This window comes from Caretta caretta, chromosome 6 (genome assembly GCF_965140235.1).
Source record: "Caretta caretta isolate rCarCar2 chromosome 6, rCarCar1.hap1, whole genome shotgun sequence".
Classification (NCBI taxonomy): domain Eukaryota; kingdom Metazoa; phylum Chordata; order Testudines; family Cheloniidae; genus Caretta; species Caretta caretta.
The window spans coordinates 4,033,455-4,105,339 of record NC_134211.1 but is presented as its reverse complement, the minus strand read 5'-3'; the positions used below and the strand labels follow the sequence as shown (position 1 = coordinate 4,105,339).

The window sequence follows — 71,885 nt, the reverse complement described above, 5'->3', positions numbered from 1 at the left end:
TTAGGATTAAGGTTAATGTCGGGAAGCTATGAACATCAGACAATTCACACTTGCCCCTGTGGGTGGATAATTTGATGTGCATCTGTAACACCGACAGGCCCCAGTCTTCGGCGGGCGGGATTGAATATGGGACCTCTGCAGCTTAGTACATGAGCCTCTACCACATGAGCTAAAAGCCACATGGCTCTTGACTAAGGATGTAGGGTAGACTCATTAAACTCTCTGTGAGTGGTCTCAGTGCCAGCAGATGGGACAGAGCACCACACCCAGGCGGTGTGTGGGTTACATATCTACACCAGGTTACAAGTTAAGGACATGATCTGCCAACTGGATAGAACAAGCCAGACTGCTGCCCCAATAAGGGGCTTTTGCCCGTAAGTCATTTATGTGCCTTGGGAAATCCTATGGTCATAAGCGCCAGATCCTTTTCTTGTATAAATGTGTGTAGCCCCACTGACTTCAATGGAATGACACCAATTTTGACTAGTTATGGTTCTGGCCCAATGCGTTCAGTAGCGCTCCACCTATTTACTTTGGGGTCTCACGCATTAACACCAATGGATCTAATGCTGATTTTCACCTGCTGGGGATCTGGCCCCATTGATTGCAATGTAGTGACGCTAGCTTACACCAACTGGAGCTGGAGCGCCATTGATTTCAATCTGTATCTGTGAGGTTTTTGTTGAGGTTGATGGATTTCCACTCAATTTAGCCATATGGAATTGATTTCAATGGGCAAAGATGATTTACACCCACTGCAGATATAGCCACATTAATTTAAGTGGCACTCCATCAAGTTACATTAGCTGGGGTTTCTGCCCCTTTAGCATCAATGGGGTGATGCTGATTTGCACTAGCTTAGAATCTGGCCAATTGTATTTCACTTCACCATCAGTTTCAATACTGATTTGTATTTATGTTGCATTGACGTAAAACATTCTGAGGATTGCACTGTTTCTTCCAGATTAAATAAGAGAGTCTGCTTATTTCCCTAACATAGTTTTGTGGCTTTTTAATGGCAGATTTTTATCCCCTTACCCACACTTTTTCAGCAGGTGGGAGTCCATGAGACCACTCTCACAGTAAGGGGCTATTCAGTGTAAGGACATCAGAATCAAGCCTATAGTTTTGAGATGCCCTAACATGTTGTTACGTATGGGATAAAGCCCCCTCTTGTCTGTCTTGTGCACATTAAAATTTTTAGTTTATTTGGAACCTAAGCCGATCTTGCTTTACTTGCACTGAGTTTAACTTGATCTCATTGGGGCTCCTGCTATCAGTAAGTGCTAGTCAATGTGAGCAAGGATCATAGACTCACGCCTGCAGTGACCTGGTTTGATTTGTCATGGCTTTGGACACAATGGGCCAAATATAGCCCTGGAGTAAAAGAATGATGCCAGAGATGACTTTGGCCTGAAAGTGAAGATATTGAAAGGGGAAAAAAAGGGAAAAAGTAAATGCTATTGTCCAGCACTGGTTATGCCAGTAATGTTTATATTGACATAATTCTCCAAAGTTTGGAGAACTTTGTAGACAGCATCCATTATTATGGATTATAATAAGCTGCTGTGGGCCTCATTAAAACATTGTTTTTTGAGCAATTCTGTCATTATCTAATTAGGCAAGAAAACGTATTGGGAATGGTTAGGAAAACAACATATGAGTCATGATACAGAAATAATGTCAATATTAACACTTGCTCTGCCAGAGTAATGAAGAAGTAAACCTATTTGTAGTGTAACTGAAGTTAAGACAATTTGCCAAGACAATTTGTACAGTGGCACCTTCTACCAGAGAACGGCTGTGTATAAAAAAAAATAGCTGCCTCTTCTCATTCAAATCAATCTGAAAAAACTATACCAGCCCCCTTGTCATTCATTAAGGACCAGAGCCATTGACCATTGGGCTCAATGGAGTCTCTCCAGTGCATATTAGTTCAGCACCATAGATCTCAGTCCTGAACATTTTTATGGGAGTGCTTCAATTTACTTCTTTATCTTCTCTCCAACCCATGAAAGAGTTTCTCTGGTGATCATGAAATTATATCAAGGGTCTGCTTTGTTTGGCTTTCTTTGGACTTTGTAAACCCTGAGACAGATTCATCCCAGAAGTAACTCCATTGACTTGCGAGTATGATGTGGGGACAGATAAAGGATACATGTAGTCCAATCAATTTATAAAGATGTACGATTGTGATGTACTAGTACCCATTATGAAGTACTAGTGTAATGGGGCTACCAATATTCATAGCACTAGCAAGCTTGCTCACACACTGACATTTGAATATTCATCTGCTCTGGTTAGTCCAGGGAAGTTTTCTCTGAATCATCAATCACTTAAATCCACTTCTTGTGCTCCTAGGAATACTACTTATGATTTTTCCATATATGTGCAAAATGGAATGAAGCTATAGTGTCATAACATAAAAAGACATCAAAGTTACTCTGTTGATTAACATCGTGATGTTCTTAAACTGGCAATACGTGTGTGGGCCAAAGTCATTTGGCTGCCAATGCTATTTTCCTTTCAACACTTTAATACCGGTCCAGGATTGGAATCCCACAGTGCAATCAACAACTGCCCATGAGCAAATACACATTTTCAATGAGCAGTAAGACATCCAGTTCCCTGGACAACTCCCTGGAATGGGAGTTTGGTGCCTTTTGAATATCCCTACTTAAACTCCTGCAGACTGAGCCAAATATTGACTGAAGTCAATCGGAGTCTTTTCATTGGCTTCAATGAGCTTTGAATCTGTTCCTGGCTGGGGGTGGTTGAAAATTTCCCATCTAAACATTCTGTTGATGCGGGCGGGGCGGGTGTGCGGGAAGCAGTGGTTGCCTGGTAGGGGTATCTGGCCATCCGCAGTGGCTGATCATGAGGTCACCTGACAGAGAGTAAGATGGTTATACAAGGGCAAAAGCTGCTGAATTTGGGCTCTACCTGGCCATGCTCAAACTGAGCATCAAACTGAGAGGAGCTGCATGTAGGAGCTAGATGAGGAGGGAGAGGAGCAGTCTTTCTGAACGTAGATGTATAAACAAGGGGACTCCCAAGGAAAGGATGAGCTAGTGAGGCCCATTGAAGTTAGGATGTGTGTCCTTTTCTAAATGAGCTTGTGCTTTACTGGTGAAGTGTTCGCTCTGCTGTGTTAGATTCCTGTTAAGAGTGTCTCTCTCTGTGTGTTATATTCTTTACACATACTGTGTGGCCCTATGGGAGAGTTCAGCTGTAACCCAGAAGGCTCACACTGTTTCTAGGACAGGGGGTGTTTAAGCTATGACAGAGTCTGAAAAGTCATCCCTGAGCCCAGGGACTGGGCAGCTAGATAGCAGGTTCTAGCTCTCCAGAAAGGGCACTAGGCAGAGGGCCTGCACCCTATTGTGTGCCTAGGAACCCCAAGACTGCAGCAGTGACTGGCTCCATTCAATCTCTGGCACCTTAAAACAACTGGGGATCCAAGATGGGATTCCCCTCAACACAAGTCGGTGCATATCCAGCAAAGGGAGTCAGAGGGGAACTGTGACAAATGTTCCCTTACAATAGTGCACAGATTCTCCCCGAGTTACGCAAATCCGAGATTATGGAAAAAGTTCCATAAACTAGAAATAGGAGTTTTTTGGGGGGTTTTTTGCACGTAATGGTCGGAGATACGTTTCCGACTTACGCAAAACTCGAGGTACACGGCGCATTCTGGAACGGAATGCTTGCATAAGTCGGGGAGCGTCTGTATTCTTTGCAGCCTCGCAGTCATTCCTGAACATGGGAAACTGAATTTCCAAGATTAACAGTCTTGGATTCCTTTTTTTTTTTTTCGAACAAGCCACAGAATACAGTTAAAACAAAGAAATCAGAGCTATGACACAGAGAATTCACTATTAATTCATCACTTGTTTATTGATAAGCACAAATCCCAATAATTATATTAACTGAGAACAAACCTGTTAGGGGGCTTATTCCTTCACCCACTTACTTCCCTGGTCCTTCTCGCATGAACAGAGAGCAACAATACCCGAAGTCCAAAGGTGCAAACAATTCGATGTTTATTGGGGTGAACTTCCAGCAAGCATGATTCCAGTTTCCTTCCTTAGTATCCTCCTTCCCAGCTCTGACACCACAGAGCCTTACACCTGTGTCCCTGTTCCCATTCCTACCCTTAGCCAAACATGATTCCAACTTCCTTACTCCCATTCCCTGTTCCCATTTCCCCCTTTAGCAAAACATGATTCCAATTTTCTTACCCCCATTCCCTGTTCCCATCTCCCCCTTTAGCAAAACATGATTCCAATTTTCTTACCCCCATTCCCTGTTCCCATCTCACACACCCACATGCCCACCCCCTCCCACACCCAGTCACTTCCTCATTGAGTACAGATTATATAGTAAAACTTGAGTTCTGCTTAGCTATACCTTAACCAATCATTTTCCTGAAATTTAACTAACCAATCCTAACATATTGTAACATGATTATGTAACCAGTTATATCCCACCACCTCAATTAGTTTACACCCAGCAAAATTAATTATACAGCAGACAGGAACAATCACAGAACCAGACAGAGATTATACAGACAAACAACAGCAAAGTGGGAACTATAATGACAAAACAATACAGAAGTGAGGATTTCACATCCCAGCTATTGATAAGTGAGTTCTTGCCAGACAGGATGCTATCAAACTAAGTTTCCTTTTACATTTTCTAGGCACTTCCCTTTCTCTGGAGGTGATAGGAATACAATCCTGTCCTGATAGTGCCTAACAGCCCAATAGCACCTTATTTCAATCTGACTAGTTTGGAATGTGAGGATGTGACCGTTCGCTTCCCAGCTTATGGCTGCCTCTGCTGCTTAGCCAAAGGCCTGAGCCTAAGCACAGGGCCACAAACTGTCACAGTAAGAGAAGGCCCTTACACTGGCAGACAGTGGTTTTGATTCTTTCTTTCTTTTATACCTCTATCACTAGCCAAGTGATAAGAATACACCTAAATTCTTAGAGTATAGGCCTTTACAGACAGGCCTGAATATCTATATCCTAACAAAACCTTCCTGTTTATCATCCTTCTAAAGGCATCCTTCATCTCCTTGTTCCTCAAGCTGTAGATCAGGGGATTCAGCATGATAATTATGAGTATATAAAACACAGAGATGATCTTGTTTGGGTCTGTGGTGTAGTCGCAACTGGGTTGTAAATACATGAAGATCACAGTCCCGTAGAAACTTGTTACGGCCATCAGGTGGGAGGCGCAGGTGGAGAACGTTTTGCTTCTGCCCTTGGCAGAGTGGATCTTCAGGATGGCAATGAGGATGTACATGTAGGAGAATAGTACAATGAGAATCGTAGTCATGACCACTATAGTGGACAAGGTGAAATACACTGTGTTAGCGTTGTGGGTGTCGGAGCAGGACAGCTTAAGGATTGGGGGGATGTCACAGAAGAAATGGTGGATGACATTGGAGTCACAGAAGGACAGGGCAAATTATAAATGGAGTCTGAAGAACCGCGTTCACAAAGCCACATATGTAGGAAGCAACCGCTAGTAACACACACAGTCTCGTTGACATGATGAGGCTCTAGAGCAAGGGGCTACCGAGGGCTAGGAAGTGATCAGATGCCATTACTGCCACCAGGCAAAGCTTCCTTGGTCAGAAAGTTACAGACAAAGGAAACCTGTGCTGTGCATGCGGCGAGAGAAATGGGTTTGCCCTGAACCCCAAAAGTCATCAGCAACCGAGGCATTACCGACGTCGGCAAGAGACAAACTGCTGAGGAAATAGTACCTGGAGGTGTGGAGTCCGGAGTTGAACCTGATCAAGACTATCAACCCTAGATTCCCCGCCAGGGTGATAACATAGATCATTGGGAACAACACAAAGAGGGGGACCTGAAGCTCCGGAAGATCCATGAACCCCTGGAAAAGGAACTCTGTAACCGCGATGTGATTTCCCTCTGCCATTTCTTCCACCCATGATCTCCTCCTTTACAGGGGAAAAGTGAAACGTACAATTAAACAGAAGCCAAGAAAGGACCAAGAGTGAATCCTTCACACGCATTCTGACTCCCCTCGGCCTGAGCCGCCGCAATGTACTTGTCATTCCCTATGCTCCCTAGCTGCAAGTTGGACATGGGACCAGGCTCCCTCCTACCTGGAGCAACTCAGGCTGCCTGGTCCAATTAACTCCTCCTTGTGCTAGCTGGGCAAGGTGACAGGAAACAAAATGTGAAGTGCCTGGCTGCTCTATGGCATCCTGGAAGGGGAAACCCCACACACAAGGACACCCCAGAGCTCTGATTAAGATGAATGGGACTGTTAATACTTCTCAGAGCTATTGTTTTAGGCAGCCTGCAGACACAAGCAGATGGCACTGCATTGGCTATGCATTGAAGGTCAGTTCCACAAAGGGCTGGACACCTGAGGCCTATTTAATGAAAGTGGAGATTCTGGGCCACCATTCTGGAAGCAACAGGGTGAATTCCGTGGCAAACTTTGTGACCACAGACTCACACTAGTGCAGAAGGACTTGTACTAGCTGAAGATTTATTTAAAGTTTTTTTTTTTCTGATGTTAAGGTGTCAAGAAGGTAGACATTTATCAGCTGAGAAAGATAAAATCACCTTTGTACGGTAGCATTGATCCAATATTGTGCTCTGATATTTTTCATTGAAACTGTATTAATACAAGATTAAAAAAAAAAACCCATGAATGAGGTTGGGTAGCGGGTCAACTCTTGAACCCTGGAGGAAGCTGCATCTGAGTGTTCTTCTGTGGTTTCTGTCCTCTCACTATTACTCACCATGGGCTAAACCCTATTATCCCTTGGCTCAAGTCTACCGAGCAGAGCTTAAATGTAAGGCATTTCCATGGAGTAGAAAGTATCCTAACGACAGCTGGGTAAAATTCTTTGGCTGAAACTTTTTTTCAGAGAAAAATGCAGATTCAGCTATACCAGAATGTTTGTAAAATTGTATTGGGTTCTTCGGGATGGGAAAAACATCAAATAAATTCATTTCCCCACTGATAAACCTTGCTGTTCAGTGTCCCACCTCTGCATGGAGGGGCGAAAGGACAGCTCCAAATCAGTGTTGGTGAGAACAGGGGCTTGTCTGCACTGGGAAGTTATTCCTGAGCAAGGTAATAGGTGAATGTAAGGCACTAGAGCTATTCTGGAATAGCTCCTGGTATGGACCCTCTTAATCCACTGGATTAAACTAAACTGGACAAAGAAAAGTGGCCACATAGGGAGTTACATTAGAGTCAGTTACTGCGGAGTCAGTTTCCCATGTTGACCAGCCCTAAAGCAGTAGAATTGTATCACTGGTGAGAATAGGGCTAATCAGTAGATAGCAATGATGAGAAACAAAATGTATGATCAAAAGAGCTGTGTGAATACCTGACTTCTTGGTTTGCTGGCTCTTCTGAAACATAAATGAAAAAAATTAGTTTCTGATTGAACCTAATTGATTTTTTTTCCAAGTTTTTGGCTGACTGACAAGTTGAATGAAATGTTTTGTTTGATCAGTTGCTGTTTTTCCAATTGTTATATTTTTTCATAAAATGAAAGTAAATTTTGAAACAGTCTTTTAAATGGGAAACTTAAACTATTTAGACCTTTTTGATTTTTCTGAGGTTTTAGTTCAAAGCAAAATAATTCAGCTCATTTGATACAAATTCATAAATTATTTCAGCAAACCCAAATCTGCGTTGCTCAGAAAAACAAGTATTTTAGCCCAATTTCCCCCCACCCCCAGTTCTACTGAACAATATGTCATGTTGCTCAGAATAAAACTATCCCAATTCAATTTAGTCATGACACTCACATTTTCAACAGTGAGGGTGGTTAACCGCTGGAATGAACTACCATGGGAAGTGGTGGATTCTCCAGCTAGAGATGCTGTGAAATCAAGACCCGATGGCTCTCTGGAAGACACACTTAATAAAACACAAGTTAATGGGCTTAATACAGAGGGTAACTGTATCAAAGTGTGACCTGAGTTATACAGTTGGACTAAATGATCTCATTGTCCCGTCTAGTCCTTAAAATATACGATCAATTTATAGCATTGCTGTTAGTAAACCTATAAAATCACTATATGGCATTGATAACGAGGAGTCCTGTGGCACCTTAAAGACTAACAAATTTATTTGGGCATAAGCTATCATGAGCTGGAACCCAGAAGTGTGTTATAGCCCACGACAGCTTCTGCCCAAATAAATTTGTTAGTCTTTAAGGTGCCACAGGACTCCTCATTGTCTTTGCTGAAACAGACTAACCCAGCTACCCCTCTGAAATATACGGCATTGGTGGGAGTAACATTACATGAGCATTATTATTGATAGTACTTAATTAATTCATTAGAATTAGGCTTAATCCCAACCCCCTTCTGTTAGGTGCTGTACAAACATATAACAAAAAGACAACCTCTGGCCAAAGGAGCTCGTAATGCAAGCTTAAAATAAGAGACAAGAGGTACAGATGGAGAACAGAATAAGGTGACAGAAAGATGATTGAGAATAAAGCTGTATAAAAAGTACAGAGAGCCTTGTTCAGAATTTTATTTTTTAAAATAATTTTTATAATTTTAATTGATAATATCAATGTTTATTTTTAAGTCTTTTTGTTTTAAATGTTCAAACCTTTACAGTCGCAAGAAATTATGGGAGATCAGGCAATGGGAGGTCAGACATAATTTTTTTAATGACAGCCAACACTGAGATTCAAAAAAGTTAAAGCTTTATAACTGTTAAAACACAAATTGTCAACATCACATGTCAAAATAAATATCCTTAAATCAAACTCTAGTACATTCTCAAGCTGCAATTTTTCTTACTCTTGCCTAGCTGTACATTTCAATTATTGAAGGCAATATTTTTTTCATTGGTTTGTGTGCTTGTGCTGAAATCAACATTTACCAACATTTTTTGAGAAAAGTCTATTCATTCCAAGCCTAAGTATATATGATAACACTGTTGAGAATAGATGTATATAGGACTGCTCTGAGTATAGATGTGATAAATATAAAGACAAGTGCAAAGTACTTCACTCTGGAAGGAAAAATCAAATGCACAGATACAATGTGGGGAATAACCGGCTAGGGAGAAGTGCAGCTGAGATGGATCTGAGAGTTCAAGTGGATCACAAGTTGAGTATCAGCCAACAATGAGATGCAGTTGTGAAAAAGGCTGTCTGGGGTGTGTTACCATGAGTGTTGTATGTAAGACCAGGGCAGTAACTGTTTGGCTGTACTTGGCACTGGTGAGGCTGCAGTTGAAGTTCTGTGTCTAGGTTTGGGAGTCACACTTTAGAAAAGATGTGGGCAAATAGGAGAGAGTCCAGAGGGGAAAAACAAAAATGACAAAAGGGGTTTGCAAAATCTGATTTATTAGGAAAGGTTTAAAAAATTTGGGCATGTCTTGTTTTGAGACAAGACGACTAAGAAGGGACCTAATAACAGTCTTCAACTCCGTTGAGGGCTGTTATAAAGGGGATAGAGATTAATTGTGTCAGGCTCACAAAGCCCTTTTGAGGCCCAGACACTAAAGAGAGCAAAAGTATTGAATTCTCATAGTGCAAGCTACATACTGAGTATTAATTAGAGCAACACATGAAGAAATTAAAGTTAGAAACAAGTTTTATTTTATTTTAAATCTCAGATAACCTTTCAGGGCAGCATTTCAAATAGATTAATGGTCAAGAAACAAGGAAGGGTGTCTGTTGGAACAACCACATAATGACAGGACATTAGGTAACATTGTTCCTCTCAAGCAATCGTAAAACGTAATTTCCACATGCTACATCAGTTCTTTGAGGTTCATTTAATTCCTGTACAACATTTGAGATACACAAATGAAGGCAGTGACACATAGACAATACTCCTCTCCTTCTTCCAGTTGTTCTTCTCAATTGACTGGAATTGTCATGGTGAACAAATTAGCTGAGAATGTTTTTCCAGTCTACCACCCTCTTAAGAGCATCCTTAATCTCCTTGTTCCTCAGGCTGTAAATAAGGGGGTTCAGCATGGGGACCACCAGGGTATAAAACACAGCAGAGATTTTCTCCTGTTCCAGCGAGTAGGTGGAACTGGGTTGTATGTGGCTTAAGCTCACAGGTACATAGAGCATGGTGACAGCTGTCAGATGAGAGGCACAGGTGGAGAAGGCTTTCCGCCTGCCCGCAGCGAAGCGGATCCTCAGGATAGAGAAGAAGATGTACAGATAAGAGATGATGATAATCAGGAGGGTGGACGTGGCAAGAACCACAGAGAACATTATGAGCAAAATCTCATTGATGCGGTTATCAGAGCAGGCGAGCTTCAGCAATGGGTTAGTGTCACAAAAGTAATGATTGATGACGTTGGGCCCGCAGAATGACAACCTCAGCAAGCCACATGTGTGGGTCAGTGAGTTCACGAGCCCCCCTACATATGAGCCGGCCACTAGACGAAAACAGACTCTCTTAGACATAACAGCAGTGTAGAGCAGAGGGTTACAGATGGCTACATAGCGGTCGCATGCCATCACGGCCAGCAGAAATCCTTCTGTGGTCACAAACACAATGAAGGAGAAGTGTTGGGCAATGCAGGCAGAGTAAGAAATGCTTTTACTCCCCACTAAGAAATTCACCAGCATCCTCGGAGCGAAGACTGTGGAGTAGCAGAGGTCAATGACAGACAGGTTACTGAGGAAGAAGTACATGGGAGTATGGAGTCGGGGATCAACCCTGATCAACATGATCATCCCGAGATTCCCCACCAGCGTAAGAATATAGATCACCAGAAACACCGCAAAGAGGGGTATTTGCAGCTCCTCATTATCCGTCAACCCCAGGAGGATGAACTGGGTCACCATGCTGTGATTGCCCTCAGCCATGTATACAGGGCTACATGAAACCATACCTGCCGGGATAACAAGAGTGAGCAGCATGGAAGAAGGAAATTTCATGGCATGAATTAAATCTGAATGACACCACTGGGCTTGAGAGTGGGTAGTGAATATCTTCTTGGAAACCAGCCACCGTGATGTCTGGGAAAAGTTGAGATGGACTTTTTGATTTACACTCCCTTTTCATGAGGACTGGGATTTTCAAAGCTGTCTAGGAGATTTTGACATCCCAGTCTCCATAAAATTGATTGGAATTAGGCATCCAGTTCCCCTTGGGGAATTTCCAAATTCAAGCACATTCTTACAAATTTTCCCCAATGAAATATACCTGCATGAGTTATGAGTTTACTTTATATTGTCTGCTCACTAAGGGTAAGTTAGAAAGCTCTCGTACTTGGAATCCTGTTCTCTGGGTTCAGACTCCTCCCAGATAACCCTTTTAGATGACTACAGCATCTCAGTTGTGTCCCAGTCACTTGGTTACTGCTGCTTCATAACATATCCCCTGTTGCTAATCCCAAGTGTTTGAAAACCAGGAACCAGGCTTCCAAAAATCATGTGATTGGCTTAAAATCTTGAGATCTTTTTAAGTAATACAGAAAGGGTTTAGAAAGGGTAGATCCATCTTTAGGAGATATGGGTTCCTAAGAGTATTTTTAAACCCTGTGCCCAATGGCAGCCTGAGGAGGATGACAGCGATTTGTTTAGAGTTATGATTTTATAATCTTCAGCAACATACTGATGAAATACTTTTAAAGCAGATTTTAAACATAGCTCCAGTAGACTAACATGTTCTGAGTAAATATCACAGTGATGCACAACTGTTTTTGTCAGTAAATTCAGAAACTGACAGTATATACCCAGGAGCTGGCAAATGCCCATTAAATGGTTGCATTACCACTTTAATGGCTCTTTAAGAATTTCAAAGTTGTGCTAATAGGTCTGGCAGGCTGGAGGCTTTTTCACTTTTAAGTTAACTAGATCCCTTCCAGAGGAAGACTCACCAGGCTGCAGCAGCCACCAGCAACAGGGATAGGAAGAGGCGGGTAGGTGGATATTAAGACTCAGGGGTGGCCCAAATTTTCAGGTGCCCTACACAGCTGTGTTTGCTGCCTATGCCTAAGGGTGGTCCGGAGAGAGGGGCAGGGAAAGGTTTTGTTTGTGCAAGATTTTGTTATTTCAGAATTTATTAGGTTAGGACCAAACCCCCAGTATTTGAAAAGTCTCTGAAAAAGGGAATGGATCCCTGTAGCCATGGACCCTGGAAATTTTGGGTGTACCCAGCCCATAGGGCAATGGCATGTGTAGCAGCTCCAAGGCCGTGGACTCTGGTTGCTAGCAGATCACATGGCAAGTTGCCAAGGAGCTGGGCAAGTGAACTAGCAGAAACCAGGCAGGATTCTCATGTAGGCAGAGTTTCCCCAATTCCGTGGTGCTGCAGTGAAATTGCCCCGTCTTCGAGAAATGTTTCAATTTCATTCAGTCAGCAAATTGCAATGGAACAATGTTTCTGGGCCATAAAGGGGGTCACGTTTCCAAGCTTTTCTTAGCAACTCTGAGGGCTAGAAACATACTTAAAAAAATCTGAGATTCTTAAGTGATCACATGGCTGAAGGAGCTGGGGCTTTAAGAGAAGCACCAAATATCATGAGAATTGGCAACTGTGCCTTCGGTCTATGCTTTCCTTGCTCTAGGAGCTTTCTGGCCACTTGTCTCCAGTCCCAACTGCTTACACCTACTAGTGGTACACACTGCCAGGTCCTTCATCTCTCTGGGCCATTCGCCATGACACAGGAGTATGAGGTAGGCAGGAAACGGTGAAGGAATAATGTTGGCACAGAAGCGACGATGGGAAGCTGTGTGCAAGGCAAGGCTCTGAAGGAGGGAGGGAGGATGCTTGGAAAAGGTAGCATACAGGGAATGCCGGAAGCCACAGGTGAGAGAATAAGATAAACAGAGAAGTTGCTGTGTAGACAAGGAGTGTGAGAAGAATGGGGAGGAAGAGAGAAAGAAGGAAGAAAGAAGGCTGAAGAGACATGAAGCCAAAACTATGTAACACCTCAAAAGTGAGGCTTTCTCCATTTGCTTCTTTCTTCTGGCTCCCCCTTCCCCATTTCATCACACACAAACAGCTTGTTTTCAATCCAAGGCCCTTCACAGGCTCTCAACACCTTGAGGATCCTCTGCTATTGCAATGTCATCTACCGCCTTTCCAATGCTACCCACTGGTCACATTTTTCAAACAAACACAAAGATGTCTGGAGCTGCCGCAGTGCAAATAATTATTGTTATTTCCCCCTTATGGTGAGAGATCGGCCACACCACAACCCATTGGATCCAAGTGTCTGTCCTCCCCCTCCCCCACCCCCACTCACATCCATACACAACACTGGATAATGGTCAGACTGGCGCTAGGGGCATTAGACTGAGATCGGCCTTTAAGTCCTGGCTCTCCTACAGAATACCTGTGTGATTTCAGACAACGACTTCCTCTTTGCCTCAATTCCCTCTTTATTAAATTTGGATAATAAACCTTCCTTTCACCCACCCTCTTCTGTCTTGTTTGTTAGCCTATAAGCTCTTGAGGGCAGGAACTATCTCTTACTATGTGTTTTTGGTGAACCCAGTGCAGTGGGGGCACTGATCTCTAACTGATAACACAACGACAATAAATACAAGTTTTATAACCCTGACTTATCTCTATAATTGGCTGTAACCAAAGCCCAGAATCTGAAAATCATCAAAGGTTACAGAAGTTGGATCTGAATCTGATTCCAGATCTCTGAAGTGTGTAACTCAGATGCATCTCTATGTACAATACTGGATTCTTACCTAGTATCCATTTGGAACTTTCAGGCTCTTTTTCACGAACCATGTCCGTTTTCACTGTAATTTATCCTGAGACAGAAAAATGAACAAACAAACAATGTCTGTCTCAAGTTGCCAAAATGTTGACTACACTAACATCACACGTCTAAGTAAATGGAGAAAATGAAAAATTATGTCCAGGAATCAGAAGGGAAGAAAAATAGTTAACCCACCTTCACTGAAGGAAAGAGGTATTGAATCATAGCTGCTGGTGGATGAAAGTGTTCACTCACCCTTCATCCCTAAGAAACATGTTAAGGCACCACAAACCTTATATATTCATTTCTGTGGCATTTAGGGATCAAGTCTCTGAAGTAAGTTACACCTTCAATTATAGTCTCAAGCCAGGCATAGAGGGGCTCATTAAAATGCCCTCCGCGGTGGCCTATCTTACCTCCAAACGATGCACGTGCTAAGTAGGTTTCTTTATTAGTCTTTGCTTAGTTTTACTGAAAGCTCTCGCTGTTTTCCTAAGCCACAAAAGGGGTCTCAGGGGCAGTGTAACTGAAAATGAATGGCTAAGTCTGTCTTTCCATACGGAGGAGTCAGTGAATTCAGTGTCAAAGTTACGCTTAAAAGAAATCCAGACATGTTAAACTATGTTAAACTATGGAAAGAGCACAGTTACAGCAATCAAACAACTTTAACTTTGTAAAGCACTAATTGTAAGGCTTGGCATCTACACAGAGCAGAGTTTACCACTCCTCTTTGGGTAAAAATTGATTTTTCATACATTTTAAGGCCAGAAGAGGACAATATGGTCATCTAATCTGACCTCCCGCATAACAAAACCTTGTCCGATAATTTCTGTATCAAGCTCAAATTTTTATTATTAATTATTATTAATTATTATTATTATTATTTTAGCTCTAACACATCATTTAGCTAGATATCCAGTTGGGAAGACTTCAAGTGACAGACAATCCACCATTAGCAGGAGTGTTGTAAGCAAGCCACAAGAAGTAATGCTTCCACTCTACAAAGCTCTGATAAGACCTCAAGTGGAGTATCATGTCCAGTTCTGGGCACCACATTTCAGGAAACATGGGGACAAATTGGAGAGAGTCCAGAGAAGAGCAACAAAAATGATTAAAGGTCAAGAAAACATGAACTATGAGGGAAGATAGAAAGAATTAGGTTTGTTTAGTCTGGAAAAGAGAAGACTGAGAGGGGACATGTTAACAGTTTTCAAATACTTAAAAAGGTTGTTACAAGGAGAAAGGAGAAAAATTATTCTCCTTAACCTCTGATGATAGGACAAGAAACAATGGGCTTAAATTTCAGCAAGGGAGGTTTAGGTTGGATGTTAGAAAAAATTTCCTAACTGTCAGGGTGGTTAGGCACTGGAATAAATTGCCTAGGGGGAATCTCCATCACTGGAGATTTTTCAGAGCAGGTTAGACAAACACCTGTCAGGGATGTTCTTGGTGGTGTTTGCTCCTGCTATGAGCTCAGGGAGCTGGACTTGATGACATCTCAAGGTCCCTTCCAATTCTGTGATTCTAACATGGCCTGGGTGATGCTTTTTCCTTAAGATGGCTGGTGCTGGTAGCTGGGGGTGGCTCTATTTTTTGCCCTCTTCCTCTGCCTGCACAGTTCTCAGCTCTAGGATACCGCTGCTTCTGTAGGCCACACAGCTGGCTCCGCTGCCCTGGGTCTGAGCTATATTACGGGCAAGGGAGCAAGATAAAATCTCCACTGTGTTTAGGTAAGGGCAGAAAGGGGGTGGCAGCAGCTGGAGGGAGAAGGGAGCAAATTGCATGAAAAAGAGGGGAAATGTTTGAGTTAACCGATCATGGATTTAGGAAAACCTAATTTAGTCTCCTCCCTGTGAAAGGGAAAGGAAAAGTGAAGTGCTTCAGGAAGATCAACCTTATCAGAATGAAATGGTTCAATTTTTTTTTTCAAAAGGACATTTGGCTTCAGAATTTTATTTCATTTTTTACAGGACTGTGTCTTTTATGTTATGTGGCACACAAGCAGAGAAGTTAGAGAAAACATAAAATACTCTTGCTGGAAGTTCACAATGTCTTGCTAATCCTTACCTTTCTTAGGAGCCAGAACAATAACATGTAAGAACCCAAAAATCAGAGAGAGAGAGAATGTAGGCTACTGACTATAACAGAGAGGCACAGCTCACTGGGTACCTGCTGACTGACTGCTGCTATGCCCTGATTGTGTGCTGCCCTACTGAGCTCCCTAGCATGCAAGCAGGTACAGGAACCATGCCCAAAATTTAAACTCACAATTTCAACACAACCACAAATACACCAGAGTATTAACATTTTCTGTTTTACAAGGTCTCTCCTTGTTTTGGAACACTGGTTTCGAAACATGCCACGGGGAATTTGAATCAAATTGCAGCTACTAATTATCAGGTGTGTGGAATCACCATTAATGTGTATTCTGTATTGTTGGTTTCTTTAGGAAATAGGCGAAACCAGGAGCACTGGGAAAGCCTGTTCCCCCCCGCCCCCCCCACACACTGCACATTCGCTGCCCACTGGTGCTGCCTGAGCAGTAGCATTGTGACATCAGAGATAATCCACCACTCAGCGCTCCCTGCCTCCAGCTCCTTGTCACACCTGGGGAGAATGACTAGCCCCCTGGCTGCCATGGCAACAGCTACCTTTGACAACTGCTTCTCCCCTTATGACCAGAACATCATCACAGAAAGGAAGTTTGTAATGAAACAGGACCAGATTTGGATAAGCAGGACAGCCTCCTGCTGTGCTCATTTGGGTTTGTACTGTGGTACGGTACAGTGTTTCTTCTCAAAGGACAATTGTTTGCTACTTTCCTTAGTAAGGGCTAGGTGAAAGTTATATGCAAAGATCCATCTCTTTTTCTTGGATATTGTTTATCTGCTTCTTACAAATTGAGGATTGGAGCTTAGAATTTTCACTGAAACTGAAGTTGCATAAAATGAGGGTTTTTTAATACAGTTTAATTTACTTACATTCTATACTGTGATCAACACAGCATTGAGTGGTGAAACAGGGATTTTCACATAGATAAGAATGGCAATAAAATATATACTGAAAACAACACTTGAGTAAGAGCTTCATTGTTTAAATAGCACATATATAAAATATTTTCTTTCTATTAAAAAAAAAGAAATTAACAAACAAAAACCCCTTCATTTAACGTTACTTAAGTTGGCTTTCTTCAATAACTGAAACCATACATAATTAAGAAATACAAAGTCAAGGTTTTAAAAAGGATTAAAAGGTTACAAAGTTCAGCATGCTCAGGTTAGCAAATATCCCAATAAATGTTGCCCTGGCACCCTTAATTTAGTCCTCTTGTTCCTTTGCATGATGATGCAGACTTTACATGATCCCCTATTATTTTTTCCCTCTGGACCCCTTTCTTATTCAGTACACAGGATTTTTGGCTCTGGGGCTGTGTATTGAAGGAGTCTGTTGTCTGTAGGATCCCTGCCTCATTTATTGCAGAGTTAATGTTGCATGGGCAATGCTCATTCTGGTATTTCCTAATTTGAGAGTGCCTGACTTTGCAGCTTTTTGGTTCTTTGTGCATTTCCTAATTTTTATAGCTTACTTTACTGACAAGACCAACCTTTATCACAAAGGGTTTTTTTGGTGTGTACATGATGTATCCGTTATTTATCTGTCCAGTATCAACAGTGTGTGCTTTACAAGGCAGAAAAAGTAAGGACACTCCCTAGTGCAAAGACCCTATGGTCGAAGGAAGACTGAAAAATATAAAGAAAGCAGGGTATATAAGAACTAGCAATTTCTTTTTCTTTTGATGAATAATCATTAGTATTATTAAAGAAAGTGTGGTGCATTGGGGAACTTGCATGGTGAGGATGTTCCATGCAGAGGAAGCAATTTGAAAACACACAGGGAATGGAATGGGAGAAAGAAACCCATGGTATTGGTGCTAGCAGTACTGGTAAAGCAGAGAGGGTGGGAGGTGATGTAGAAAAGACCTAGATTTTTGATTATGGCCTTTCCCTGTAAATAGCCCTGTACTGGGGTGGTTTGGCATTTTAAGGACTGGAGGCCTGAGCTCAGCCAACCCTAGCAGCTAAGAAGGCCCACCTGAACACGGATCAGTGGATTCTTTACTGATCAGCAGGAGAAAAGTGTCTGAGAGAGTTGCAGGAGCTGCAGAGAAAGGAAGGAGCAGCAAGGAAGGCTAGAGACAGAGAGTTTGGCAATAAACTTGGAGGAAAGACCCCGAGAGCAGAGACAAAGGCCAGCAGTAAAATTGTCTTATACTGTTATGCTCCTTTTTGTTTACCTTAGAGACTAACCAATTTATCTGAGCATAAGCTTTTGTGAGCTACAGCTCACTTCATCGGATGCATACTATGGAAAGTGTAGAAGATCTTTTTATATACACACAAAGCATGAAAAAATACCTCCTCCCACCCCACTCTCCTGCTGGTAATAGCTGCCACTGAGGAGATATGGGCTCTGTGGCTGATGTAGAACACATCCCCTGGCTCCCTGACCCAGCGCCTGTCATACGAGGCAGGTTGGAGCAATCCAGGGGAAGGTCAAGGTATGGCCAGCCTTGCATTATTATGTGTTTATACTGTGCTGGTCCTGAGTAGATTTAACATCATTCTCAACATTGATTGTCAAGAGGCTGTAACAGTGTAGTGGAGAGCATGACTTGTTCCCCGGTATGCAGCAAGCCTGCTCCAGCAATGGATTAAAAGGTTTCAAAGTCAAGCACTTTCAGGTTAGGAAATACCAGAATGAGCATTGCCCACACAACATTAACTCTGCAATAAATGAGGCAGGGATCCTACACACAACAGACTCCTGCAATACACAGCCCCAGAGCAGAAAATCTTGTGCACTGAATAAGGCAGGGCTCCTGACAAGAAAAACATAACATGAGATCACATAATTAAAATCTGCATCATCACGCAAAGGCACAAGACGACTGAATTAAGGGTGCCAGGGCAACACTTATTTGGACATTTGCTAACCTGAGAATGCTAAAAGTTGTAATCTTTTAATCCTTTTAAAAATCTTGATTTTGTATTTCCTAATTATTTGATGGCTTAATTTATTGATGAGAGCTAACCTAGAAACATTAAATGAAGGGCTTTTGGTTTGTTAATTTCCTTAGTTTTTTTTAATAGAAAGAAAAACTATTATATAAGTGCTGTTTAAACAATGAACCTCTTAATCATCTGTTGTTTTCAGTATATATTTTATTGCCATTCTTATCTTTGTGAAGGTCCCTTTTCACCACTCAGTGCTGTGTTGAACACAGTATTGAAAGTAATTAAATTAAACTGTATTAAAACAAAACTCATTTTATGCAAATTGAGTTTCCGTGAAAGTTCTAAGCTTCAATCCTCAGTTTGTAAGAAGCAGATAAACAATATCCAAGAAAAAGAGATGGATCTTTGCATATAACTTTCACCTAGCCCTTACTAAGGAAAGTAACAAACACTGGCCCTTTGAGAAGAAACAGTGTACCGTACCACAGGAGAAACCCAAATGAGCCCAGCAGGCGGATGTCCTGCTTATCCAAATCTGGTCCTGTTTCATTACGAACTTCCTTTCTGTGATGATGTTCTGGTAAGAAGGGGGCAATCAGTTGTCACAGGTAGCTGTTGCCGTGGCAGCCAGGGGCTAGTCATTCTCCCCAGGTGTGACAAGGAGCTGGAGGCAGGGAGCGCTGAGTGGTGGATTATCTCTGATGTCACAATGCTACTGCTCAGGCAGCACCAGTGGGCAGCGAATGTGCAGTGTGTGTGTGTGGGGGAAATAGGCTTTCCCAGTGCTCCCGTTTCCCCAAATTTCCTAAAGAAACCTACAACATAACACCGAATGCACAGCAGTGATTGTTCCAATCACATACTAATTAGTAGCTGAAATTTGATTGAAATTCCCCATGGCATGTTTAGAAACCAGTGTTCCAAAACAAGAAGAGACCTTGTAAAACAGAAAATTTGGATGCTCTGGTGTATTTGTGGTTATGTTAAAATTGAATACTGCGACTTCAAATTTTGGGCTCGGTTCCTGGACTACTTGCATGCTAGACAGCTCAGTGGAGGCTTAGCAGCAGTCAGTCAGCAGGTACCCAGTAAATTGTGCCTCTCTGTTATAGGCAGTAGCTTATATTCTCTCCCTCTGATTTTGGGGTTCTTATGTGTTATTGTTCTTGCTGGAAGTTTGCAATGTCTTGCAAACTTCTCTGCTTGTGTGCCACAAAACCTAAAAGACACAATCTCATTAAAAAATGAAATAAAATTCTGCAGCCAAAAGTCCTAACTTCCCCCATACTAATTTCCCCCTACTCTTACTCACACCTTCTTATCAACTGTTTGAAATGGACCACCCTCATGACCACAACAAAAGTGATTTTTCCTTGCTTTGTGTCCTACTTTTAATTCAATTGTCTTGTTAGACTGACCTCCCACTTGGTAAGGCAACGCCCATCCTTTCATGTGCTGTGTATTTATACCTGCTACTATATTTTCCACTCCATGCATGTGATGAAGTGGGTTCTAGTCCACGAAAGCTTATGCCAAATAAACTTGTTAGTCTCTAAGGTGCCAAAAGGACTCCTCATTGTTTTTGCTGATACAGACTAACATGGCCACCACTCTGAAAAAAATTGAAAGTTTTCCAGGAGAACATTTGTTTTCAGCTGGGAAATGTTGATTCCTTGAAATTGACACATTCCTTGGGAACACGTCCATCTCAATGACATTTCGTTTGGTGGGGGTCCCGACCAAAATGGGATAGTGGGGGAGTTCAGAGGTTGTTGTAGGGTGGTCACAGCATTGCCACACTCACTTCTGTGCTGCCTTCAGACCTGGGCTCTGAGGGCAGCAGACAAGAATCTTTCTGAAGTTAGATGAGGTTCTAAGATGTGCGAGTGGGTCCCTGCTTCTGAGAGCACCTCAGCTGGGGGCTCCTACCTACTAGTCCCCTGGCAAATTAAGACAAGGGCCAATTTGGGGGCATCCAGACAAATGGACCCCTGAGCCCCAGAAGGAAGTGCAAGGGAAGCCCTGAGCCCCAGCTGCAGATGCCGGGCAGAAGCCCTGAGCCCAGGCACCCAGAGTGCCGGCAGGAGTAGGTAGGGGCATGAAAGTCCTGAGTTCAGCACCCCAGCCCTGGCTGCAAGCACGGGGGTCAAAAGCCCTGAGCCCGGCACCCAGAGATGTGGCTGGAGCAGAAGTTGCCAAGGCCAAACCCCTGAGCCTAACGCAGGGCTGATGCAGTGCACTCTCTTCTGCATGCCTCTGGTGCGTCTGATATCTCCAGCCCAGCAGACAAACAGCTAGGAGGACCCTACTGGCTGGGGGGATTCAAGCAGGATGGGGAGATCGGATTTCACGGGGCAGGGCTACTTCGATCTAGCCAAGAAAGGCACAACAGGAACCAACGGCTCTCAGTTGAAGCCAGAGAAATTCAAATGAGACGTAAGGCACACATTTTTGACAGTGAGGGAGATGAACTCCTGGAACAAATTACCCAGGGAAGGGGTGGATTCTCTGTTTCCTGATATCCTCACATCACAACTGGTTATCTTTCTGGAAGGTGCCATGGCAACTTTCTGTGAACTACAAGGAATTGGGCTTAATATGGTGGTAAGCGTGTGAAATTTCATAGCCGTTGAAATAGAGGCCGGATTAGGACATCAAATAGTTTCACAATCTATGTCTGTATGGAAAACCCAGTGTGGGGTGAGGAATAGACTCTACTGTTTTACTGGGTGGCCTGCTTGCTCCCCAGAATCAATAATGAGCAAGTGGGGAGATCCAGGGTGCAGCTCAAACATCCATCCGGGCAGGCCAGGGGCAGACATCAGGCCTGCAAGGGAAAGGTGAGTGTGGCAGTGACTTCACAAAGGCCTTTGGCAGGAACTCAGCCTATTGGGCAAAGATGATGAGGCGGGTGTGACCCCCCAGAGCTCCCTTGACAACAGCCCGGCAGGACAGGAATGAGGGGCAGGGGGAACCTCGGAGACCCCTGTAGCCTTGCTGCAGCAAGCCTCCATCTCGCGGTCTCTCGGTGAGGACCAAGAGACGGTTGGTGTGGAGGAGATTCTCTGGGATTGTTTTCATTACTGTGTTGATTGTGTGGAAAGAAATCATCATCTGTGTAGAAGGTAAGAAAAAATATAGGCTCTAAGTAAAAGATTGGGGACTCTATTTTAGCAGATTCAAAGGTATTCCCACCCTCCCAGTGAAAAAGGTTTTCCTAATATCCAAGCCTTCCACACTGCAACTTTCAGAGTAACAGCCGTGTTAGTCTGTATTCGCAAAAAGAAAAGGAGTACTTGTGGCACCTTAGAGACTAACCAATTTATTTGAGCATGAGCTTTCGTGAGCTACAGCTCACTTCATCGGATGAACTTGAGATCATTCCTCCTTATTCTGTCGTCTGCCAGCTCTACGAATTTTATGAGAATCAAACTTTCATTAGGAAAATAATTGAAAAATACAAATACAAAAAACTTGGAGTGAAATCAGTCCATCCTGATCTTTAGTATCTCAGGGTGTGGGCCGCGGAGGCCAGACTGAGACCCTCATTGGCTAGGGACACCCAGGAAGCCAGTAAAAAAATTCCAGTCCTCTTAGCTATCAAGCCTCCATAATCCAAGGAACACCTGAGGGCTGCGGGAGACAGAGGGGTGCTGAGAAAGTCTAACTCATGATTGCAGATATAGAGATGTGTTATTGGCTTTGGATGGGGGACAAGTATCAAATCCATTGGGATTCTTGCCCCAAACAACCGTCACTCATTGTCCTTTCGAGCACAAGGGCTCTAACACGTCTGACGTGCTCAAATCTCTTGCTTGCTAAGACTTAGACAATTTTCTCCATCCCCATGATACAGAGGGAGAGTGAAAAGATGTGACCTCTCTTTGGTCACGCACCAAGGTCATGCTGGAGCTAAAAAAGGAAGCATCAGAAAAAAGTTGAATCAAAACATTTTGCATTTAAAACGGATTTCTTAAACAAATGAAATTTGAAGTGTAGTTAGTGAACTGAAATGATACGTTCTGGTCTCCACATGTTTCTAGATTTATGAACCAGTAGATCCATCCCCTCACATGTAGTTTTTATCCATAGATAGAGGGAGAAAAACAAGTTTGCCTGTTTTGTGAACTCCCTTTCTTGAATTTCAACTAACTAGCCATTGAACTGAACTCTTTGAATAAACTGAAATAAACTTCACCTTCCAAGGAAGCTACTGCTGTCCAAAGCTGGGTTAGCGTTTCAGCTAACTTTGCTTCCAGGGCCTTAGCTACCACGTCAGTGGTGTGACTCTCTCAAAAACTTGGCAGTGAACATGTTCCAATTAAATAATTTAAAAAGAAGAGGAAAAAATAACATTAAAAGATTGTCATAAATTTCTCCCTTAATTTAAAACAGAGGATATTTTTTTTTGTCAATCTGGGCCTTACAAATCTCTAAGGATGAAGATTCCACCTCCTCCATAGGTCACACTCAGAGCCAGGGAATCGAGTCCCTCTGGCACATCCCAGCGCTGGAAGGGAGTGTTCCTCTCGTGGTTAGTGCGGGAGCCTGGACAAAGGACTCCTGGGCTCCATCCCCGGCTCTATCCCTGATTCCCAGTGCGACCCTGAGGCAGTGGCTTCTTCTGACAAGGCCTCTGTTTCCATCAGTGGGGCTGGGGACACTCCCCTACAGCCCTTGGGTCGTCACGCTTAAGGAATGTGCGTGAGGTATGAGGAGACCTGGAGATGGGAGGTGTGTGGCTGGTTGTAGGTCAGTATTGTGAACCCCCGCTTGCTAGCCTGGGTTTCTCCATCCCCTGGCAATAAAACATCATCTTGTTTTCACAGCCACTTTCGATCTCCAGGCTTCTACCCCCTGCTCTGCTGGCAGGGCATTGGGTAGCACCCTTTCCAGCCTACCTGGGTGTGAGAGATCGAGGAGGAGGGCAAGAGACTAAGCATCGGTGAGTATCTGCCACCCAGAGCTTTCCCATCTACAGCAAGGCAGTGGAGTTCTCCAGAGCCATCCCCAGTATGGTGGGAATGGCCCAGCAAGAGGGCTCCCAGCCCTTCCCTTGCAGGAGATTGTTCCCCACGTTGAGATTGTTCCCCACATCTCCCCCTTTGGGGAGAGCAGAACCTGCCAGGTGCTGAACACCCACAACTTCAATTAGTGAAATCAGTGGGAACTGAGGGCGTCTCCTGCCTCCTAGGATTGGCACCTTGCGAACTTTCGCTGGATACTATCTTGGTACTGCTCTTTCTCTGGCCTGGGAGGGAGTGGGGACTGGTGGGGTGGAGGGAGCTGCTTGTCCAAACTAACAGAGAGCCCCACTGCTCTGAAAGGACGAGACTCCCCCGGTGTCACAGGGCCCCATTGGTGAGGGGGAACGTTGGGACCAGCCTCTGCTGTGAGCTGCTGCCAGTGGGTGCGGACGGCAGCCCCCGTGCCCTGGGATGGGGTGTGTGGTGAGGAGAAATTGCCTCAGCAATCGGAGGTTGGCAGGGGTGCAGGCAGGCAAGTTAATGAGTGGCTGCCTTGAGCCCAGACTCATGGCTGCTCCCCACTCATTCCCAGGATGCAGCGGCTGAAGGGGATCCTGAGAAGGAAGGCCGGGCAGGGGGCTCCAAAGCCGGTAGGGAGCAGCAGCTGGCTTGCCCAGGAGGAGAGCAGCCCCTCTGTCCCCGCGGGCAGGGAAGAGGCCAGTGGCCAGGCGAGGAGGAGGAGCTCCCTGGCCTTGTGGAGGAGGAGGAAGACACCAGCTCCCGTAGCAGGCCCGGAGGCCCTTTCTGGTCCCAAATGGAGGTGGCCCAGGGTGAAGCTCTGCGGGAGGGACCCAGGAGCGGGCGGGAGCCGGGCAAGGCGGCAGAGGAGCCAGGAGCTGCACCCCAGTGCCCAGCCAGAGCCATCCACCAGCCTGGCCACTGAGGAGCCCCCAGACAGCCCAGAGCAGGAGCTGGGCAACTCTGTCATGGGGACAGCAGCTCCGCCTACTTCCGAGGGGCCAGCAGCCCCTCCGTGGGGTCTGACAGCCCTGAGGCTCAAGGTTCCCTCTTTGTAGGTGTGGGGACACCCAGGGGACCCGGGGGAGGACAGGGGCATTGGGGAGTAGTACCTCCCTGTGCCCTTTGGCTCACCAATGCACCAGGACTGAGCCACGGGAAACCCACTGACACCAGTGGGAGTGGCCCAGCCACACTCCATGGCAGGAGATTCTGGGCAGTGTTGGGGGAGATCCAGCCTCCCCTGATGATTTTTGGGGGGAGGGGCTGATGGCAACGGGGCCCTGAGGCTGATGGAGCTGAGGCCATCTCTGGGAGGGGCAGGGTGGGGCCCTTGATGCCGTGGGGTTCCTTGAAGAGGAGGGGGGACATTGAGCCATTTTTCTACCTTGCATTCCCACAGCATCAGCACAGATGACCCTTTCTCATTCTCTCCCTGGTGCAGAGACCCTCAGTGCCCAGCTGGAGGAGGTGGAGATGATGATGAGGAGGATGTGTCCCCTGAACAAGACACCATCAGGATCATCCAGCAGCACCTCCAGGGTAGAGCTGAGGTACAAAAATCTTCCAGCTGCACTGCCCCCAAGTCTGTCCTGCCCCTTGTTCCATCCCCACCCACACTGGGGGGTCTTGTCCCAGAGAATCCATCACCCGCAATGGGGGGAACTTCTCCCCTGTTACCTGGCACCCCAAAGTGGGGGTGTTTGTCTCTCGCAGGCTAAGGTGTCCGCTCCCCGCAGACACTGTCCCAGTTACAACCCTGTCTGTGCAGGGCGACACTGGTTTGGGGAAGTAGGTTTGCTTTCCCTTTCCAACTCCATGGGGTTCCTGAGCCCTGGAGCTGGTGTAGGTGGGGTGGGGAGGTCCCTACCTAACCATCTCTCTCTCTCTCCACCAATCCCACTCTTAGTGGGTGGAGGACAGGGCCAAACAGCTCCGCTTCCTCCATGCTATCCCATTACTGTGCTTCTCGGCACAGAAGCAGGGGCGGGACACTCTGGAGCCACAGTTCTCCAAAGCGGCCCTCGTGGAGAGCATTGTGGTGAGTGGGACCCTGTGCCTGGCCCCTGGGGTGAAGAAGTCAGACATGGGAGGAAGAATTAGTGGGGCTGGAGGGGTAAGGAGAGGAGGAGGGGTTCCTGGGGATGAGGGCAGGGGAGCAGGGAAGGGGAATTCTGACACTGATGGGGAGCTGGCATTCGGAAAATTGTAAGGCCAGAGGGACAGCTGAGGCTGAGGGGAGGGAGGAATTGGGTTTGAGAGGGGGAAGAAAGGAGTAAGTTGGATGGATGGGAGGAATGGGGGGCCTAGCTGGTTGGGGTGACACTGGCTGTTTCTGCAAAGCACTTTGGCCTCCTCCCTGGGAAGCGCCTGAGGGTCTGCAGGCCCTGAATCTCACATGGGATTTTATCTCCTTGGGGTCTCTCAGAAGCTGATTGAAAATCTGCCCAGGGAGTCTGTGCCGAGCTCCATCCTCTCCAGCTCCATGGCCACGGTTTGCAGCCTTGGGTACCAGGACCCTCCCATCCAGCTGCCCTAACCCTGGTGCTGATCCTCTCAGGCCTAGATTAACCCCAGCCATGGCTGTTTGCATCCACCGGCAGAGGAGGTGGGAACATCCCCTCTTTCCTGGCTGGGGGGTGATTTCACTCCCATAACGTTACAGTGGCCATAGGGAGGGGATCACTGTGGGGGAGGAGGGTCATGTGCATGGCAGTGATGTGAATGTCAGAGGCCAGGATGTGCCTTTTGGGTCTAGCCAGGGCTCCCCAGAGAATCCTCCTGGTTCCCTGACCGATGTAGCCCTATGTCCAATGACTGACGGGTTCTCCCTCTTCTTGCAGGCTCTGCACAACACCTATTTAGAGAGCCTTGGACACCATGTTCGGTGGCCTGCTCACTGAGACCACCACCACAGACAAGCTGCAGCACCTCTTTAAGGTGAGCAGAATGGGAGGGTCGGGGGGGGGGAATTTCCCATGAGCCCCATGGGAAGGCTGCAAAGGAGAGACTAGAAGAACCATGTTTCTATTTTGTCCTCCCAGCTTGGACCCAGGTGGCCACAGTTTCCCAGAGCTGTCAGTGCAGTGCAATGCTGGGGCCCTTCCGCCATCCAGGGTGGCGGCGATGGAGAAGGGGGGGCAGAGGGAAGGAACTGGGACTGTCAGCCAGAGCTCCGCACGGTTCCATTGAGCACTAACAGTGAGCACCAGGCCTGGCTGGGGACTGAGAGACTGAAATCCTTGTGTGATCTGGGACACACGCCTCTGAGAAAAGTCACTGGCTCCTTTCTAGGGAGACCCTGAGATACAGGAGGAGCCTCAGGGAATCAGCTCTTCTGTCCTAGGGACACGGCAGTTCCCGGAGCGATTGTCCCTACGGCCCCTCCATCCATCCTACCAAGGCCTCTGGAGCTGGGCTCTGGGAGCCCAGGGCATGTGACTTGATCCTGATGGGCTGTTGATGGATCAGGGGTTCAGAGCAAATAGACCAGCCCCAAGGCCAAGCTTTGTCCCAGGCTGGAGAGACACTGACAGCTTGTTCCCAGCAAGATGTGGGCAGTGTCATGAACCCCCACATGAGGATTCAGATATTCCACCCTGAGCACAAGGTCTCAGCCCCGTGTGGAGTGGGAGAGGCTCATTTGTAGAGCATGTACGCCTGCCCACTAAGCCTCCCCTGCCTTCTTCTCCCGCAGCACCTCCATTTCTGGATCAACTCCAGGAATACCAAGGAGAGAGCTAGGGCCATCCGGAGCAGCGCTGCCCTGCTCCGATTCGCCACCTCCCTCGCCGGATTTGACGTAAGTGACCATTGACCCCAGCATCCTGCAGAGCCAGGGCTTGAGTCAAATTCCTCATCCCCTGGTTAAGTGGTCCCCCCTGGCTCCGTAAGGGACTGTGACATTCCATAGGCCACTGGCTGGCAGGGTCGTGCCTGGCCTCAGTGCCCTTGTTACTCTGGAGAAGCCTGGCAGTGAGTGCTCATAGACGGCCCATGCCCTGGTCCCTTTGCTCCAAGCTCCTCTTGGGGACACTGGGGCATGGCCACTAGGTAACTCTAGGGAATGGAAGACCACAAGATTCAATGAAGCCCCCTCGCACTAGGCCCAAGTGTCCTTGCCCCCCCGCCGCCTCCCGCCTGGAGGCACTCACAGCAGCTCTGCGTACTAGGCCCTAGTGTCCTTGGACCCCCCGCCTGGAGGCACTCACAGCAGTTATGATAATCTGCAACAATATGTTGCAGAGTCAGGCTGCTTGAAACTAAGCAAGGCCAAACAGGGCAGATATGGAATAAAAATGCTGAATAAAGAAGCTTTATGTATAGTTTAACAAATGAAACAGAGAACAAGGGCACTAGCTGGGAACTGGATTGGCTGGCTATATGGATACTTAGGGCAGCTTGCTGTTGGATAAGTATGCTGGGAAAAAAATGTATAAAAGCCTGTGTAACTTCCTGCTCTGTGTGCAGGATTTGAGATTCTATTCTCCCTGTACCTTTTTGCAGCTGCAAATAAACTTTTCTGCTTCTCCACCCCGTTGTGATTATTGGGTGTAGTGAACCAACTCCAGCTGTTGTTTAGCCTCTCGGCCCTGGGTGCCGGCAACAGCTTTTGGCGTCCCTGGGTGGGCCATAGCTGCAATTTAGCCTTGCCCGGACCCCTCCTAGAGGTCGAGGATTGCGGCGAGAACTGATGCCCAGCGTGCACAGGTGAGTTCATCGGGGGCCTCAGAGGAGACGTGATTTGATCGACCCTGGAGGGCACAATGGTGCAACGCACTCATATGGTGGAGAAGCAGCTGTGGACGACGGTGAGGAACTGGTCCCTTCGACATAGGAGAGGAGCAGCTGCAGATGACGGTGAGGAACCGGTCCCTTGGATAAGGTAGGAACCTTTTGAAATCCAGATTGTATGCTCTGTTGGAACCTGGGGACGCCCAGAGTTACCCTGTAGGTATGGGACAGGGACAGAGCTCAGGGGTTAGGGCACGGTGTACGCCCCTAGAGTGCATTCTAGCAAACTGGAAGGTATTTGGTGAGGATCCGATGACTAAGAGCCAATTAAAATGATTCCGTACAGTTGACTGGCCTCAATATCAACTAGAGGACCAGGAGTGGTGGCCACCAGGAGGGTCAATTAATTACAACACGATCCTTCAGTTACCCTGTTCTGTCAGAGAACAAGGAAATGGAATGAACATATGTATGCACATTTGTTTCTGACTTTATGTACTCGAGCAGATATTTTACAGCGCTGTAATCTGACTCCGACTGGTTTGGTAGCAGCTAATGTTAGTCCCCAAACCCCCACTCCAACTGTAATGGCAAAGCCGGTGTCCCCTTCAGCCCCTACACTCACACCTTGTAAGTCCCCAATGGTTGACCTATACCCCTTAATCAGCAAAACTAAAGTCGCCCGGTCTGGATCGGACAGGCGTCCAGCCACGACTATGCAGGTTTATATTCATGTGCTCTTTAATCCTGTGGATTTGGCTGCTTTCAAAGCACAGGCAGGAGAGTTTTCCACTGACCCGAGCAGGTTTATATCAGTCTTTGAGGGGTGCCTCAGTAGTCATAAGCCGGACTAGGATGATTGTAACATCCTCCTGCGAACCCTATTGTCTGAGGTTGAAAGATAACAGATTGTGTCCAAAGCAAGGGAGGAGGCACAGAAATGGTACAACCGGGATCGTATTAATGTCCCTGACCCAGATGCACAAGTCCCCTGAGCAGACCCCAGGTGGGATCCAAATGATCATGGGGATATGACCCTCCCTAACTCCTATAAGGAGTTGCTTTTGCATGGACTCTGTCACTCGGCTGTCCGACATAATTATTGGGCAAAGCCATATGAAGTAATGCAGAATTTAAAAGAAAGTCCAGGGTCCTTTCTACAGTGTATTCAGAACACAATTCGACAGAACACTAATGCAGACCCTGATGATCCCAGGCAACTGAGTCAATTATTAAGGGAATTTTTTAGAAGCAGAGCAGCCCCTGATATTAAGAGAAAGTTACAAAAAAGGAGGATTTAATGGGCATGACCATGGCACAAACCTTAGAGACTGCAAACCGAGCTTATAGTCTGAGAGAGACAGAGAAGGGGAGAAAGCAAGTGAGACTGATGGTAACAGCGGTACAGGCCGGCACTAAGAGAAGTGGCCGGGGAGGAAGGGGCCGTGGACACGAACGTCCGGGCTCGCAGGAGAGATGACTGGGTCGCAAGAGGGACACTGGAAAAATGAGTGCCCAAAGACAAAAGAAAAGGGGGGTGTCTCTATGATGGCGATGGCGGAGCAGGAATAGGGGTGTCAGGGGAGATGAACCACCCTACCCCTGGAACCCCGAGTAAAGATGCGGGTGGGAAGCTCAGAAACAGATTTTTTAGTGGACTCTGGAGCGGCACGAACTGCTGTAAATCGACCCCTTCAGTTGCCAGTAGCAGATTTCCTTACTGTGGTGGGAGCCACAGGCAGGGACACCAAGTGCCCAGTGTATGCCCCAGCGGAATGCGCTTTGGGAAACAGGACTATATCCCACAAGCTGGTATACCTCCCTGAGTGTCCAACACCTCTGCTGGGACAGGATCTGCTTTGTCGCCTCGGTGCCACCCTGCATTTTACTGAGAATTAAATAACCCTTACCTTACCCCCTGAGAATGCATGGATCATGACCCTTGCAGTTGAGCCCTCAGCCATGCAAGCCCCAGAATGGAGCCCGTGGGAAGACCAGGTGTACCCCCTCGTGTGGGCATCAGGGATTCCAGGAAAGGCCACCCACCAGACCCCCATTACTATTCAGCTCATACCAGGGAAAGGCCCAGTGCAAGTAAAACAGTATCCAATCAAGAGGGAAGCCAGAGAAGGTTTACAGGAAACTATAGATCGATTCCTAATGTGTGGTATTCTCCGGGAATGTCAGTCAGCCTGGAACACTCCCATTCTACCCGTACAGAAGCCTGATGGCATGTATCGGCTGGTACAGGACCTAAGAGCAGTCAGTGAACGGGTTAAGATTCTGCACCCTCTTGTCCCTAACTCGTATACCTTATTGGCTTCTATAGGGGGACAGTATTGTTAGGATATAGATATTCAGGCCTGTCTGTAAAGACCTGTACTTTAAGAATTTAGGTGTATTCTTATCACTTGGCTAGTTAGAGGTATAAAAGAAAGAATCAAAATCACTGTCTGCCAGTGTAAGTCCTTCTCTTACTGTGACAGTCTGAGGCCCTGTTTTTAGGCTAAGGCCTTTGGCTAAGTGACAGAGGCAGCCATAAGCTGGGAAGCAACCGGTCACATCCTCACATTCCAAAGTAGTCACATTGAAAGAAGGTGCTATTGGGCTGTTAGGAATACAATCCTGTCCTGATAGTGCCTATCACCTCCAGAGAAAGGGAAGTGCCTAGAAGATGTAAAAGGAAATTGAGGTTGATAGTTTTCTGTCTGGTAAGAACTCACTTTTCAATAGACACAGCTGGGAAACTCTTATGTCTTTATAGATGTAGTTGTGAAATCCTCACTTCTGTATTGTTTTGTCATTATAGTTCCCACTTTACTATTGCTTATTGGCATGGTCTCTGTCTGGTTCTGTGATTGTTTCTGTCTGCTGTAAAATTAATTTTGCTGGGTGTAAACTAATTAAGGTGGTGGGATATAATTGGTTAGCTAATCATGTTACAATATGTTAGGATTGGTTAGTTAAATTTCAGTAGAATGATTGGTTAAGGTATAGCTGAGACTATTACTATATAAATTAGGGGCAAACAGGAAGTAAGTTGGGATTCGAAAATAAGGAAAAAGGAACTTGTATTTAAGCTTGCTGGAAGTTCACCCCAATAAACATCTAATTGTTTGCACCTTCGGACTTCGGGTATTGTTGCTCTCTGTTCATGCGAGAAGGACCAGGGAAGTGGGAGAGTGAAGGAATAAGCCCTCTAACATCTATACCCATTTTTTAGTCCTCGATCTGAAAGATGCTTTCTTTACCATCCCAGTTGCCACCCCGTCACAGGACATCTTCTCCTTTGAGTGGGAGGACCGAAAAAGGGTTAAAAAGCAACTTTGCTGGACAGTGTTGGCCCAGGGATTTAAAAGCTCCCCCACCCTCTTTGGCCAGGCTCTGACCAGGGACCTAGAGGAGTGGGATAATGAGGAGGCCCTCCTTCTGCAGTATGTAGATGATTTGTTAATTGCCACTGTGGGCCAAACCCCCTGCCTTAAAGCCACCGTGAGCCTCCTGAATTTTATTGGACTCCGGGGATATCGGGTAGCACGGAGTAAGGCTCAAATTGCCCTCCCGGATGTATGGTACCTTGGGTTTCACATACAGCAAGGGGAGCGTCAGCGTTCAAGCGAAAGAAAGGAAGCTATCTGTCAAGTTCCTACCCCAAGTAATTGTAAGCAGCTCAGGGCATTTCTGGGTATGGCAGGCTTTTGCAGGATATGGATCCCAGAGTTTGGACTGTGGGCTAAACCCCTGTATGACTGTGTAAAAGGAGCAGATCATGACCCCTTCTATTGGACCCCAGAGGCTGACAGGGCATTTAAAATCCTGAAAAGAAAATTGATGGAAGCCCCGGATCTGGGTCTGCCGGATCTCTCTAAGCCATTTCAGTTGAATGTATATGAACGAAAGGGGGTGGCCCTAGGAGTGCTTACACAGCTGTTAGGAGCATGGAGATGTCCCGTGGCTTATTTTTCTAAGCAACTGGATCAGGTTGCAAAGGGTGGGCCGGCATGTTTACGGGCAGTCGCAGCTACTGCCCTAGTGCTTGAGGAAGCCGAGAAGCTAACATTGGGAGGGGTTATGCAAATCTATACTCCCCATATGGTCCAAGCCTTATTGGCTGCAAAGGGAGGGCTTTGGCTCACCCAGGATCGGATTGCTCGGTACCAGGCTAAGCTGTTAGAGAACTCTGAAGTCACCCTACAGCCTTGCCCCTCCCTTAACCCAGCCACTCTCTTGCCAGAAACAGAGGAACAAAAACATGCTTGTTTAGAGATCATAGATGCCCAGTAATCCAGCCGTCCGGATTTAAAGGATGTACCCCTCCCAAATGCAGATTATGAGTGGTACACTGATGGTAGCAGTACTGTAATAGATGGGCAAAGGAGGGTGGGTTATGCTGTTGTGACCCTCCATGACACTATGGAAGCTGAAGGTTTGCCTGCTGGGACCTCTGCCCAGCTTGCCGAACTGATAGCCCTGACCCGTGCACTTGAACTGTCAAAAGGAAAGTGGGTCAACATTTTTACTGATTCAAAGTATGCTTTTGGTGTGCTGCATGCTCATGCTGGCCTATGGAAGCAAAGGGGAATGCTGACAGCCCAAGGCTCCCCAGTCAAGTACGGGCCCCAAATCCTCCGGCTCCTAGAAGCCGTACAATTCCCCTTGGAAGTGGCGGTGGTACACTGTAAAGCCCATCAAAGGGAAGATCAAGATGTGGCCAGAGGTAACGCCCGGGCAGATAGAGAGGCTAAGCATGCTGCCACCCTGCCATCCCCTCAGACTGAGAACACCCATATGCATGCCCTTATCCCATCAGGAGGGGAGCTTCCAACCCCTCAGTACTCTGGGGAGGAGAGACAGCTAACTGACAAACTCGGTCTCCAGGAAAAGGAGGGATGGCTCCATTCCCCGGAAGGGAAGGTCCTCTTACCAAAGGGCCTGATCCGGCCAGTGCTGCAGAAACTACATCAAACCACTCATGCTGGCAGGGAAGCACTTATCCAGCTAATGGGAAAATACTTTATCACTTCCAGACTCCGACCCTGGCTGCCCAGGTACAAGCGGACTGCTTAGTCTGCCAAAAGAATAACCCCTGACCGGGACATCCTATGCCACCAGCTGCCTTAGAACCCACTCCGGGCCCCGGACAAGTGTGGCAAATAGACTTTACTGAGTTTCCCCGGACCCAAGGGTTCAAATATCTCCTTGTCATAGTGGATCGGTTCAGCGGATGGCCAGAAGCCTTCCCATGCCGTAATTGCACTGACAGAACAGTGGCCCTCAAGTTTGTTAAGGAGATCACTCCTCGCTTTGGACTCCCCCTGTGGATGGAATCTGACAACGGGACACACTTCACGTCAAAAATCATTCAAAGCATCTCACATGCCTTACAGGTCCCCTGGAAACTCCATACGCCCTGGAGACCGCAAGCCAGTGGTGTAGTGGAGCGTACCAATCAGACCCTTAAACGGCATCTCTCAAAAGTGTGCCAAGAAGCCTCATTGTGATGGCCTGATGCTTTGCCCCTCATCCTACTTCGTATCCGCGTTCTCCCAAAGGGTAGATTAGGGCTCAGTCCCTTTGAAATTATGTTTGGAAAGGCATGGCCTATGAATGGCACCCTGCTTCTGTCAGGGGAATGGGAGCTGGGTAATGGTTTTTTGTCACAGTATATGTGTTCCCTGTCTGCTGTTCCATATCTCTTCACAGGTATACCAAGGATTCCCAGCCTCTCCCCTTGGCCTCTCCCGTCCACTCCTTACAGCCCGGTGACTCCGTGCTTGTTTGTACCTGGAAAGACGAGCCTCTCCAGGAAAAGTGGAAAGGACCCTATACCATCCTGCTGATCTCTCATACAGCGGCAAAGATCGAGGGAGACAAGAACTGGATCCATCACTCTCGTCTGAAGGCAGTACCTGCCCCCTCGTCAGCAGAACAGTGGACCGTCCAACCTGCTGACTCCTCATCTAGTGACGATCTTAGGCTAAAGCTACTGTTTAAAAGACACAAATAGTGGGCACCTTAATGCTAAAATGGGCCCACCCAGGTACTGGAGACCCTGGGTTGGGAAGACTCTGGTGATAATTAATTGGGTAACATTGTTATTCTCTGTATTGTTATTTCCAAACTGTGCATATCGGGAGCATAACTCCTTTGTTTTGCTTGCGCACCATGTTGCTACTTTAACAAACCAGACTGATTGCTGGGTATGTGCTCCAACTCTACTGTCCCCCAAAACGGGAATGCCCCTTGACATGCTGCCCTTGACCCTAGCAGAATTAGCCACCACCAAAGAGCAGGAAAGAACGGACTCGCCGTTCTGGAATAAGACCTCTTTACAGCAAGCCACCTATCAGGACCAGGAGTATTCAGTTGCAGTACTCACTGAGAGAGTGTTATGTTTTACCCGAAACCAATCTGATCACTATGGGCATCCTGTGGGAAAGAGCTCCTGTGTTATTACACAGTGGCTGATGGGTATTGAATAAAGACCAAAAGGGGAGGCCAACAGTGTGGGTGTAATGGTTCCTCCCCTTTTAGGGAAACTCTTACAAATAATCTTACCACAAAAAAAAGGGTTTGGAAATATAACTTGCCGTCCAGTTAATATCTCCAATGTAGCAAGCCAATGGTGGGTTTGTAGTGGTCCCTATGGTGAGTGTAATTTGAACGGCACAATTAGAAATGCCCCCACTTGTACCCAATCAGGAGGATGGGATGCCCCCTTAGGGGCATATGAACAGTTTGGAAAAGCAGCCAAAGCAGCCTTAAATATCCCAGGAATCCCCTTAAGAAACAGTCCTTACTGGGCCCTACAGGGTCACTATTTTGTATGTGGCCGAAAGGCTTACAAGGTGCTGCCAGCCAACTGGACAGGTAGCTGTTATATAGCTCATGGAGTTCCTCATCTTTCCATAACTCCCACACTGCCCAAAGGAAAGATTAGAAATGCCCGAGACACCTCTGTTGAGTCACGAGAAAAGACCCTGCGGTGACTGACTATGGCATTGGAGGGCAATATGAAGAATCCCCTCACAACCGAGAAGCTGGTAGGGTGCTCTGTACTGGCAATAGCGCCACTGTTTACCGGGCCAGCCCTGGCATGCATAGGCCGCTATACTGTAAGGCTGCTAATGGTACTTGACAAAGTGGCCTTAGAGTTAGAGGACTTGGTTAGTGATTTAGGATCAGCAGTAAAAACATTAAATAAAGAGGTACAGCAGCTCAGGACGTTTTCCCTCCCAAACAGGCTGGCTTTGGACCATCTCTTGGCATCCCAAGGAGGGTTTTGTGCCCTCGTCGGGCCCCGATGTTGTGTATATGTAAATGATAGCAGTTATGAGATCTATGAAAAGGTGGTACAGGCTGAGGCCCAAGCCCGAGCCGGAGCACAGGTTGCCTATACTGCCCCCAAGAGCGATTGGTTGCAAACCTTGTTTTCAGGCTGGGGTTTGTCGTCTTGGCTTGGTGGTTTATTTAGCCTGCTATTGAAACTTCTCTTTCCTGTATTGCTTGTATTACTGGTATTATGCTGTGCAGTATCATGTGTCAGGGCCCTTTTGCAAAAGTTAATAAGTCATTCTCTTCAGGGCTATCACAAAGTGCTTATGCAAAGTCCTATTGTAAGGAAATAAGTAGCCCAAGTGAGAAAACTCAGAGCCAAGGTTGTTGACTGTTCTCAAAGGAGGAAGTTGTTGGGGGCACTGGGGCATGGCCACTAGGTAACTCGAGGGGATGAAAGACCATGAGTGTCGATGAAGCCCCCTCGCACTAGGCCCAGGTGTCCTTGCCCCCCCACCGCCTCCCGCCTGGAGGCATTCGCAGCAGCTCTGCGTACTAGGCCCAAGTGTCCTTGGCCCCCCCGCCTGGAGGCACTCACAGCAGTTATGCTGAGAATCTGCAACAATATGTTGCAGAGTCAGACTGCCTGAAACTAAGCAAGGCCAAACAGGGCAGATATGGAAGAAAAATGCTGAATAAAGCAGCTTTATGTATAGTTTAACAAATGAAACAGAGAACAAGGGCACTAGCTGGGAACTGGATTGGCTGGTTATATGGATACTTAGGGCAGCTTGCTATTGGATAAGTATGCTGGAAAAAAGGATGTATAAAAGCCTGTGTAACTTCCTGCTCTGTGTGCAGGATTTGAGATTCTATTCTCCCTGTACCGTTTTGCAGCTGCAAATAAACTTTTCTGCTTCTCCACCCCGTTGTGATTATTGGGTATAGCACACCGGGTAGCGAACCAACTCCAGCTGTTGTTTAGCCTCTCAGCACTGGGTGCCGGCAACATTAGGAAAAACTTCCCAACCATCAGGGTGGTTAAGCACTGGCATAAATTGCCTAGGGAGGTTGTGGAATCTCCATCACTGGAGGTTTTTAAGATTAGGTTAGACAAACACCTCTCAGGGATGTTCTAGATGGTGCTGGGCCTGTCATGAGTGCGGGGGACTGGACTTGATGACTTCTTGAGGTCCCTTCCAGTTCTATGATTCTATGAAAATGTTGACTATGATAGTATCATAATCTGACATGAGCTGTCCCATTATGACATACCCTGACAATTATGCACCACTACGATGAAAATAATAAAAGTATCTTAAAAATAAAAATAAAGTAGAAAACAGTTCAAAACAAAAAGTTGTCATTTTTTTTTCTGAAATTAATTTTTCTGATGTCTTCTCATGGGAATTTTCACTGAAAGAGATATTATCTCATGAAAAAAAATCATTTAAATTGATATGACTTTGTCAGACAGGAAACTTTTAACAACAATTTTCCGACCAGCCCCACTGTCAACCTTTTGGATGCACATGATCATGTTATGTACTCCTTGGCCTTTCTAAAATATACCAAAACCAGACAGAGCACTTATGGAACAATGGGCCAAATGCTTGATTCCTAGTCAAGTGCAGCTGTGTTTCAGCATTGTCAGAACAAATCATCGCAAAAGATGGAATCTCCATCTTTTATTTTTACAATCCAGCAGAGCTTCAAAATCCTGGAGGTTGCAGGTCCCTTTAAGAATTTCCTTTGATTGTTGGTAACTTTTAATAACTTTTGAAGTATGACTCGGGTCTGATGATAACTTTTTTTTTTATATATAATCTTGTTCTTATCCCAGATAAACACCAACACAGGGATGCCATGGTAACATCCGGAGATACTTAACGTAGGTCCAGTGGGCATTATTAAAACTTCTTTGGAAAAAAAAAAAGTTCTGTAATGACGCAAGTTGAAAACTAAATTTTCCTGTTACACACACTTAATTACTTAGCTACAAGGTGAGAATATGCCATGCACAAGAACAATTAGGGGAATCTCCAGACGCTGAAGTAAACTTGAAACAAAAGAATTACAGACACTGGTTTGCTTCACTCACGTTAGCCCAGCTCCCATGCCTGGCCTAATAGTTAAAACAAAGCAAAATAAAAAATGGATTGATGAATATATCTACAACCAAAGCAGGAACTTTGGGTCACTCTGATCTATTGAGTTCTGTTGTTTGTTTTGTGTGGTTTCAACACTGGTGTGTTCATGAAAGTGTTTGCAAACCCCAAACTTTTCACAGATATTATTGCAAATTTTTCTGAAAATTGGTCCCAGAAAGAGTACTTTCCCCCCTTTCATTATTCTCCAGGTGAAAAATGTCATCCCTTCAAGCGGGGAGTAGGAAGTATATTATATGGCTTGGGTGTCTTGTCTCACAAAAGAACAAATAGCAAAGACTAAATAGTCAAGATGAGCGGTTTGTGAACAAACCATAAATTAACATCATTAGGCCCAACTACTGTCCAAATACTTAGAAATACCAAATTCATTCAAAGGAAATGAGGTTCATTTAACAAATGATTTGTTAAGCAAAAACGGAGTCTAATTCCCGGTGAATACTGTTTTAAAGGAATAGTTTGGCTTTGCCGTGTGCCCGCTCTGAGAGAAGTGTCAGAGTCTTGGTTTTGTGTCATTACAGCTAGGCTAACATCACAGGTCTCTCACTATGGATCAGTGCAGGACTGGTTCCATCGGCCAGTAAGTGAGGGTGTGGGTGTTTATCCCCACTCCCAATACATATCTTGCACAGGTGAACAAAGGGCAGCCACTTCTGAAATCTGTGTGTCCTTTGATCCAGGTCCCAGTGAAATTAGTGGGAACCTTTCACTGGCTTTCACCCTAGGAACACAGCACCACTGGTAGTGCTAGACTTCCCACCCATGCCGGGTCCTCCCTTCACTCCAGCTGTAGGCCCAGCGCAGGCCTGCAGTGGCATGTCAGCAGCATCTTGTGACAAAATGTAGTAGGACCCATTTGGCCATGCACTTCCCCAGAGCCCTCCCTGGCTGGTTTTGCTATAATGTGTCTGCTGTAAAGCTCGCTGAATCGCCCCTTCCCTTGCATTGTTATGATTGAGGCCGGTAACTTTACTGCATGAGCATGTAGACCAGAAATCGGAATATTGTTAAATCTCTTATTTCCGTGATTGTTTAGGACTAGAACAAGGTGACATTTTTCCACTGAAACTTATTTCCCAGCAAAAAATGCAGATTCAGGTAAACTGATACCACTGACTTCCTGAGGAAACTTCAATCCATCGGTGATCTTCCTGATAACACCATCCTGGCCACCATGGATGTAGAAGCCCTCTACACCAACATTCCACACAAAGATGGACTACAAGCCGTCAAGAACACTATCCCCGATAATGTCACGGCTAACCTGGTGGCTGAACTTTGTGACTTTGTCCTTACCCATAACTATTTCACATTTGGGGACAATGTATACCTTCAAATCAGCGGCACTGCTATGGGTACCCGCATGGCCCCACAGTATGCCAACATTTTTATGGCTGATTTAGAACAACGCTTCCTCAGCTCTCGTCCCCTAAAGCCCCTACTCTACTTGCGCTATATTGATGACATCTTCATCATCTGGACCCATGGAAAAGAAGCCCTTGAGGAATTCCACCATGATTTCAACAATTTCCATCCCACCACCAACCTCAGCCTGGTCCAGTCCACACAAGAGATCCACTTCCTGGACACTACAGTGCTAATAAACAATGGCCACATAAACACCACCCTATACCGGAAACCTACTGACCGCTATTCCTACCTGCATGCCTCCAGCTTTCACCCTGACCACACCACACGATCCATCGTCTACAGCCAAGCTCTGCGATACAACCGCATTTGCTCCAACCCCTCAGACAGAGACAAACACCTACAAGATCTCTGTCAAGCTTTCTTACAACTACAATACCCACCTGCAGAAGTAAAGAAACAGATTGATAGAGCCAGAAGAGTTCCCAGAAGTTACCTACTACAGGACAGGCCTAACAAAGAAAATAACAGAACGCCACTAGCGGTCACCTTCAGCCCCCAACTAAAACCCCTCCAACGCATTATTAAGGATCTACAACCTATCCTAAAGGATGACCCAACACTCTCACAAGTCTTGGGAGACAGGCCAGTCCTTGCCTACAGACAGCCCCGCAACCTGAAGCAAATACTCACCAACAACCACATACCACACAACAGAACCACTAACCCAGGAACTTATCCTTGCAACAAAGCCTGTTGCCAATTGTGCCCACATATCTATTCAGGGGACACCATCACAGGGCCTAATAACATCAGCCACACTATCAGAGGCTCTTTCACCTGCACATCCACCAATGTGATATATGCCATCATGTGCCAGCAATGCCCCTCTGCCATGTACATTGGTCAAACTGGACAGTCTCTACGTAAAAGAATAAATGGACACAAATCAGATGTCAAGAATTATAACATTCATAAACCAGTCGGAGAACACTTCAATCTCTCTGGTCACGCAATCACAGACATGAAGGTCGCTATCTTAAAACAAAAAAACTTCAAATCCAGACTCCAGCGAGAAACTGCTGAATTGGAATTCATTTGCAAATTGGATACTATTAATTTAGGCTTAAATAGAGACTGGGAGTGGCTAAGTCATTATGCAAGGTAGCCTGTTTCCTCCTGTTTTTTCCTACCCCCCCCCCAGATGTTCTGGTTTAACTTGGATTTAAACTTGGAGAGTGGTCAGTTTAGATGAGCTATTACCAGCAGGAGAGTGAGTTTGTGTGTGTATGGGGGTGGGGGGGATGTGAGAAAACCTGGATCTATGCAGGAAATAGCCCGACTTGATTATGTAAAGAGTTGTCACTTTGGATGGGCTAGCACCAGCAGGAGAGTGAATTTGTGTGGGGGGGTGGAGGGTGAGAAAACCTGGATTTGTGCTGGAAATGGCCCACCTGTTGATCACTTTAGATAAGCTATTACCAGCAGGACAGTGGGGTGGGAGGAGGTATTGTTTCATATTCTCTGTGTGTATATAAAGTCTGCTGCAGTTTCCACGGTATACATCTGATGAAGTGAGCTGTAGCTCACGAAAGCTCATGCTCAAATAAATTGGTTAGTCTCTAAGGTGCCACAAGTACTCCTTTTCTTTTTGCGATATACTCAGTGTTGATTTCACTGAATTGTTTTGGTCGGGGGGGAAAGAAACTTTTAAAAATTTCAGAAAAAAAAATTGTTTTGATTTTCCTTTAATTTTATTTAAAAAAATAAAACATTAAGAATTGCTCAAAACTAAATCAACATGTTTCTTTATTGGTCAAACAAAATGTTTCATTTGACCCAAAATGAAAGGTTTTTTTAAACTTTTGAATTTACCAAAATTTTGGTTTTGGTTCAACCCCAAACAGTTCCTCTCCCCAATCATTTATCTTCGGAATTTCCAGTGAACTGAAAAATCTGCTTACACAGCTCTCGTTAGGAGTGATGGCTGTTCACAGCCACCATTTCCTAGAGGGCTAACTCTCCATTGCTACACTTCTCAAGATCCCCCTTCCTGAACATTCGGAGACAACTGAAGATTTGGATACAGGAGTTCGTGCAATGTCTTGTTATGTAGGAAGGTGTCAATAGAATGAACTAGATATGAACCCCGTATGACATAGAAAGGCCTCAAACCTCCCTGGCTGAACTAACCTCGTTATCCCTAGCCTGATTCTTGCTTGCATATTTATACCTGCCTCTTGGAATTTCCACTATATGCATCCGAGAAAGTCGGTATTCACCCATGAAAGCTTATGCTCCAATACGTCCATTAGTCTATAAGGTGCCACAGGACTCTTTGCCGCTTTTACAGAACACCGAAAGAGACTAAAGACCAGATTTTAAAAGATATTTAGGTGTTGCTCCATTCCGTACTATAAGGCGTGAGTGACTAAGGCTTCTAAGTGTCCAAATCACTTTTGAAAATGGAATTTAGCAATCTAAGTTTCAGTGTAACTCAGGCTGCTTAGTACCTGTCAGTTTGGAAAAGGCAGTGTAGCTAAGTCCCTTAGCCGTTGTAACACCAAGCAGAGAAATGTCTAAAAATCTGGGCTTAACTGTCAAAACGCACCAAAAGATTGCCTGAAAGATGTGTCCAAAGCAATATGGCTTAGCTGCCTCTTCACTGATTGCTTCCAATGGAGACACCCTGAAATGCCTCTGGAAACTCATTATCCCAGGCAATGACATGCTACCACTACATGAAGAAAATGAATACTTGTGGCACCTTAGAGACTAACAAATGTATTAGAGCATAAGCTTTCATTCACTCTCAATATTTCTGCTGTAACTTTACAGCTTGTTGGCTTTTAGCTCATGCTAAGTTGTCAGAAATAAGGGTTTGGGTGGGTTATTCGCTTTGGGGTGCCACAAAGGGACACTCTGAGCCTTGTGTCTATTCAGCGGGAGAGGCAGGAGATTCCTTCACCCTCTCCACCATCTTGGACATACGGATTCTGTGCTCATCTCTTCCATTTGGTGCGGCCACTCTCTGGTTGCACAGTGCTTGCAAACACAGACCACCACCAAGGCATGGGTCATCGGGTATCGTACCTCAGGCCCCTTCACCAGCCTCATCCCTGACAGTACTGGGCAAATCCTGTGGGGATATAGCATAGGAGCTAATGCATGGCTGCCCAAAGGAAATTTTGAAGCTAGGCATGCTCCTGCCATAACAATGCCTCAGTCCCCAGTGTTTCTTCAGCCTCTGCGGCTGCCCTAAGACCAGGCTGGGAGCAGGCAGCACCCCTCCACCCTGGGGATACAGTGCCAGGAGGTAGGGCTACCTAGAGGGCAGGAGCAGGGACAGCAAGGGGGGAAACTGAGTCAGCAATGGGTGAGTTGGAGAGTGAAAGTGATTCACAACTGCTTTTCAGAGGGGGGAAAACCAAGGCACAGCTTTCCTGGATGGTCAGCAAGAGAAGGAGGGCCAGCAGAGCCACCAGGCAAGGATAACAGAGGGCTCTGTGCTGTGCTTTGCTCTGCTGAGGCAGGTCATTTAGTGGACCCATTTTGAGGAATTGGCCTCCCTGTGCTATAGGGCAGACACCTTGGAAGTCACAAACAGCAGCTCGGCAGGGTGAGTCAGTCAGGCCCCAGCTGACCTGACAAAGCACCACGGCCGATGGACAGTGTCTCCAAACAAGTACATGGATAATTTCCTTGCTTAGCTCCTCTGTCCTCTGACCTAAAAGGGGCATCAAGAGGCTTCTGCAGCCCCTCCATTGTTTCCATTCATGACTGGGACAGCGGGAGTTTACTGAAGCCAGCTGGGATCCCCACTTAGAGTTAGGAAGGGATTGGCAGGCCACCAACCTGCCAAATTCAATACAAAGAGAGAAGAGTCCAAGCGAACAGTTTGTGAACAACTCAGAAGTGAAATTTACCCATCTGAACATTGTCATGTACACTTAAGAGTTACGAGTATGGTCACAAAAAATCAGTGTTGCTTTTATGAATGATTCACTTAGCAAAAAAGGGGATAAATTCCCAATGAATACAATGTCAATGGCATAGTTTGTTTGTCTCAAATGGCTGCTCTATCTGCTCAATTTGGCCATATCATTGCAATTGTGGTTTCATGACACAACATCTTGTTGCCACAGGGAATAATGAACTCTTCTCTTCCGATGGGCCAGTTTGTCTATGGCTGCATAAGTAGAAGAGAGGGCATCAAGCCATGTTCTCTCCCCTCCCCACTCCCATGTACAGATTTTGCAAAAGCATATGAAGTACAAACATATTTGATATCCTTGACTACATGGTCCCACTATTGTTTTTTGTAGCAGCCTCCATCTGTGACAGCCAGCACACCATGGATATAACTGGGGATCTCTGGAAGTAAAGGCAGGAGTTGGTACAGCTTAAATTAAAGGGCAACAGCTTCAGCACTTTGGCACTGTCATAAATATAAAGGGAAGGGTAACCACCTTTCTATTCACAGTGCTATAAAATCCCTCCTGGCCAGAAGCAAAAATCCTTTCACCTGTAAAGGGTTAAGAAGCTTAGGTAGCCTTTGCTGGCACCTGACCCAAAATAACCAATGGGGGACAAGATACTTTCAAATCTGGAGTGGGGGGAACAAAGGATTCTGGCTGTCTGTGTTTTGCTTTTGACAGGAACAGATCAGGAATGCAGCCTTCCAACTCCTGTTAAGTTAGTAAGTATTCTAGCTGAAAATGGAATAGATTTCCTTTTGTTTAATGGCTGGTAAAATAAGCTGTACTGGACGGAATGTATATTCCTGTTTTTGTGTCTTTTTGTAACTTCAGGTTTTGCCTAGAGGGGTTCTCTATGTTTTGCATCTGATTACCTTGTAAGGTATTTACCATCCTGATTTTGCAGAGGTAATTCTTTTACCTTTTCTTTAATTAAAATTCTTTTTTTAAGAACCTGATTGATTTTTCATTGTTCTTAAGATCCAAGGGTTTGGGTCTGTGTTCACCTGTACAAATTCATGAGGATTATTATCAAGCCTTCCCCAGAAAAGGGGGTGTAGTGCTTGGGGGGCGGGATATTTTGGGGGAAGACATCTCCAAGTGGTCTCTTTCCCTGTTCTTTGTTTAACATGCTTGGTGGTGGCAGCATACTGTTCAAGGACAAGGCAAAGTTTGTACCTTGGGGAAGTTTTTAACCTAAGCTGGTAAGAATAAGCTTAGGGGGTCTTTCATGCAGGTCCCCACATCTGTACCCTGGATCTCAGAGTGGGGAAGGAACCTTGACAGGCATGTAGGAAGGTCGGATACGCACATTCACGAGTGGGTTACACTTTCACTGTGAATGGTATCAAGTGCCTATATGGGGTGGGAGGTCCCAGCACCAGTGATGCTGCCAGACTTCCCAAACTTTCCACAGCGGTGGCATCCCGGACTAAGCATAGGGTGGAATACAAGATGCCATCCTGGAATGTAAGCAGCAGTGGCCACATCACCAGGCATTTCGTCAGAACTCCCATCATCCTGTGCAGCCAGGGTGTCTTTGAGAACTGACACCACAAGCCCTGGTCCTGTCCCAGTTGAGTCACATTATCACGTAGAAGAGAAATCCAAACGTTGTTCGATCCTGTAGATCAGTGATTAAGGGGTGATGCAAATGCCACTGAAGTCAACCCGGTGATTTTCCATTGATTATGCTGGGCATGAGCTCTCTTTGGTTAAGGCCTGATCCAATGGCTGTTCACACACAGCAGGTCCACAGAGCTTGTCGCCTTTTGCCCAAGTTCTCAAGGTCACCTTTCTAAGCATAGGAGTGAAATGAGAAACTTGACACAGGATTTCCTGTGCCCTCTTGTTATGTAGTTGGGCGTGAGTAGAAGGAACCGGACAATAGCAGGATCTCTAAGGCCATCCCTTGGTGAAAGTATGAAGAGGCGGGGTAGGGGAGGGCGTCCTATTGAAAAATGGGGTTTGAAGACTATGAAAGGGACTAACTCTCAGCAGAACATTGAAAGTTTCCTTCAAATACATGTTTAAAGCTATATAGGGGAGTGCTTCTTCAACAACTATTTCCAGTGGAGAAGCCTTGAAGTGCCTCAGGGAGCTCATTAACCAGGCAATGACGCACTGCCACTACATATTGATTTTAAATATTTCTGCTGTGACTTCACAGCAGAGAGAGAGACAAGTTTTCCCAAAGATCTTGTTGGGTCTTAGATTTTGCGGAGCGAGGGATGGAGACGCTCTTAGATCTGAGGCTTTGCGAGTTGGGGAAGTGGTTGATGTGAAAAGATTCCTGAGGGCTGCCTTGAGTAAACCACTTCTCTAGTTCACTAATTTGGTCTTTGCAGAATTGACAGACAGCGAAGGACATCCTAAGACAGGGCTTGTAAAGATGGGTGTGAGGATGAAATGTACAAAGCAAAAAATCTATATAGCAGGGAGTATCTGATCACCCTCATCAACTGCTTACTGTTGTTCAGACCCGAACACCTTTGCTATAGGAGCAGGTTAGAAGCAGAGGAAATAAAGCCCATCACCATCCTTTTTAAGATACGCAAATACAACCCATGTGAGTTTTCCAGCAAGGGTGAGTATTTTATGCTCTTCTTTCCCTGCTTAGCTCTACCAATGTAAAAGAAAAACAAAACTACTTTATTAGGATTCATTCCAATCTAATTCCCCACTCCATCAATCAGTCTTCAACTAATTCACCTAAAGTACGATGACTGTGTCTAAAATCTTCATTACAAGCTTCTCTCTTGAAATATCTTCATATTATTTTTATTTGTTATTTTAATTTTAGTTTTGAAATGTATAAAATAGGTTTATTAGATGCTAGTCTGTAAGCAATGACCACCCCCAAACGATATTTAATGCATTCCTGCTTATGATCACTCATAAATACTTTCTTTTGAACACAGAAAATTTAATTCAGTCGCCTCAAATCAAACGATAACCCACAAAGGGTCAAGTTCGCTCATCGGCTTCAGCTGCTTTCCACCCCTCTGGCGACAGAGTTAACTGGTCAATCGAACAGTGTTTGTGGCTGCTTTGCATTTTTGGAACAGCATAAATAATCTAAAGTGTATCCGTGAGTCCTGCTGATAAATTATTGTTTCAATCCTTGTTTCAATTGGAGTTTGTGTAAAGCTGGTCAAAATTCTTCACTGAAATCATTTTTTTTTCAATGAAAATGCCTTTTCAACTAAATGTAAATTTTGTGAAATAATTTTGTGATGAAAATAATCAGAGACCAGTTTTCAATCCTTGGTTACTTAACTTGGTAACTCAGTTTCATGTTTGCATGTAGAAATCAATACTTTTGTGAGCATTTATGTGCTCACATTCAAAGGTAAGAGATGTCCTTGGTTGAAAAATGGGACTTCTGAAGGTGTTTAACAATGCAATAAGAATAAAATAGAATTTGTATCATGGAAGAGCTGATTGCAAAGCATAGTTAAGGTTCAGTTTTTCACTTACAATTAAAGCCTTTGATGATTCATTGTAGGGGAAGACTAGAATGAATCATCTTCAGATTTTCCACTCTAATTATTTTGAGTATATACTGTTCATGGCAATATGGAACGCAAGCCAATTTCCTCTAGTTCCTTGTGTTACATATTGTTCATTTTTATTTTTGGACAAAGTCTACCACTTCAGTCAATGCATCTTGATATTCACCTCATCACTGGTCAATATGTGTTGATTCTTCCTATCTTTGTCTTGTGTCATGGCAGGTGGATTAGCGGTATTGCATATACCCATCATTTAAACTGAGTACATGGAGCCCACACACAATGTGACTGAATTCATCCTTTTGGGACTTTGCCACAATGAGAAGTTATGGCCAGTGTGTTTTATATTCTTTTTACTCCTCTATATCGCTACTTTGCTGGGAAATCTTCTCATCATTGTCACTGTAAAGAGCAGCCAGTATCTGAAGTCTCCCATGTATTTCTTCCTCAGCTATCTGTCCTTTGTAGACATGTGCCTTTCCTCTGTCACAGCCCCAAAACTGATTGCAGACTTCTTTGTGGAGAGGAAAACCATCTCCTTTGATGGCTGCATAGCCCAGCTGTTTGTGGCCCATTTCTTTGGGTGCACTGAAATCTTCGTCCTCACAGTGATGGCGTATGATCGTTACATTGCGATCTGCAAACCCCTCCATTACACAACCATCATGACTGGATGTGTTTGTGGCTCCCTTGTGATGGCTTCATGGGTGGGCGGCTTTGTGCATTCCATGGTTCAGACTGTCCTGACCATCCAGTTACCCTTCTGTGGGCCCAATGAGATTGACCACTATTTCTGTGATGTGCACCCTTTGCTGAAACTGGCCTGCACTGACACTTATCTTGTTGGCATCATGACCCTTGCGAATACGGGGTTGATTTCCCTGACCTCTTTTGTTGTGCTGGTTGTGTCCTATGTCATCATCTTAGTCTCCTTGAGAACTCGCTCCACTGAAGGTCGTCGCAAAGCTATTTCCACTTGTGCCTCCCATATTGCTGTAGTGATTATATTTTTTGGGCCATGTATCTTCATGTATTTAAGACCTTCCACCACCTTCTCGGTGGATAAGATGGTCGCGGTGTTCTACACCATTGTCATCCCCTTTCTGAATCCCTTGATCTACACCCTACGCAATAAGGAGGTGAAAAAAGCCATGAGAAAATTAGGGAGCAGAAAAGTGACATTGGGGTGAAAGGGAAAATGCGATGTGTAGAATGATGGGAGTTCTGCATAGTAATGCTGTTCAGCAGGAATTTTAGAGAAAAGAGAGTTTAATATCGGGGGTTTTCGTTTTTTCTGTGAAAATTCCCAGTGATTTTCTCTGAATCCTCCTATTGCTATTCTAGTTCAATGTGAACGCTTGCAACATTTAAGGCTCAGTGAAAAGTGGAAGCTTTTCCAGTTCTTTGTTCAATTTTATACCTCCTGTCAGTTAGATTATTGATTATCGTTATCATAGTCCCAGGAGCACTGGAGCATTATGACCCAGCGATAGCCCTGGACTGCGGCTCTGAAATCACGGGTCTCGGTTCTGTTACATTATGAATTTGGGTGAGTCACTTACTTTCTTTGAACCTGTGCTTCCCTCCCATGTTTTTGCCATTTGAGACTGTAGCCTCTTCAGGGCAGGGACCGTCTCTTACTTATGTTTGTACAGCACCAAGCACATGGAGTCCCAGTTTCAGTTCAGGCCACTAGGCAATGCTGTAATACTGTGCAAACTCTGAGGATCTGTTAAATGAAAATGTATATCTATAAAATAGTATAAAACTGTGTGAATCCCTTTGAGCTTTCATCTGTCCTTGTTTTGCTATGTTCCTTTGCAAACAATTAGCATTATGAGCGAGGGAGAAACAAAGCTTATTGCATCTTAGGAGTAGCATGCAGCATTCCAAACCATCTAGCTTTGCATTTAAGTACAATGCCATTTATGTCATGTCAGTGCCATACATTTTATTTAAGCTGCCCACAGATGGTTGTGCAATATGGGTCTCTCTGGAATTAGAGCTATTTTGGAGAGAGTCATGGAATGGGGTTCTTTCGACCTATCTGAAAAGAGAATGTTTGTGAGTGGCAATGGTTAAGACATTTGAAATCTGACGCGTGACCCATAATGAACAACTCCACCCTCATTTGAACACCACGATCCAACAAAAAGAACAACAATCCTGGTGATGAGATGCTCGTTCTGTTGAGATTTGTCTCCACTAATTACAATGACACTACTTACCCTCCTAAGGAAGCAACATTCCATTTGAGACATGAATATTTCTCCTCACAATCAACAGATTCCTGCAAACTCTCGGAGTGTGACCACCAGAAATTCAGAACACACAAGGCAGAGCATATCTCCAGTTGTGAGAATACGAGACTCCTCTAAAACAAATGTATATGGTCCCTCCCTATGCTCCCATCTCATACCCGGGCAGAAAGATCATCTTTTTAGACTATGAGCCATCAAGGCCACCCAAGAGAGCTACCCCACTTGGATACCATGGCTAACAATCTCCGGAGAAGGAGCAACCCTGAACTTTTGCACCCTTGTGCTTGTCTCTCATGGACAAGGCTAACACGAATAGGCCAAGGAGCAAGGAGCTGTATTGTGATGACTAGGTTATTTCATTCACCCAGCGAAACAATTGGTAGAAGGCAATGGTATTTGGTTAATGTAGACTTGGAATGGTTTGAGATGGGTGGGAAAGGGCCTCCTAGCTTATCACCTCCTCCACTTGTGGTTCCCGCCTCTTGGAATTTGCCCCACAGTAAAAAAAGAGTCATGTCCCAGAAGTCCTGATAGTGCATTGTGAGGTCACATCAGCATGTGATGTCATTGTGTCATAAGAACAGCTTGGTAAAAGACTTGTTGACTCAACATAAAGGTAACATGTCATCACACCATGATACTGGTTTTCAATACCCAAAACAAACTTGAGGCTATTTAACTGGACCTCACCCCCAGGAGCCAGGGCAAGCAGAAACCAGACAACCTCAGGAAATTGAATGGAATATATGGGACAGGTGGTAATATCACCTTCTCAGCTATTTATTAAAGTCCCCTTTGGAGATGAATCTTTACATAGCTCTTGAGGAAGTTGAGATAAAATACAGTCTTCAGGGGAACTAGTAGGGAGCACACCAGGCCCAATCTGTAACTTGGGAGAAACTATACACGGAATTTCATGGGTGTGTATGGGTGGGGGGTGGGCGGCGGGTGCGGGGGGAGCGATTGCTGTGGAGGTAGCCGAGAGGTTGCAGCTACTGTTCCCCCATTTCCTTCATCATTCCTCACTATCCTCTTTCCCTAACTACCTCTTGGAAGTCATGGCTGAATCCCCTTCCTCTCCCCATCTCTCTGGATGGTTGGTAAATGGGAGAGGGATGGGTGGGTGAAATGGGGTCTTCCTTACTCCCTGACACGTGGCTGGGCATGAGAGTCTGCTCTCTCTCACTTCTCTTGGCTTGCTTTGCTCACCAGCTCCTGGACAATGTTCCGGAGAATTACTGTCTTGAGTATCAGTCAGAGCCTGTAAAAAGCCTAAACCCTTGAGTGCTGGCTGCAGATTTGGGTTCAAAATACTAATAACCCAGTGACATCAAGTGTTTGTGTATTTTGAACTCCTAGTTATTGTGACCATAGTGCTTAGTGAGCCGTTACCTTGGCGAACACCTGTAGTGCTGTCCAGAGGAATCAAGCACTGGGCAAGTCCCCAGCAGGTATAAAACAGCATATCTCTGTTGAAGTTAATCAGTGATCCAGATCCCCAGCTGGTGTTTGGAGTCTAGACAGCCATGTCAACTTATACCAGCTCTGGATTTGGTCCTATTAACTTTTAAAGTGACAGGACATTAGTTCCAGAAACAAATGATTTTGTTTCCTGTTCTCACTGCTTGTAACTATGATCAAAGACTCTCCACGAAATCTGTAAACAATTCTTAGAGTGGGTTCCCTTGAGTATAATTAAAAGTTGGTTTTAAGGGGGTCCCGGTGTCATGCAACTTTTTAATAAGTCACAGCAGCAAATATAAGTTGAGTTTTTAGCGAAATAAACCTCAAATGTTTGCCACCTAGAACTCGGCTGATGCTATATAAAATTGAATTGCTTTGCAAATGCTGCTGGAATCAGAGTTTGGACCCCAGGTGCATGAATTTTCTGCAGAAAAGGACCTAAGGATTACAGTGGATGAGAAGCTGGATATGAGTCAACAGTGTGCCCTTGTTGGCAAGAAGGTTAATGGCATTTTGGGCTGCATAAGTATGGGCATTGCCAGCAGATCGAGGGACATGATCATTCCCCTCTATTCGACATTGGTGAGGCCTCATCTGGAGTACCATATCCAGTTTTGGGCCCCACATTATGAGAAGGATGTGGAAAAATTGGAAAGTGTCCAGTGGAGGGCATCAAAAATGATTAGGGGACCGGAACATATGACTTATGAGAAGAGGCTGAGGGAACTGGGATTGTTTAGTAAGAATGAGGAGGGATTTGATAGCTGCTTTCAACTATCTGAAAGGGGGTTTCAAAGAGGGTGGCTCTAGACTGTTCTCAGTGGTAGCAGATGACACAACAAGGAGTAATGGTCTCAAGTTGCAGTGGGGGAGGTTTAGGTTGGATATTAGGAACAACTTTTTCACTAGGAGGGTGGTGAAGCACTGGAATGGGTTACCTAGAGAGCTGGGGGAATCTCCTTCCTTAGAGGTTTTTAAGGTCAGGCTTGACAAAGCCCAGGCTGGGATGATTTAGTTGGGGATTAGTCCTGATTTGAGCAGGGGGCTGGACTAGATGACCTCCTGAGGTACCTTCCAATCTGATATTCTATGATTCTATGATTCTGTGGTTTTCACATAACTTACTTTAATTATTTCTCCTTAAACTTCCTCCCAAGGAGATCAACGACTGCCCGAAGAAGAGAGAGAACTGGACAGAGAGATAGGGAAGGAAGCTACTCGCTTAGATCAAGGTCTGCCAGCAAGGACAGAAACAGCCATTGGTCCATTCTGAGCTCAGAAGGGCCTTGGTATGAACATTTAACTCAGTGCTGACAGGATTAAATACCCTCCCGAGATCCTTAGGCACATCATTAGTGACTTCTGGATTGCATAGAGGGACCCTAAGAATGGGTCTCATTTCCGGCCTGGGGATGAGGTTTAAACATCATCTGGCAACAAACTCTTTACTGAGTGTGGCCAATGCCACACTTTAAATAGCCCTGTAGGAACCAGGCTTCTCTGTAGGTTCTTAAGCTGATTGCCCCTGAAGGACTTTTATTCAGGAGCAAGTTAAAGTAGCAGAAATAAAAAAAAAACAAAACAAAAAATCTCAGAAAGCTTTGACAATGAAGCCAATGTAACCATCCCAGCTGTCGGTCTGTCCTGTGAATCTCTAATGCATCCTTCATCTTGCACTAAATAGAAGAATTTGCTGAAATATAATTAGTCTTCCACTAGGACTGTAGTCTTTGCTCCTTCCACCGATAAGCCCTATTTCTGAGAGTTTGTTTTCCTTTCCTTTTTCTTTTCTTACAAAGAAATTAAAGCACAAAGGGGCCAGATTTTGAAAGGTACTTAGGTGCCTAAGTCACATTAATTTTAAATATCCTTAAAAATCTGGCCTTACACCCATTGACGTTAATAGGAATCTTCCTATCGATTTCAGTGGGCATTTGACTGGGACCCTAGCACTGGCTCAGTCCAATTAAACTCTCCCCTTTGAGGAACATGTTTTCCATTTTCCATTCATGTTTTGATGGTTGTTCTGTATTTAAAATGTATCGAGGCTCGAGAGAGGGGTTGGACTGACAGAGCTGGAGAGTGAATGTTCCACAGTTATTATGAGACCAGGTGCCCAAAACGCAGACAAAAAAAATTCCCCCAAAATGTGTCTCAGCCATGACTATGCAAGAACCCACCCCTGACAGCTGCTATCGGACTGGGGAATTCAGCCCCCAGAATTCGGGGGGGGACACCTGGTGCGAGTTGTGATGGTGGCTTTTGCTTAGCTGACACCTGCCCAGTCAGGAACTGTACTGAGACCTCACTAACTCATTACACACGTGCGCCTGAAGAGCCAACAGATTGTAACAGTCTTGGGCAAGTCCTATGGGAATACACTAGAGGAGTTAATGCAGGGCTGAGCAATGGGAGTTTTGGAAGCTCGGCAGATTACTGCTTCTGCTGCCGGCCTGGTGTTGCCGGAGTTGCTGTTATTTCTTCTGCCCCCACGGAAACAGGTTGTGCAATTGCAGCACCTTTCAATCCCAGGGGACGCTGTGCTAGGAGGGAGGGCTAACCAGATGGCTGGGCCAGGGACAGGAATGGGGTGGACGGCGTCAGCAATGGATGAATAGAAGAGCAACGCCGATGATCTACAGCTTTTCAGAGAGGGGGACACCAAGGTTGGGCTTTCTAGGGTGGTCATTATGGGCAGGTCAGTTTGTGAGCCTTGGTGCAAAGCGTGGTCAGGAATTGGCAACCCCAGGCAGTGGGGGATACATTTTGGGGGCTACAAATGACAATTGAGTAGGATGGCTCAGTCAGGTCCTTAGCTGATTGGACACCCTGGATCTGGGGAAATGACTTCCCCGATCTGTGAAGTCCAAGTACAGCAGCAGCTGGTGAGCTAGGTCTCTGAGATGTTATGTGGATAGGTTCCTCCCTTAGTTCACCTGGCTTTTGTCTGGAAATGGGGTATAAGGGGCATTGGTTGCAGTCATGACTGGGACAGCGGGACTTTACCTAAGCCTGCCCCTGGGAAGGGATCGTCAGGCCATCAACCTCTTACACTCAATACAACGACAGAAGAGTCCAAGTGAATAGTTTGTGATTATGCCAAAATAACTTTGTTAGTCTCTAAGGTGCCACGAGGACTCCTTGCTGTTTTTGCTGCTACAGACTAACACAGCTGCCCCTCTGAAACCAGAAGTGAAAATTACCCATCTGAACATTTGAATGTATTCTTCAGAATTACCAAATATAGTCAAAAAAAATCAGGGTTGCATTCACGAATGATTCACTTGGCAAAAAAGGGCAAATTTCCCAAGGATCACTGTCACTGTTTGATCATGTCGCCTGGCTTCTCTTGTGTGCTATGGTCACAATTGAGCTTTTGGGACCCACCATCTTGTTGCCGTAGGAGTGGTTAACGTCACTCATCTCTCATAATGGAGAAATATGTGGAATACTGTGTAAGTAGAAGAGAGGGTATCTAGCCTTATTTCCTGCTCCCCACGTACAGAGATTGTAAAGATATATGAAGGAAAAATACAGTCTATATCCTTGACCACCTGGTTCCAATCCTGCTTTTGTGACCGCTTACATCTGGACTGACACATGATGAGTTTAATCAGGGATCTCCATAAGTAAAGGCAGAAGCTGGTACAGCTTGAACTAAAGAGACACGTTGGCACCTAGGAAGGTCAGATATGCACATTGCCCCGTGGGCTACACTTTCACTCTGAATGGCGTCAAGGGGCTGGAGCGCGAAGCAGGAAGTCCCAGCACCAGTGGTTCTGCTAGACTTCCCAAAGTTTCTGGGTTCCTCTTCCACACCAGTGGGGGTCCCACACTGAACATGGGGTGGAATACAAGCGGCATCCTGGAATGTAAGCAGCAGTGGCCATGTCACCAGGCATTTCCTCCCAACTCTAATCATCTAGTGCAGCCAGGGTATCTTTGAGAACTAATACTGGGTGAAATCTCATTGCTCCGGTTTTGTCACAGGCCTGGCCCTGTGTCACAGTTGTCACAATATCATCTGGAGCAAAAATCCAGACACTGGATCAGGTCTTAACTGAAGACAACTAATGGCTGTTCACGCACAACAGATATTGGCCTTTGAATAATCATTCTAGACAGGACCTCTGTGATTAGTACCAATTTAGGTCAAGTCTTTATGTTTCTCTAACAATAGAGACCTCACCAGAAGAACTATAAGGGTCATGATGTAGCCTAGATCATACTCTCCCAACCAAGCCATGAACACAGATTTGGAGCTGTGCTAAAGCAATGCTTCAGCCATCTCTTTCTGGCCTCAGGGAAATGGGAGCAGGAATGAGGGGTGGGGCCAGAGAGCTCCCAGTCAATGAGCAAGAAACACAAAGTAGATGGAGAGGTACACAGGCTCCTGTGCTCCAGAAATTTGGGTTGTGATGGAGAAACGAAGGGCAGAGACGGGCTCCCCAATACAGACAATTAGCCCCTCTTCTGCCCCTCACTCTGTTCTTTCAATTTCCTACGTCACTAACAACCCTGATCCATCCATATCTTCAGACATCATAGAAGAAGTCAGGGCACATCTCTGTCCTCCATGTCTGGCCAACACCCTCCTACTATTGCCACATTAAAGAAATCCAGGGAAAATTGTACAAGAAAAAATGTTCAAAGGGTCTTAAGTTAGGTGTGACATTCCTATAATGTAGCCTCTAAAGCAGACACAATATCTGTTTTTCGGACTTGTCATTTCATATTAACTAAGGGGGAGTCTGGTGGCACCTTAAAGACTTGCAGATTTTATTTGGGCATAAGCTTTCGTGGGTAAAAAATCCCACTTCTTATGCATCTGAAGAAGTGGGAGTTTTTTCCCATGAAAGTGGGGTAAAAAGTGGGGTGAAAAGCAAGATCGAGCCCCAGCTTCACACCCCCATGTACTTCTTCCTCAGTCACTTGTCCTTCTGTGACCTCTGCTACTCTTCCGCCATCGTTCCCAAGATGTTGCTCAGCTTCTTAAGAGAGAACAAGGCCTTTCCTTTGCTGGATGTGCGGCACAGAATTATGTGTTTGCATGAAGGCTCAGACCACAACAACAGTACTTCTGCAGGCAAGCAAACAAACCCCACCCGAACAGGATAATACAGCAAGAATTATGTTCAGTTTTACATTTTTCCCACTAGGTGGTGATAGCACCTTCAACCCTGCTAATACTTTGCAGTATTGTTATAGACCTTGTTATTCCTAGGGGGGATTGCAGCCCATCTGAAATCACGACATACACTGCCCGGCGTGGAGACCAAGACTGTAAAGAGTGCCTTGTGCCTTAAATTGTTGGGGTGCTCAGCTTGAGACAGCTTGAGGAGGATCCTGGGAACTACAGGCCAGTCAGCCTCACCTCGATCCCTGGAAAATCATGGAGCAGGTCCTCAAGGAATCAATTCTGAAGCACTTAGAGGAGAGGAAAGTGATCAGGAACAGTCAGCATGGATTCACCAAGGGCAAGTCATGCCTGACTAATCTAATTGCCTTCTATGACGAGATAACTGGCTCTGTGGATGAAGGGAAAGCAGTGGACATGTTGTTCCTAGACTTTAGCAAAGCTTTTGACACGGTCTCCCACAGTATTCTTGCCAGCAAGTTAAAGAAGTATGGGCTGGATGAATGGACTATAAGGTGGATAGAAAGCTGGCTAGATTGTCGGGCTCAACGGGTAGTGATCAATGACTCCATGTCTAGTTGGCAGCCAATATCAAGTGGAGTGCCCCAAGGGTCGGTCCTGGGGCCGGTTTTGTTCAATATCTTCATAAATGATCTTGAGAATGGTGTGGATTGCACCCTCAGCAAGTTTGCAGATGACACTAAACTGGGAGGAGAGGGAGATACGCTGGAGGGTAGGGATAGGATCCAGAGGGATCTAGACAAATTGGAGGATTGGGCCAAAAGAAATCTGATGAGGTTCAACAAGGACAAATGCAGAGTCCTGCACTTAGGAAGGAAGAATCCAATGCACCGCTACAGACTAGGGACCGAATGGCTCAGTAGCAGTTCTGCAGAAAAGGACCTAGAGATTACAGTGGACAAGAAGCTGGATATGAGTCAACAGTGTGCCCTTGTTGCTAAGAAGGCCAATGGCATTTTGGGATGTATAAGTAGGGGCATTGCCAGCAGATCGAGGGACATGATCGTTCCCCTCTATTCAACATTGGTGAGGCCTCATCTGCAGTACTGTGTCCAGTTTTGGGCCCCACGCTACAAGAAGGATGTAGAAAAACTGGAAAGAGTCCAGCGGAGGGCAACAAAAATGATTAGGGGACTGGAACACATGAGTTATGAGGAGAGGCTGAGGGAACTGGGGATGTTTAGTCTGCAGAAGAGAAGAAGGAGGGGGGATTTGATAGCTGCTTTCAACTACCTGAAAGGGGGTTCCAAAGAGGATGGCTCTAGACTGTTCTCAGTGGTAGCAGATGACAGAAGAAGGAGTAATGGTCTCAAGTTGCAGTGGGGGAGATTTAGGTTGGATATTAGGAAAAACTTTTTCACTAGGAGGGTGGTGAAACACTGGAATGCGTTACCTAGGGAGGTGGTGGAATCTCCTTCCTTAGAAGTTTTTAAGGTCAGGCTTGGCAAAGCCCTGGCTGGGATGATTTAATTGGGGATCGGTCCTGCTTTGAGCAGGGGGTTGGACTAGATGACCTCCTGAGGTCCCTTCCAACCCTGATATTCTATGATTCTATGATTCTGTGATAAAGGGGCTGATTTTCAGAATATGCTTGACCACTCTCCCAGCCACTGTGAGGGCATCTCATGTTCCATACCCCAAAAGGGAGACATCCAAATGATCTAATTTGAAAATCATTACCAGAGTGTTTAATTACACAAAATGCAGTGGAAACCCTTGGGCATCTCAGACTTGATTTGCAGTGTAGATGTGCCCAGTCTCATTAGAGCGTGCATTGCATCTGGCAGGTCGTAAATTTCCTAGTGCAGATAAGATCCACGAGTCAAGCTTTCTCAGGCAGACCCCACTGTACAGCCTCATTTGGATATCCCTTATCCTGCTCTAGGTCAGGAGCAACTCCTGTGAAGTCAAAGGAGTAACAAGGGATGCAATAAGAGGTTAGACAAACACCTGTCAAGATGGACCTCTCCCTCCACTCTAATGTTCTTCTTCCTGTGTCACCATTGTGAGTGAGGTCCCAATCAGCTAGCTGGACCTGGATGCGCTCTTTACCACTGTGCTCTGTGGCAGGCTTCCACATAGCAAGCCCCTTAGTCCAGCCTAGCAAAGAGCTGCAATTCTTTGGTGGCATTGATTCATCACTTCCATCCACTGCTCGTAGATGGTGTTATGACTGGCTGGTGATTTTCTACGTACTCCCCATTGTAGCTCGCTAAGGACCCAATGCTGCAAGCAGACATGCTTAATTTGAAGCTCATGCTGATGACTCCAGGGTTTTCTTTAGGCTAGACAATAGGAAGTGATCATTCCTGGCTATGGGGGGTCCTTCCAGGGAGTTCACAATGCAATTAGGCAGCTCTAGTATTTTGGATATCAATCAAGGATTCATTACTAGAACTGGTGTGATAACTGCTAAGCTGGGTGTGTGCAGGCGTAGGTTGATTAACACCTGGAGCAGAGATTCCCCCATGATGCATTGCTTCCTGCTGTTCTGGTCCCAGAGCTCAGTGCGGTTCTTACCTTGGAATCTCTGTTCTGCATTCCGTGTGCTAATGGAGATGCCTCCCTGTCCCGTCTTTGATGCAGATGAGGCTAGGGGAGTTGCCTTAATCCTGTCCCCCTTGTCAGGAGGGGTTTAGGTGTGTCTCCCACTGCCTTTTATTGCTTCGTGTAAGTCTTTCTTCTGATCGGTTTTGGTTCAAGCAGAGGCTGGTGGGAGAGAGTGTCCCTCATGAGTCAGACAGGCTGGATACTGCACCCCGGTTCCCCAAGAACACAGAGCTGACTGGTATCGGGCAGGGCCATTGTTTAATGCTATTTTTTCTTACATCTGCTAAATGAATACGGCTTTAGCCGGGCACCTTGGTGGCCTCCAATCCTGGGGCCGGCCTATGGCTCAGTTCAGCCCTCCCATTACAACTTAGGGCAGCCTCGGAGCTGCACTGAGTCACAGTGGATCGACAGCCCCTCAACAGCTGGGGATCCCTAGTGGTGCTATCGCCACCTAGAGGGAAAGATGTAAAACTGAATAGAATTCTTGCTCTTTGCCAGAATAATGAATATCATCCCATGAGGGCTGGTTGGTTTGTGTATTTAAATACTGTTGTTTTGGGATGAGGCTGTAGTGTGCTGGGCAAAGCTCAACAGAGCACAAGGCCACTCTGTCCACACCCCCTTTTCTCTGGCCCCACCCCTAAACTGGCAACCGGCTAGAGCTAATGGTGTAGATATGGCTACCCCTACTCTATGTTACCCAGCAACTCACCCATGGCAGGGGACTTCTCAACTTGGTGACTGGGTTGGCTTTGTGCCCCCTTTGTGCTACCAGCCTGGTGCATGGGGGCCGGAAAGGGGGGAAGGATTTGGATCATCCTGGAAAATCATATGAAGTGCAAGGTAACATCCCACAGTGGAAAGGAGGGTGCCTGTCTTTCTGAGAGTACAAGAGACAGAGCTTTCCCCAATTCCACCCTCACCCCACACCTCACATTCATAAGTGGTTGAGGGACTTATTTCTCTTTCCACCGTGAGACATTCATTCACCATAACAGGACTTCTCTGAAGACATGCTGCACCATTAGCAAATTCAGACTGAAAATAAGGCACCCATTTTAAGAGTGAAGGTAAGTAACCACTGGAACAATTTACCAAGGGTCGCGGTGGATTCTCCATCAAGGACAATTTTTAAATCAAGATTGGTGGTTTTTCTAAAAAAAATCAGCTCTCGGAATGATTTGGGGGCAGTTCTCTGGCCTACGTTGTACAGGTAGTCAGACTAGATGATCACAAAGGTCCCATCTGGCCTGAAAATCTATGAATCTAGGTTCTGACAGAGCCTTGCTCTCCTGTGTGACATCACTATAAGGCAGGGGATCATCCTAGAATCATAGAATGTTAAGGTTGGAAGAGACCTCAGGAGGTCATTTATTCCGATCCCCTACTCAAAACGGGACCAACACCAACTAAATCAAGAATGCACATTCTGTCTTCCTTAGCTTGACCAGGGACAGGGGGCTGCTGCAAGGACATTCTGCATGGCAGTGATTGTTCAGTAAAGGCCCATCTGTACGACAGAAATAACCAAGTTGTGGGCTCTATAGGAAGATAATTCAACTTTGTCGTGCTCTTGAGCTGATGGTGTTGTAACTGAGTCATGTCACAAGACTAAAGCTCTTGACTTAAAAGGAGAGGTTGAGGGAACTGGGGTTATTTAGTATGCAGAAGAGAAGAATGAGCGGGGATTTGATAGCAGCCTTCAATTACCTGAAGGGGTTTCCAAAGAGGATGGAGCTTGGCTGTTCTCAGTGGTGGCAGATAACAGAACAAGAAGCAATGGCCTCAAGTTGCCGTGGGGGAGGTCTAGGCTGGATGTTAGGAAACTCTGTTTGATTAGGAGGGTGGGGAAGCACTGAAATGGGTTCCCTCGGGAGGTGGTGGAATCTCCACCCTTAGAGGTTTTTAAGGCCCAGCTTGACAAAGCCGTGGCTGGGATAGGATGATTTAGTTGGGGTTGGTCCTGCTTTGAGCAGGGGATTGGACTGGATGACTTCCTGAGGTCTCTTCCAACCCTAATCTTCTATGATTCGAAGACACTTATGTTATTGGACAAGAGAGATTCCCTATCCCAAAGGGCACTGACACTGATGAGCGAGAGCTACAGGAGGAGGTGGGAGTGGCTGAGAACCAGAGGCAGAAGAGGAGAGGGGGGCAGGGTGAAGGAGCTGAGAGGAGAACACTGAAGATGGACAAGTTAGAGAAAGAGAGAGGAGTAGGAAGATGGGAAAGGGGATGAATGGAAGGAGATGCAATTCTAGATTTTAAGCTTACAATTTACCCCGAGTATGGGTCAGTGGGTAGCTACACCACCCAAGGAGACCAGAATCATAGAATCATAGAATCATAGAATATAAGGGTTGGAAGGGACCCCAGAAGGTCATCTAGTCCAACCCCCTGCTCGAAGCAGGACCAATTCCCAGTTAAATCATCCCAGCCAGGGCTTTGTCAAGCCTGACCTTAAAAACCTCTAAGGAAGGAGATTCTACCACCTCCCTAGGTAACGCATTCCAGTGTTTCACCACCCTCTTAGGAAAAAGTTTTTCCTAATATCCAATCCAAAGAGGATGGCTCTAGACTGTTCTCAATGGTAGCAGATGACAGAACGAGGAGTAATGGTCTCAAGCTGCAGTGGGGGAGGTTTAGATTGGATATTAGAAACAATCACAGTTTCTGTCATGCTTAGTGGGGGAGGTTCCTCCCACTCCTTGTGTTCTCCCCTACCTGCTTGCTTCCAGAGGGGTCTATTGGGTGAGCAGCCCCTGCCATTTCCATCATGGCCAGAATCCATGATTTGAGCATCATTGAGCAAGGGGCAAGGGGAAAGGCCTTATTCTCCCTTGCTGAGAAAGGACTGTGACAATCTAGCCCTGAGAGAGGGGGCAGGGAGAATGGAAATCACGCGAGGAGAAAGTCACCATGGAAAGACTTAGGGGAAAGAGATGGGGAGATGTGAAAGGGAGGGGAGAGAAGGGAGAATAAAAAATAAAAAAAAGGAGCTGTTGCTGGTTAATATTGTTATTCATCAGGGTGCATGGGGGTCAGCGTGGGATAGCAGACCGATTCCTAGGTGTGTTTGCTGTAATTAGAATCATGGGGTTGGAAGAAGGATGACAACGTCATTTTGTAAGACAAGAAGGGATTTGGAGACCTGGAGATCTTCCCCTGGGGTAACTTCATTGACATCCCATTTTCTCCCTCAATCTCCTTTCCTCCCCACGCCCATGATAGTCATCACACCCACGCCACTCGTCCCTCAGCGCACAGTGAAAGCATCAGAATGAAACGTACCCCTAGCTCTGCCCTGGGTAACTGTGCAGACATGGGACTGTTTAATAACAAAAGGAGCAAAGAGTGCAACAGATTAAACCCCCAGTGTACGAGTTACTTTGGAGTAGCTTTGGCCGACCCAGTGTGTTTTAATTGTGTGTTGTGCACCTTGGTGAACCCGATTGCTTCAGGGATCAGGTCCCCCAGGTCACCAAGAACAGTGTAAAACCTCCTGAATTCTCCCGTGTAGCAGCTTCTCTTGAGGGGGGAAGCAAAGATATATCTCTCTGTCTTCTGCAGGTCCATGCAGTTGGACTGAATTATGCTTACATACAAATTCAGACACTGTGGTCATCACCCGGGATTGAACCAAGATCTTTGGAAGCCAAAGCATCATGTTCCATGCCTTGTGCTAAAGGAAAAAACCCTCATCTTTTGGAGAAAGCAGCAGGTTACAGGTGCCGGGGGCGGGGGTGGTGTAGTGTGTGCATTATGTTATGACTCTGGGATTTCATACCAAGTAATGCAAACCATTTTCATTTTCCTGAACAGGCTTAATGATCACACTAAGTAACCCAGAACTGAAATGGCAGAGCCCACCTTGTATGAATTGGGAAGAGCGCCACTTGGCACAAACTCTCACCCCTTGTTTTCAGCCCGACTATTTCAGTGCAATAGTCAGAAGTCACTGTTCGCTGCTGTGTGTAGGAACAGCAATGCCCATGTGTGGGGCATAGTTAACCCACTGGTTCTTACATTTCGGCTGTGTGTCCATTTTTTCAGATAACTGGAATGATCGGCTCTGAACATCTGGCTCTGTGGACTAAGGCCTTTTCTTGATTCAGCAGGGGAGTCCCCTAAGAAACTAACCTCCATAATTTCTTCCCTTCCTCTCCTTCTAGGGAGGGGATAGAATTCCTGAGCCACCTGCCTGCCCACGTCACTGCAGCTCCCTGGTCTTGGTTCGGAGGAGATGAAAAAGGGAAATCACTCAACGGTGACCGAGTTCCTTCTCTCAGGACTGACAGATCGTCCGGAGCTTCAGGTCCCTCTCTTTGTGTTGTTCCTAGTGATCTACATTGTCACCTTGGTAGGGAATCTGGGGATGATCGTGTTAATCAAGATTGACTCCCGTCTCCACACCCCCATGTACTTTTTCCTCGGTAATTTGTCTTTCTCTGATCTGTGCTATTCCTCCATAATTTCCCCTAGGATGCTGCTGAACTTCTTAGCCGAGAGTAAAAGGATTTCGTACAATGCCTGCGCTGTGCAAATGTATCTCTTTGGTACTTTTGGTCATGTAGATTGCCTCCTGCTGGCTGTGATGGCATACGACCGTTATGTGGCCATCTGTAACCCGCTGCTCTATACAGTCACCATGTCCCGATGGCTCTGTCATCAGCTGGTGGCTGGGGTGTATGCCGTGGGCTTGCTGGACTCAATGGTACACACCGTTTTTACTTTTCGTTTATCATTCTGCAGCTCCAATGCCATCAATCATTTCCTCTGTGATGTTCCTCCGGTATTGTCGCTCTCCTGTTCCGACACACGCGTCAATGAGATTGTGATGTTTGTCTCGACTGGCTGCTTGGTCGTGAGCAGCATTGTGATCATTCTCCTCTCCTACGCATATATCATCATCACCATCCTGCGGATCCGCTCCGCCGAGGGCAGGCGCAAAGCCTTCTCCACCTGCACCTCCCACCTGACGGCCGTGGCCATGTTCCATGGCTCCCTCCTCTTCATGTATTTCCGACCCTCCACCAGTTACTCCCTGGACACTGACAAAATAGCCTCTGTGTTCTACACGGCGGTGATCCCCATGCTGAACCCCTTGATCTACAGCCTGAGGAACAAGGAGGTGAAAGATGCCCACTGGAAAGTGATGCACAAATTGCTCACTTTCTCTTGAGCCTGTTTACTCCATACTGTGTTACTGATTGGGAGGTGGAAGCAGGAGAACTCAGTTCCCGCTCCACTGCAATCTCATTCCTCATCATGCAGGTTATCACTGAGCTTTATTTGGATTGTTTTTTTTTCTTTTATTGTGTTCCAACAATGTCTGGCAGCCCCAGAAAGGTTCAAGAAGGTTGTGACGCTTTCTGGGGGAATTCAGGATTGTGAGTCACCCTGTCTCTCCCATGTATCAGTGAGCAAGCGACTTGCAGGGGCTAAATTATTTTTGTCAGCTCTCGGACTAGCCAGCTTGTTGACCCTCCTCCATCCCCGCCCTCCAACCATTCTCCTCCAAAGCTCAGCCAGCCTTTACTTTGAATCACAGGTCACCTCAGTTGCACTCCAATCCTGAAAGCTCCTTGAAACGTGTTCCCCGGCAGTATCCAGCCCCTATCCCTGGGCTGTCACCGAAATGACTGAGTCCCCTGTCTTCAGAGAGATAGTATACACCCCAGCCTGCTAGATCAGCTGAGGATTCACGCTTTAATATATTACACTGAGATGAACTGAGAGTCAAACCAAGAATACCTTTACTAAAAATGAGCAGAGGTTTAAGCAAAGATAATAGAAACAGAAAATGGTTCCAAATGAAAGAAAAAGTACAATGCATTTTCTCCTGACTAAAACTCAACAGGCTGCAATCCTTATCTGAGGGCTTATCTCCACTACTAGGTGGGTCAACGCTGCAGCGATTGATCCACGCCAAACGCACTCCCGTAGACTCCTGGTACTCCATCAGAACGAGAAGAGTAAGGGGAGTTGACGGGGGAGTTTCTCCCTTCGACCCAGACTGGTGTGGACCACATGGTAAGCAGATCTAAACTACTTTCAACTTGAGTCACGCTTCTAACATAACTCAATTTGCGTAGCTAGGCTTGACTTTTCCCCGGAGCGTAGACCTGCCCTGAGACTGTTTCTCACTTAAAGGCACCTCCTCAGTGGTACCAACCTACATGGCTGGGGATCCGCTGTTCATGGACCTCTTTGTCCCCCTCAGTGATGAAGCACAAAATGTCTTTTCCCCTTCTTCTTATAGTCCCGTATACCTTTGAAATGTATTCTTGTACCTCCAGAGTTCCTCTGCCCTGCGGGTGTGTGGATGCCTTGCTGTCTAGCTGGTTTTCTCACCCTGTTGTTAATGGGCTTTTCCAGTTGACTTCAAATGCAAATATAATTCCCATTGTCTCTGGCCTACCCTGTTCCATTTACATTGGAGACCTAGGCAGACCGATATGTCAAGATGTCTGGGAATGGCTGAAAAGTGTAAATACCAACCCAAGGGCAGCCTGTTAACAACCAGGGCACAAACCCCAAATTAGCTGTGAGTTCTAGTCTTAGATTTCACCGACCAATTTGCAAGTGTAAACTCCATGGCCATTACAACAGCCTTAACATGGAATCACAGACAGTCTCCTCGGGTACTTTATCTATCTTGCCACCCATGTAAGGTTACCTTTGTGATAGATGGTTTCTTACACCGAAGAGCTCAGCAATCTTAATATTTCTCTTAGTCCTAAAAGTCCAGTGGCTTAGCCCAGGTCAATTGCACCTTCGATCTCACACTGAAGACACTTGTAGTTAATCCTATAAGAAAGTATCTAAAGATTTATGAACTAGGAAAAAAGAAATGAGAGTTCTTTACAAGATTACATCTGGTAAACACACACCCAGATGAGTTAATCAGGTTTCAAAAGGTACAAGAAGCATCTGTAATAAGCAAGCTGCATGTATCTTTCAGGGCTAAACCAGGCCAAGCACTGGGGATCTTATGCTTCCTAATCTTTGCCCCTCAGAGTCCAAGCAGAAGAAAAGACAGTTCTTCCTTTTTAGGGGTTTTTTATTGATTTATTTTTAATGATTATTCTGCTTCTAGTTGCAAGTGGAGCTGTTGGGAGCAAATCACTTGCACATCTCCTCTTCCGGGGGCGGGAGGGAGCCGTCAATGAAGTCTGTTGTGCTCTGATGTTCCACGGTGGTTTGCGGGTGTTGATGGGTCTCTTTTGTTGGACAGAAGATAACATCTCCTGTTAGAAACCAGGAGTCCGGTGGCACCTTAAAAACTAACAGATTTATTAAGGGATAAGCTTACCCTAATAAATCTGCAAAAAGAAAAGGAGGACTTGTGGCACCTTTGAGACTAATAATTTATTAGTCTCTAATGTGCGACAAGTCCTCCTTTTCTTTTTGCAGATACAGACTAACACAGCTGCTACTCTGAAACCTAATACATCTGTTAGTCTTTAAGGTGCCACCGGACTCTTTGTCATTTTTGTGAATACAGACTAACATGGCTACCCCTCTGATGCATGTTAGAAACTGGTATCTCACACTTGTTCATGATTTTCTCCTGGCTGGTGATTTCCTGTTACAAGCACTTAAATATAACCTAATAACAGACATGGGATAGAGGCACTATAAGTGAGATGAATGCTGGCAGAAACTTACAAGCATTTCATAACCTCTAAACTCTAAACACAGTCCTATAATTCTCATGCCTATTTTAACAATACAAAGACATAGGGGAGCCAGACTGTTTCCAGCTTTGTAGTTGTCTTCGTTCAGCTTTGGCATGAGCTGGCATGTGGTCTGTCAGGGTCACAAGGCAAACTGACATTTCTTTGTCTTGGAGAAACTTGTTTACCATCCCTGCCTGGTTTCATCATTTGAGCATATTGTTAGTACATATCCATAGCTTTCTAATTGTTATATCACACAATGAGTATGAAGACCGGTATGATATCAGTTTTCATTTGATTCCTTACCCGATGTTCTTTATAGAGAAATACCATCACATCAACGCGTTAGGTGTAGTGAGTTTGTCAGGGCTGAGAGGAGTTGCTTATCATGACATTGGACTCTTTGCCAGTGGGCACTGAGGGGTTGTTAGGGTTACAAGTATAAATATACAAATATATGTGATGTGCTTTGCAAGTACGCAATTGTCTGTGTTGGGAGAGAAATAGGGCACCTAATCCATCTCCCTCTCCTTTGACATGGAGTTGGTTTCATTAGACAGTGGCGAGTGTGGAGTGCAGGATTTCTGTGGCTGAACCAAAGGGAAGTTCACACACCGTGCTGGTTCTCTGCTGTCCTTCATGTGTTCTGTGCGGTCCAAATCAGTTGTAGAGATTGTCACCTGGCTTGTTGTCCATGCACCAAGCATGGAAAGAGGCTTTCAGTCAGAATGGCCTTTCTTTTAGGTTAAGAGAACAACAACACACGGAAGAACAAATGTAAAGTTTCATTATAAAGTGCACTGTTTGTGGACACTGCCAGCAATGCCTCTCTGCCATGTACATTGGCCAAACCGGACAGTCTCTATGCAAAAGAACAAATGGACACAAATCAGACATCAAGAATTGTAACATTCAAAAACCAGTAGGAGAGCACTTCAATCTCCCTGGACACTCAATAACAGACTTAAAAGTGGCCATTCTTCAAGAAAAAATCGTCAAAAACAGACTTCAGCGAGAAACTCTAGAACTGGAATTATTTTGTAAACTTGACACCATCAAATTAGGCCTGAATAAAGACTGGGAGTGGCTGGGTCACTACAAACCATAATTTTCCCTCTGTTGATACTCACAGCTTCTTGTCAACTGCTGGGGCTGGGCTACATCCACCTTGATTGAATTGGCCTCTTTAGCACCACAAAAAGTAATTTTCCCTCTGTTGATATTCACCCCTTCTTGTCAACTTGTAAATAACTGTTGGGAATGGGCCACATCCACCCTAATTGAATTGGCCTCATTGGCACTGACCACCGCACTCGGTAAGGCAACTCCCATCTTTTCATGTGCTGTATAATTATACCTGCCTACTGTATTTTCCACTGCATGCCTCTGATGAAGTGGGTTATAGCCCACAAAAGCTTATGCCCAAATAAATTTGTTAGTCTCGAAGGTGCAACAAGGACTCCTCGTTGTTTTTACTGATACAGACTAACCCGGCTACCCCTCCAAAACCTCTGGGACAGTGAAATGAATAGCAAAATGGCATCTGGGGGTGGGGAGGCGGGATGGCATTTTTTGTAAAAGTGAAATAAACAGGAAAAAAGTCATACCCCACACAACATATTTACACCCCATCACCATGTTTACTGTGAGTTCTTGCTTTTAGGTCTCCTGGAAAATATTCTAGACTCTGAAGAGCAGGGATTCAGGGAACGTTATAGCTCAGGGCATGGTGAATGGGACGTGGATAGCTCTGGACCCGGAACTAATTTTTCAGTTTGCTGAAGAAAAAAAAAAATTTCCGCTTCACCCAAACTGAAAAACCACCAAAAATATTGGTGAATTCAAAACGTCGGCCAAAGAAATATTCATTTTGGGTTGATTGAATCATTTCAATACCAAGACTTTCAGCGGCAACGTGTGGGAGGGACAAACTGGGTCAGGTGCCCTTTTTTCACAGTGGCCCACACAAGCCCCCACAGTTTCCTGTTGGTGCCCTCTCCCAGTTTCAAAAGTCGCTCCTGACCACTTTACCATCTCCTTCTCCAACATGGTGCCTGATTCCTGGTAAAAAAAAAAAAAAAAACATGTCTAAAACTATTCATGGAAAGTTTCACCCTCTTCTAGATAAATTTTGTGTCTCGGTCATGGTGTGAAGCGATGATGATAAGAAGGGGCGTGCACAATGTGGGACACATGCCCCCCCCAGAATCTCTGCCACTGCCTGCAGCTTCTACACTGGCCCCCGCCCCTAGATTCCCTCCTCTCCCCGCTCTTACCCCCTTTCTGCCAGGGTGGAAGTCGGGCTGACCATGGCTGGAGATGTGCCTGGGAACGGCACTCCAGCTCGCACTCCCGCTGAGCCCCACTAGATGGCACCCAGAACAGGGAAGCCGGGCTGGCGGCAGAGTTCTGCTAGGGGGGGCCCAGGGAGCCCTGTCCCTTTCTCGCCCGCAGCCACCAGTAAGTGTCCGGAGCCCGGGACAATTGGGGGTGGAGGCAGCGGGATGCTGGGAGGATGGGTGGGGATCCCAGGGAGGCAACGGGAGCTAAAGGGGTGGGGGAGGCAGCAGGGCCTGGAGGAATGGGGGAGTGGGGGGGGTCAGTATTTAAAGTGTCCCCCCCAAAATAGTTACATTTAAATGCCTGTGCATGCCCCTAATTATGAGTAGAAAGGGTTACGGAGCCTTTCAACTTCAAGACCCTTTGCTTCCTGAGGCTAAGATCAACAATGCTGAGTGTTTGGACAGTCCACTCCCTTCGCCCTTTAACACCAAGATGCACAATGTTAAAGAACTCATAAAGTGCTCTGGTGTTTGCTGACACCTGCAGTAAAAGTAGGTAGATAGATAGATAGATAGTGGAATTATCTGTGAACCCTGGAGTGAAGTATCATCTATCTATCTATCTATCTATCTATCTATCTATCTAAAGGGACAATATTATCAGTGTTATTTTCACTTTGCTGATTTGCTGCTGACATCTGTCTATTGATATATCTATCACATCTATTTAAGAATGAATGGATTTGTGTGTAATAAAATAATCCCTCATCACATATAAAACATATTTGCCTCTTTGCATTCTGAATAACCGGAGGCAGCATTTTCAAAGGCATCTGCTAATTATGAGTCTCTCTTGGACAGCTATGGAAGAGTGGGCCTGTCAAGGTTCCTTCCCCACTCTGAACTCTAGGGTACAGATGTCAGGACCTGCATGAAAACCTCCTAAGCTTACTTCTACCAGCTTAGGTTAAAACTTCCCCAAAGTACAAGCTATTTTACCCTTGGACTTCCACTGCCACCACCAAACTTTATCTGGGTACCTGAAAAAATGTAGTGTGGAAACGTCTTTCCTCCCAAAATCCTCCCAACCCTTGCAGCCCACTTCCTGGGGAAGGTTTGGTAAAAATCCTCACCAATTTGCATAGGTGACCACAGACCCAAACCCTTGGATCTTAAAACAAAGAAAAAGCATTCAGTTTCCTTACAAGAAGACTTTTAATAGAAGTAAAATAGAATCATCTCTGTAAAATCAGGATGGTAAATACACAGGGTAATTAGATTCAAAACATAGAGAATCCCTCTAGGCAAAACCTTAAGTTACAAAAAAGACACACAGACAGGAATAGTCATTCTATTCAGCACAGCTATTTTCTCAGCCATTTAAAGAAATCATAATCTAACACATATCTAGTGAGATTACTTACTAAGTTCTAAGACTCCATTCCTGTTCTGTCTCCGGCAAAAGCATCACCCAGACAGACACAGACCCTTTGTTTTTCTCCCTTCTCCCAGCTTTTGAAAGTATCTTGTCTCCTCATTGGTCATTTTGGTCAAGTGCCAGAGAGGTTACCCTTAGCTTCTTAACCCTTTACAGATGAGAGGATTTTTCCTCTGGCCAGGAGGGATTTTAAAGGGGTTTACCCTTCCCTTTATATTTATGACAGAGCCCTAAACTCTTTCTGCCTCACCTGACCCACCTCAGAATGGGGGTAATCATTCTTGCCTGCCTTATAAGGGTGCTGTGAAGGTTCATGAATGTTTTCAGGTCCTTGTCTGGCCTCATCACCACAGTACCTCCCATCACCTTACAATCTTTAATGTTTGTATCCTGACAACATCCCTGGCTGTATTATCCCCGTTTTACAGATGACAAGCTGAGGCTCAGAGAGATATATCTATCCTTATATGACCTCGGATGTTTGCAGCTGAGCCGGGAACTGAGCCTCAAAATTCAGAGTGCGCAGCAAGTGCCCAATCCACTAGACAATCTTGTCCTCACATGGCAATTGAGTAACAGTGGCGTAAAACCTGTTTGTAAGAGAATGATGACTCAGCCCCTCATTCTATACAGCAATGCTGTCTTCTCCTTTACATTCGGTGTGTATGTGTGTCTCACAACTGCACGGAGGATGCCTCTCGTAGTCTCTAATACTGACTTTTTAGCTATTCGAGGGATTCCTTTGTGAAGGTACATTACAAATGGCATGTGATGTCCAGGCAGCTTTGTAAACAGCTGGTGGCTGGAGCGTACACTGTGGGGTTGGTGGATTCAATGATACACACATGTTGTACATTTCAGCTGTCACTTTGGAGCTCCAACATCATCAAACATTTCTTCTGTGTCATCCCCCCGCTGCTGGTGCTCTCCTGCTCTGACACCCGCATCAATGAGATTGTGATGTTTGCTTTCATGTGCTGCATTATCATGAGCAGCCTTGTGACTGTCCTCCTCTTCTATGTCTATATCATCTCTACCATCCTGCAGATCTACTTCGCCAAGGGCCGGCGCAAAGCCTTTTCCTCCTGCACTTTCCACTTGACCTCAGTGGTCATGTTTCACGGCACCCTCCTCTTCATGTATTTACGCCCCACCTCCAGCTATTCCATGGACACAGACAAAATGGTTTCAGCATTTTACACGCTGGAGATCCCCATGGTGAACCCCCTCATCTACAGCCTGAGGAACATGGAGGAGCATGTGAAGGACGCCTTAAGGAATGCAAGTTTCCCAGACACTTCAGTTTAAACACACAGGATTAGATAAAACAATAAAATAAAACCTATCTGTGTAGTCACTAAACTTCAGTGAGCACAAATAATGAGGCATAGAAGTCAGACATGGTTACAAGAAAAATAAAGCTAAAATGCAACTTGTGCCTAACTTAACAAACAATGTGCAATTCAAAGCAAAGGTTTTGTCCCCACATGCTTTCAGCAGTCTTACTGACCAAACTTCTTAGGTCAGGACCCTTGCCCCAGTCCAATGGCTGCTTCCTGTATCCCTTCACATGCAGTGAATAAACAGGCAGAGAGAGAGAGAGAGAGAGAAAGAGGTGCATAGGAATGTCTGCCACTTCTTTTTAAAGTCCTATCTCTCTTTTGAGAAACATTTCCACCTCGTTACCAGGAAATAAAATGTCCTCGTGCAAGAATGATTCCTTGCTGCTTTTTCCTCATCTTTTTGAGCTTCTTTGGTTTCAATTCCTGCTCGATAACTCTGTTTACTGCTTAAATATAAAATTAAGAAGAGCACACATTTCTTTGTTAAAGATAGACCTGTTTGCCAACCTCAGTATGAAACATATTAATAAGAACATAAGAACATAAGAATGGCCATACTGAGTCGGAGCAAAGGTCCATCTAGACCAGTGTCCTGTCTTCTGAGAGTGGCCAATGCCAGGTGCCCCAGAGGGAATGAACAGAACAGGTAATCATCAAGTGATCCATCCCCTGTCGCTCATTCCCAGCTTCTGGCAAAGAGAGGCTAGGGACACCATCCCTGCCCAGCCTCGCTAATAGCCATTGATGGACCTATCCTCCATAATGTATCTAGTTCTTTTTTGAACCCTGTTATAGTCTTAGCCTTCACAATATTCTCTGGCAAGGATTTCTCAGGTTGGCTGTGCATTGTGTGAAAAAATACTTCTTTGTGGTTGTTGTAAACCTACTGCCTATTCATTTAATTTTGTGGCCCTTAGTTCTTGTGTTATGAGAAGGAGTAAATAA

The 71,885-nt window shown here is 45.6% G+C and overlaps 3 protein-coding genes and 1 pseudogene across 3 annotated transcripts; 2 read left to right on the top strand and 2 right to left on the bottom strand.

The window, feature by feature from the left end:
- Nucleotides 1–3,920: 3,920 nt before the first annotated feature.
- LOC142072291 (olfactory receptor 5AR1-like) lies at nucleotides 3,921–5,952 on the bottom strand (annotated as a pseudogene).
- A 3,973-nt stretch (nucleotides 5,953–9,925) lies between these two features.
- LOC142072290 (olfactory receptor 5J3-like) lies at nucleotides 9,926–10,864 on the bottom strand. The gene has a single exon (XM_075128986.1). It carries the CDS (start codon nucleotides 10,862–10,864, stop codon nucleotides 9,926–9,928), a length of 939 nt encoding a protein of 312 aa, XP_074985087.1.
- A 36,161-nt stretch (nucleotides 10,865–47,025) lies between these two features.
- LOC142072289 (olfactory receptor 4S2-like) lies at nucleotides 47,026–47,949 on the top strand. Its single transcript, XM_075128985.1, has one exon. It carries the CDS (start codon nucleotides 47,026–47,028, stop codon nucleotides 47,947–47,949), a length of 924 nt encoding a protein of 307 aa, XP_074985086.1.
- A 14,486-nt stretch (nucleotides 47,950–62,435) lies between these two features.
- Nucleotides 62,436–63,377, top strand: LOC125638121 (olfactory receptor 5G9-like). Its single transcript, XM_048853434.2, has one exon. It carries the CDS (start codon nucleotides 62,439–62,441, stop codon nucleotides 63,375–63,377), a length of 939 nt encoding a protein of 312 aa, XP_048709391.2. The 5' UTR covers nucleotides 62,436–62,438.
- The last annotated feature ends 8,508 nt before the right edge of the window (nucleotides 63,378–71,885 follow it).

What these genes read in the sequence shown, in the direction of transcription:
- LOC142072290 (XM_075128986.1), bottom strand. Translation starts at nt 10,864, where the DNA reads ATGGCTGAGGGCAATCACAGCATGGTGACCCAGTTCATCCTCCTGGGG.
- LOC142072289 (XM_075128985.1), top strand. Translation starts at nt 47,026, where the DNA reads ATGGAGCCCACACACAATGTGACTGAATTCATCCTTTTGGGACTTTGC.
- LOC125638121 (XM_048853434.2), top strand. Translation starts at nt 62,439, where the DNA reads ATGAAAAAGGGAAATCACTCAACGGTGACCGAGTTCCTTCTCTCAGGA.